Source organism: Scyliorhinus torazame, chromosome 30 (assembly GCF_047496885.1).
Source record: "Scyliorhinus torazame isolate Kashiwa2021f chromosome 30, sScyTor2.1, whole genome shotgun sequence".
Classification (NCBI taxonomy): domain Eukaryota; kingdom Metazoa; phylum Chordata; class Chondrichthyes; order Carcharhiniformes; family Scyliorhinidae; genus Scyliorhinus; species Scyliorhinus torazame.
Genome location: NC_092736.1, coordinates 28,936,716 through 29,008,449, shown reverse-complemented (window position 1 = coordinate 29,008,449; position 71,734 = coordinate 28,936,716). Strand labels below are relative to the sequence as shown.

At 50.0% G+C, this 71,734-nt stretch overlaps 1 protein-coding gene across 1 annotated transcript; it reads left to right on the top strand.

Annotated features, from left to right (window-relative positions):
• Nucleotides 1–33,632: 33,632 nt before the first annotated feature.
• On the top strand, nucleotides 33,633–59,452 carry sec11a (SEC11 homolog A, signal peptidase complex subunit). The gene is made up of 6 exons (XM_072493077.1): nucleotides 33,633–33,836; nucleotides 44,430–44,539; nucleotides 46,463–46,612; nucleotides 49,451–49,570; nucleotides 57,408–57,465; nucleotides 57,552–59,452. Exons 1-6 carry the CDS (start codon nucleotides 33,786–33,788, stop codon nucleotides 57,600–57,602), a joined length of 540 nt encoding a protein of 179 aa, XP_072349178.1. The 5' UTR covers nucleotides 33,633–33,785; the 3' UTR covers nucleotides 57,603–59,452.
• Nucleotides 59,453–71,734: the final 12,282 nt, after the last annotated feature.

The following is a 71,734-nucleotide window of genomic DNA, read 5'->3' as shown; positions in this document are numbered from 1 at the left end:
TAATGATTTCTCCGCCCCCCTCATTGGGGAAGCTCAAACTTCCTAAGGATTGTGGGATTGCCATTAGTCCCCAGCCAGTGGTAAGCAGGCAGGTTATAACATCCCTCCCCCCACACACAGTCCAAGGAATCCACCTAAGACCCTGGCGATGGAGGGCGTCGGACTAGTTTTGCCGCAGGCCGGACACCATTTGCATGAGGCGCTGGATCGGGCGGCGTGTAACGAGACGGAGAACGGCGCTTCTGTGATGAACGGCGTAACGGTTGTACATCCACGGCCCATGGGCCCGAGGACTCCCCCTCTGAGGCGTCCTGTGTCTCCATCTCGGAGTCGGAGTCCACTGCCTCCGTCATCCCGGCGTCTCTATCTCCATGCGGTTCTGCAACGACCTGCGCAGGCTTTGAGTGCGGAGCCAGAGGAAAATTGTGAGGAATACTCTCCACTGTGTCTGGTCTCTGTGGCTGTAGAAGTGAGCTCCGGGGGCGGGGAATCTTTGGAAGAAATGGCCTTCTGGACGGAACGTGGTTTACAGGCTTGCGCTGGAGACGACCCTGGGCTTGCACCTGGTAAGAGATCGGGCCCGTTTGGCAAAAGATAACGGCAGGGACCCACTGGGCACCACCAGCAAAATTTTGAATGAACACTGGGTCACCGGGCGCACACTGCCGAATCGGCCGATGCCGAGACAATCCCTGTCCCTGCCGTTCTCGAGTGCGGCGTACTTTTGCGCCAATGTCTGGGAAAACCGTGCGAAGGCGGATGCGAAGTCTCCGGCCCATTAGGAGTTCCGCAGGAGCTACCCCAGTCACCATGTGAATTAGTTTCCCTTCAGTACAGATGAAATGATCAATCGAACACCAAGTTACTTCAACGTACGTTTATTCACAGCCGGGACTTGAGCACTGTACATCAGAGTGTCTACAATAGCAAGTCGAAGTTAGTACAGCAGACAATTACTTCGATAATAAAATGACAATGTTTCCTTCCCAAGGACAGCCCCTTTAGAGGAGGCCTGAGAATTACAGCATTCTGTGGCTCTCAGCTAAAATATAGTTATCTGTAGAAATAGAAACGATTCCCAAGGCCGTGTTTTGTTACTGCAACTGTCTAGCGCAAAAACATAAGCGATAACAAAATGCCTTGAAATTCCATTAGACTAAAAACTCTGTTTGACATTCTACAGCTTGAGCCATATTCTCAACCGCATGTGGGGTGGTCCTGTATGAAAACAAAAAACGAACCAGTTTTGTGTCCATTGACCCGGAAGACTGCTTCTTTAGGCCCCGTTTGAATGTTTGCACTGCGCGCTCCACCAACCCATTTGAAGCCGGGTGGTAAGGGGCAGTGCGGATATGGCGAATGCCGTTCATCTTCATGAACCTCACAAACTCCTCACTTGTGAACGGAGTGCCGTTGTCCGTGACCAGCACCTCGGGGAGGCCATGCGTACTGAAAGACAAACGCATCTTCTCGATTGTTGCGCAGGACGTTGTGCCGACCATCTTATGCACCTCTAACCATTTAGACTGGGCACGATCAATAGAAGGAACGTGGATCCTTGAAAAGGGCCGGCGAGATCCGCATGCAAGCGCACCCAAGGTCCTCACCCTGGCCATTCCCGGTGATGTAGGGGTGCGGCCGGCTGAAGCTTCTGATGCTCCTGGCAAATGAAGCAGTTTTGGGCCACCTTCTCAATGTCGGTGTCGAGGCCTGGCCACCAGACATAACTCCGGGCCAACATTTTCATTTTGGTCACACCTGGATGCTCCTGTCCTTTTTCCGGGCCAATCACACGCGTCCCCCACAAGAGGATGCCGTCTTCCACGCTAAATTCGGACAGCTTGGAGGAAAATGCCCGCAACTCGCCTGGGAGCTGTCTATGCTGCCCACCATACAGGACTATGTGCCGAACCTTTGACAGGACTGGCTCCGTCTGGGTCCACTCACAGATCTGTGATGCTGTGACAGGCAAGGAGTCCATGAAATTTAGGGTTGCAACCACCTCACCGGTCGTGGGGTCGACATGGGGGCAGTCGACAAAGGCAATCGGCTCAGTGCGCAATCTGGGTCCCTGGTTTATGCTCCAGAGAATACTCGTAAGCAGCGAGCAACAAAGCCCAGCGCTGGATCCGTGCGGAGCAATGGGCGGTATTGGCTTATCCTCTCTGAAAAGTCCCAGCAGAGGCTTATGATCAGTCACGATAGTGAAGTGGCGGCCATACACGTACTGGTGGAAGCGTTTCACCGCAACGACCACCACCAGGCCCTCCTTCTCGATCTGCGCGTACTTTTTCTCCGCTGCAGTCAATGTGCGGGAGGCGAAAGCTATCGGCCGCTCGGCCCCGTTCTCCATCTTGTGGGACAGGACGGCCCCAATACCATACGGGGATGCATCACATGTGACGAGCAAAGGCTTTCCCGGATCATAGTGGGTTAGTAACCCAGACGACGACAATTGCTGTTTTACCCGCCGGAAAGCGGTTTCTTGCGGCTGACCCCAAACCCAGGTGTGACCTTTCTTTAGCAGAAGGTGATACGGGGTCAGCGTAGTTACCAGATTGGGGAGGAACATCCCATAATAGTTTACGAGGCCGAGAAAAGAACGAAGATGCGAAGTGTCAGTCGGGGGAGGGGCCTGTTGAATTGCACGCACCTTCTCTGCGACGGAGTGCAACCTTCGCGGTCCACCCGATAACCTAGGTAGACTACTTCCTTTGCCTGAAAGACGCACTTTGTACGACGTAAACAGACTCCAGCCTCTGCGAAGCGTCTAAGGACAGCCTCCAGATTTTCCAAATGTTCCTGCTCCAACGTCCCTGTAATCAAAGCGTTGTCTAAGTAGACAGTGACACGCGGTAAACCTCTCAAGATGCCCTCCATGATGCGTTAAAAGGTAGCGCAGGCAGAGGATACCCCAAAGGGCAACCGTGTATATTCATACAGGCCCCGGTGTGTATTAATAGTTACATATGGCCAGGAGGCAGGGTCCAGCTTCAACTGTAGATAGGCGTGACTCATATCTAATTTCATGAACGAGAGTCCGCCTGCAAGCTTCGCGTAGAGATCCTCTATGCGAGGCATTGGATATCGGTCGGGTCGGGAAGCCGTATTCACTGTAAGTTTATAGTCGCCGCACAAGTGAACTGTGGCATCTGGCTTCATTACAGGTACAATTGGCGCTGCCCAGTCAGCGAAACAGACGGGCCTGATAATACCCAAGGACTCATAATGAGTGAGCTCCCCTTCTACCTTCTCGAGCAAGGCGTAATGCACCGGGCGCACCCGGAAATAACGCGGCGTGGCTCCTGGTTCAACCAGGATACGGGCTACGGCCCCTTTTATTTTCCCCAAACCGGGCTAGAATACATCTGGATATCGTCCTAGTACCTCCGTCAACTCTCCAGAAATTGTTTGGAGGATGTGCTGCCACTGTAGCCGCAAATGGCGCAACCAGTCCCGACCCAACAGGCTGGGCCCATGGCCGCGCACCACGATAAGTGGGTGTAGCGCACAAAGACTCCGTGAGACGAATAGAGTGAAGTCGATGAGGCTTTATTAAGCGTGTCTGTTCCCCCAAAGCTCGATAGTAGAATGGCCTGCGGGGGAGGACTCCGGCTTCTTATACTCCGCCTTCAGGGCGGAGCTAGAGGTCAACGGCCAACCAGGACCCGGGATCTGTCAGCCAATGACATTAGGGCTTCCAGTCCCACATGACCCCTAATACATACTACCACATTCACCCCTTGTCAAAAATGAACCCGGCGGGGTGATGCTTCGCATGGTGGTAAGGGTTTACAGGGCTGGTCCTGGGAGGAAAACATTCATATGGCAATACAGTATGTACAATTTTGTCCTGTTTCAACTATTTACAGAAGGTATCGGGAGAAAAGCAAAATGTTCTTGTGAAAAGTCCATATATTGATTTAGATCGACGCCACGAGTCGGTCGGGCGGTCTGGTCGTCCGTGTCGATCGCCTCGGCCCCGGTGGTGGTGGTGGTGCTTGTACCGGTGTTGTCGTCTCCGGGAGCCTTACGGTTTCAGCTTGGGCTTTATTCTTGGTCGGGCCTGAGGGGAGGGGAACCGATCCTCCTGGGAAGGGGGCGGTCGCGGGGTGCGGCGGTGGCAGGAAGGGGTGGGTTGGGTGAATGGTGTCAGGGGGGTGTGTGTGTTGCCGGCGGGCGCCAGATCCCGCAGGGAGACCGTGTCCTGTCGGCCGTCGGGGTACTCCACGTAAGCGTACTGCGGGTTCGCGTGGAGGAGGTGAACCCTTTCGACCAACGGGTCCGCCTTGTGTGCCCGCACATGCTTTCGGAGCAAGATGGGTCCTGGGGCCGCCAGCCAGGTCGGCAGCGACGTTCCAGAGGAGGACCTCCTAGGGAAGACAAGGAGACGCTCATGAGGTGTTTGATTAGTGCTCGTACATAATAGCGACCGGTTGGAGTGGAGAGCGTCCGGGAGGACCTCCTGCCACCGTGAAACTGGGAGGTCCCTGGACCGTAGGGCCAGTAGGACGGTCTTCCAGACCGTGCCGTTCTCCCTCTCTACTTGCCCGTTCCCCCGGAGGTTGTAGCTGGTCGTCCTGCTTGAGGCTATGCCCTTGCTGAGCAGGAACTGGCGCAGCTCGTCACTCATGAAAGAGGACCCCCTGTCGTTGTGGACGTATGCAGGAAACCGAACAGTGTGAAGATGGTGTTCAGGGCTTTAATGAATGTGGCCGCGGTCATGTCAGAGCAGGGAATGGCGAATGGGAAGCGGGAGTATTCGTCCACCACATTAAGGAAGTATGTGTTGCGGTCGGTGGAGGGGAGGAGCCCTTTGAAATCCAGACTAAGGCGTTCAAAGGGGTGGGAAGCCTTAATCAGGTGCGCACCATCCGGCCTGAAAAAATGCGGTTTGCATTCCGCGCAGATGTGGCAGTCCCTTGTGACTGTACGGACCTCCTCTAAAGAGTATGGGAGATTGCGGGACTTGATAAAGTGGAAAAACCGAGTGACCCCCGGGTGGCAGAGGTCCTCGTGGAGGGTTTGGAGGCGGTTAATTTGTGCGTTGGCACATGTGCCGCGGGATAGGGCATCGGACGGCTCGTTCAGTTTTCCGGGACGATACAAGATCTCGTAGTTGAAGGTGGAGAGCTCGATCCTCCACCTTAAGATCTTGTCGTTTTTGATTTTGCCCCGCGTGCATTATCGAACATGAAGGCTACCGACCATTGGTCAGTGACGAGAGTGAATCTCCTGCCGGCCAGGTAATGCCTCCAATGTCGCACAGCTTCCACTATGGCTTGGGCTTCCTTTTCCACTGAGGAGTGGCGGATTTCTGAAGCGTGGAGGGTTCGAGAGAAAAAGGCCACGGGTCTGCCCACTTGGTTAAGGGTGGCCGCTAGAGCTACGTCGGAGGCGTCGCTCTCGACCTGGAAGGGGAGGGACTCGTTGATGGCGCGCATCGTGGCCTTTGCGATATCCGCTTTGATGCGGCTGAAGGCCTGGCAAGCCTCTGTCGACAGAGGGAAGGTCGTGGTCTGTATTAGGGGGCGGGCCTTGTCTGCGTACTGGGGGACCCACTGGGCGTAGTATGAAAAGAACCCCAGGCAGCGTTTCAGGGCTTTTGAGCAGTGTGGGAGGGGAAATTCCATGAGGGCGCGCATACGTTCAGGGTCGGGGCCTATTATCCCATTGCGCACTACGTAGCCCAGAATGGCTAGCCGGTTGGTGCTAAAAACGCACTTGTCCTCGTTGTACGTGAGGTTCAAGGCTTTGGCGGTCTGGAGGAATTTTTGGAGGTTGGCGTCGTGGTCCTGCTGGTCGTGGCCGCAGATGGTTACATTGTCGAGATACGGGAACGTGGCCCGCAACCCATGTTGATCAACCATTCGGTCCATCTCCCGTTGGAAGACCGAGACACCGTTTGTGACGCCAAATGGGACCCTTAGGAAATGGTATAATCGCCCGTCTGCCTCGAAGGCTGTGTACTTGCGGTCACTTGGGCGGATGGGGAGCTGATGGTAGGTGGACTTGAGGTCCACGGTGGAGAAGACTTTATATTGGGCAATCCGATTGACCATGTCGGATATGCGGGGGAGAGGGTACGCGTCTAGTTGTGTGTACCTATTGATGGTCTGGCTATAGTCTATGACCATCCTTTGTTTCTCCCCTGTCTTCACTACTACCACCTGTGCTCTCCAGGGACTATTGCTGGCCTGGATTATGCCTTCCTTTAGTAGCCGCTGGACTTCGGACCGAATGAAGGTCCGGTCCTGGGCGCTGTACCGTCTGCTCCTAGTGGCGACGGGTTTGCAATCCGGGGTGAGGTTCGCAAACAAGGACGGGGGTTGCACCTTGAGGGTTGCGAGGCCGCAGATAGTGAGTGGGGGTATTGGGCCGCCGAATTTGAACGTAAGGCTCTGTAGATTGCACTGGAAATCTAATCCCAGTAATGTGGGGGCGCAGAGTTGGGGAAGGACGTGTAGTTTGTAGTTTTTGAACTCCCTCCCCTGCACCGTTAGGATAACTATGCAGAAACCTTGGATCTGTACGGAGTGGGATCCTGCAGCTAGGGAAATCTTTTGTGCGCTGGGATAGGTGGTCAAGGAACAGCGTCTTACCGCGTCGGGGTGGATAAAGCTCTCCGTGCTCCCGGAGTCGACTAGGCATGGTGTCTCGTGCCAGTTTATTAGCACCGTTGTTGTCGTCGTCTGGAGTGTCCGGGGCCGAGCTTGATCGAGCCTAATTGAAGCGAGACGTGGTTGTAGTAGTGGAGCGTCTTCCTCGAACCCCGTGGAGCCATCGACACTGGGGTCCGTTGTTGCCGTCCAAGATGGCGTCGGGGATGAACAAAATGGCTGCCCCCATACATCGCACATGGCTGGGGGGTCGCAAGATGGCGGCGGGGGTGGACAAAATGGCCGCCCCCACGCGTCGTACAGGTCTGGGGTGGTCCAAGATGGCGGCACCCTTCCTCCCCTCGTGGTGGCTGGGACCCAAAATGGCGGCGTCTGCGGGTCGCACATGGGGCGCTGGGGGGGTTGGGGAGCGTTAGGACCGCGCGGGGCTCCCTCATCTCTGTGGACAGCGGTGGTCGGGACCCAAATTGGAAGCGCCGGCGGGTCATACTTGGGGACGGGGGGGGGGGCGTTGGGGAGCGTAAGCGGCGTGCAGGGCTCCCTGTTCTCCCGGGACCGCGGTGGTCGGGACCCAGAGCGGCTGCGCCTGCGGGTCGTACATGGGGCACTGGGGGGGTTGGGGAGCGTAAACGGCTTGCAGGGCTCCCTGTTCTCCCGGGACAGCGGCGACCTCGCGGGACCGGCACACAACCGCAAAATGGCCCTTTTTCCCGCAGCTCTTGCAGATTGCTGCGCGGGCCGGGCAGTGCTGCCGGGGGTGTTTCGCCTGGCCGCAGAAATAGCAGCGGGCGCCCCCGGTGCGACTTGGCGTTTGGACCGCGCAAGCCTGTGGGGTGTCCGGGGGGGGGGGGGTGGGTTTGTCGCGACGGGTACGTACGGAGCCCAATGGGCTGCCGCGTGGCCGGGGCCGTAGGCGTGGGTATTACGCGCGGCCACGTCTAGGGAGGCTGCTAGGGCCCGTGCCTCTGAGAGTCCTAGCAACTCTCTTTCTAGAAGTCTTTGGCGGATTTGGGAGGAATTCATACCTGCCACAAAAGCATTGCGCATTAACATGTCCGTGTGTTCATTTGCGTTCACCGAAGGGCAGCTGCAGGCTCATCCCAAAATCAGCAGCGCGGCGTAGAATTCGTCCATCGATTCTCCGGGACCTTGCCGTCTCGTCGCGAGCTGGTAGCGAGCGCAAATTTGGTTAACTGGGCGGACATAGAGACGTTTCAGTGCTGCGAACGCCGTCTGGAAATCCTCCGAGTCTTCGATGAGGGAGAAAATCTCCGTGCTTACCCTCGAGTGCAGGACCTGTAGTTTTTGGTCTTCTGTGACCCGGCCGGTGGCCGTTCTGAGGTAGGCCTCGAAACAAGTCTGCCAGTGCTTGAAGGCTGCTGCCGCGTTCACTGCGTGGGGGCTGATCCTCAGGCATTCCGGGATGATCCTGAGCTCCATAGTCCTTTTTAGGCACGCTTAATAAATTGTAGCGCACAAAGACTCCGTGAGACGAATAGAGTGAAGTCGATGAGGCTTTTTTTTCTTTTTTTTTTTAAATTTTTTTTTTAAATAATATTTTATTGAAAATTTTTGGTCAACCAACACAGTACATTGTGCATCCTTTACACAACATTGTAACAATACAGAGAATAATGACCTTTTTAAATTTAAACAAAAACAACAACAAATAAATAAATATTAAATAACAAAAAATAAAAACTAGCCCTAATTGGCAACTGCCTTGTCTCAGGCCACACACACCCCCCCCCCCCCCATCCCTCCCCCCCCCTCCCCCAAGTCCTGGGCCACTGCTGCTGCCTTCTTTGTTTTCCCCCATCTATCTTTCCGCAAGATGTTCGACGAACGGTTGCCACCGCCTAGTAAACCCTTGAGCCGACCCCCTTAGGACGAACTTAATCCGCTCTAACTTTATGAACCCCGCCATATCATTTATCCAGGTCTCCACCCCCGGGGGCTTGGCTTCTTTCCACATTAGCAGTATTCTGCGCCGGGCTACTAGGGACGCAAAGGCCAAAACATCGGCCTCTTTCGCCTCCTGCACTCCCGGCTCTTGTGCAACCCCAAATATAGCCAACCCCCAGCTTGGTTCGACCCGGACTCCTACTACTTTCGAAAGCACCTTTGTCACCCCCATCCAAAACCCCTGTAGTGCCGGGCATGACCAAAACATATGGGTATGATTCGCTGGGCTTCTCGAGCACCTCGCACACCTATCCTCCACCCCAAAAAATTTACTGAGCCGTGTTCCAGTCATATGTGCCCTGTGTAATACCTTAAACTGAATCAGGCTTAGCCTGGCGCACGAGGACGACGAGTTTACCCTGTTTAGGGCATCTGCCCACATCCCCTCCTCAATCTCCTCCCCTAGCTCTTCTTCCCATTTCCCTTTTAGTTCGTCCATCATAGTCTCCCCTTCGTCTCTCATTTCCCTATATATATCCGACACCTTACCGTCCCCCACCCATTTCTTTGAGATGACTCTGTCCTGCACCTCTTGTGTCGGGAGCTGCGGGAATTCCCTCACCTGTTGCCTCGCAAAAGCCCTCAATTGCATGTACCTGAATGCATTCCCTTGGGGCAACCCATATTTCTCGGTCAGCGCTCCCAGACTCGCAAACTTCCCATCCACAAATAGATCTTTCAATTGCGTTATACCTGCTCTTTGCCACATTCCATATCCCCCATCCATTCCCCCCGGGGCAAACCTATGGTTGTTTCTTATCGGGGACCCTCCCAGTGCTCCGGTCTTTCCCCTATGTCGTCTCCACTGTCCCCAAATCTTCAGTGTAGCTACCACCACCGGACTCGTGGTATAGTTCCTTGGTGAGAACGGCAATGGGGCTGTCACCATAGCCTGCAGGCTGGTCCCCCTACAGGACGCCCTCTCTAATCTCTTCCACGCCGCTCCTTCCTCCTCTCCCATCCACTTACTCACCATTGAAATATTAGCGGCCCAATAATACTCACTTAGGCTCGGTAGTGCCAGCCCCCCCCCTATCCCTACTACGCTGTAAGAATCCCTTCCTCACTCTCGGAGTCTTCCCGGCCCAAACAAAACCCATGATACTCTTTTCTATCCTTTTGAAAAAAGCCTTCGTGATCACCACCGGGAGACACTGAAACACAAAAAGGAATCTCGGGAGGACCACCATCTTAACCGCCTGCACCCTCCCTGCCATTGACAATGCTACCATATCCCATCTCTTGAAATCTTCCTCCATCTGTTCCACCAACCGCGTCAAATTTAGCCTGTGCAATGTGCCCCAATTCTTAGCTATCTGGATCCCCAGGTAACGAAAGTCTCTTGTTACCTTCCTCAACGGTAGGTCTTCTATTTCTCTACTCTGCTCCCCTGGATGCACCACAAACAGCTCACTCTTCCCCATGTTCAATTTATACCCTGAAAAATCCCCAAACTCCCCAAGTATCCGCATTATTTCTGGCATCCCCTCCGCCGGATCCGCCACATATAGTAGCAGATCATCCGCATATAAAGATACCCGGTGTTCTTCTCCTCCCCTAAGTATTCCCCTCCATCCCTTGGAACCTCTCAGCGCTATCGCCAGGGGCTCAATCGCCAGTGCAAACAGTAATGGGGACAGAGGACATCCCTGCCTTGTCCCTCTATGGAGCCGAAAATATGCCGATCCCCGTCCATTCGTGACCACACTCGCCACTGGGGCCCTATACAACAGCTGCACCCATCTAACATACCCCTCTCCGAACCCAAATCTCCTCAACACCTCCCACAGATAATCCCACTCCACTCTATCAAATGCTTTCTCGGCATCCATCGCCACTACTATCTCCGTTTCACCCTCTGGTGGGGCCATCATCATTACCCCTAACAACCTCCGTATGTTCGTGTTCAGCTGTCTCCCCTTCACAAACCCAGTTTGGTCCTCATGAACCACCCCCGGGACACATTCCTCTATTCTCATTGCCATTACCTTGGCCAAGACCTTGGCATCTACATTGAGGAGGGAGATTGGTCTGTAGGACCCGCATTGTAGCGGATCCTTTTCCTTCTTTAAAAGAAGCGATATCGTTGCTTCTGACATAGTCGGGGGCAGTTGTCCCCTTTCCTTTGCCTCGTTGAAGGTCCTCGTCAGTAGCGGGGCGAGCAAGTCCAAATATTTTCTGTAAAATTCAACTGGGAATCCGTCCGGTCCCGGGGCCTTTCCCGTCTGCATGTTCCTAATTCCTTTCACCACTTCCTCTACCGTGATCTGTGCTCCCAATCCCATCCTATCCTGCTCTTCCACCTTGGGAATTTCCAGCCGATCCAAAAACTCCATCATTCTCTCCCTCCCATCCGGGGGTTGAGCTTCATACAATTTTTTATAAAATGTCAAACACTTCATTCACTCTCTCCGCTCCCCGCTCCGTCTCTCCATCTTCGTCTCTCACCCCCCCTATTTCCCCTCGCTGCTCCCCTTTTCCTCAATTTCATACTGTACACCCTGCGCCTTCCTCCATTGTGCCTCTGCAGTGCCTGTGGTCAACAAGTCAAATTCCACATGCAGCCTTTGCCTTTCCCTATACAGTCCCTCCTCCGGTGCTTCCGCATACTGTCTGTCCACCCTCAAAAGTTCTTGCAACAACCGCTCCCGTTCCTTACTCTCCGGCTTCCCTTTATGTGTCCTTATTGATATCAGCTCCCCCCTAACCACCGCCTTCAACGCCTCCCAGACCACTCCCACCTGAACCTCCCCATTGTCATTGAGTTCCAAGTACTTTTCAATGCATCCCCTCACCCTTAAGCACACCCCCTCATCCGCCATTAGTCCCATGTCCATTCTCCAGGGTGGACGCCCTCTTGTTTCCTCCCCTATCTCCAAGTCTACCCAGTGTGGGGCATGATCCGAAATGGCTATAGCCGTATATTCCGTTCCCCTCACCCTCGGGATCAATGCCCTACCCAACACAAAAAAGTCTATGCGTGAATAGACTTTATGGACATAGGAGAAAAACGAGAACTCCTTACTCCTAGGTCTACTGAATCTCCACGGGTCCACCCCTCCCATCTGCTCCATAAAATCCTTGAGCACCTTGGCTGCTGCCGGCCTCCTACCAGTCCTGGACTTCGACCTATCCAGCCTTGGTTCCAACACCGTGTTAAAGTCTCCCCCCATTATCAGCTTTCCGGTCTCTAGGTCTGGGATGCGTCCTAGCATTCGCCTCATAAAATTGGCATCGTCCCAATTCGGGGCATACACGTTTACCAACACCACCATCTCTCCCTGTAATTTGCCACTCACCATCACGTATCTGCCCCCGTTATCCGCCACTATAGTCTTTGCCTCGAACATTACCCGCTTCCCCACTAATATAGCCACCCCCCTGTTTTTCGCATCCAGCCCCGAATGGAACACCTGCCCTACCCATCCTTTGCGCAACCTAACCTGATCTATCAGTTTCAGGTGCGTTTCCTGTAACATGACCACATCTGCTTTAAGTTTCTTAAGGTGTGCGAGTACTCGTGCCCTCTTTATCGGCCCGTTAAGCCCCCTCACGTTCCACGTGATCAGCCGAGTTGGGGGGCTTCCCACCCCCCCCCCCTTGCCGGTTAGCCATCATCTTTTTCCAGCTTCTCGCCCAGTTCCCACGCGGCTGTATTTCTCCCAGACGGTGCCCCCCCGCCCATCCTTTCCCGTACCCACTCCCCCCTTTCCCCAGCAGCAGCAACCCAGTAATTCCCCCCTCCCCCCCCCCCCCCGCTAGACCCCCCGCTAGCGTAATTACTCCCCCCATGTTGCTCCCAGAAGTCAGCAAACTCTGGCTGACCTCGGCTTCCCCCCGTGATCACGGCTCGCCCCGTGCGGCGCCCCCTCCTTCCTGCTTCTCTATTCCCGCCATAATTATCATAGCGCGGGAACTAAGCCCGCGCCTCTCCCTCGGCCCCGCCTCCCATGGCCAACGCCCCATCTCCTCTCCCTCCCCACCTCCCCCCATCACCACCTGTGGGAGAAAGAAAAGTTACCATACCTCAGGATTAATCATACAATCCCTCTTCCCCCCCCCCCCCCCACTCGTCCCACCACTTTGTCCAAACGTTCATTTTCGTAGTCCAATCATTCCAATTTTTCTTCTACAATAAAAGTCCACGCTTCATCCGCCGTCTCAAAGTAGTGGTGCCTCCCTTGATATGTGACCCACAGTCTTGCCGGTTGCAGCATTCCAAACTTTATCTTTTTTTTGTGAAGTACCGCTTTGGCCCGATTAAAGCTCGCCCTCCTTCTTGCCACCTCCGCACTCCAATCTTGATAGACGCGGATCACCGCGTTCTCCCATTTACTACACCGAGTTTTCTTCGCCCATCTAAGGACCATTTCTCTATCCTTAAAACGGAGAAATCTCACCACTATGGCTCTGGGAGCTTCTCCTGTTCTCGATCCTCGCACCATAACTCGGTATGCTCCCTCCACCTCCAACGGACCCGTCGGGGCCTCCACTCCCATTAACGAGTGCAGCATCGTGCTCACATATGCCCCGACGTCCGCCCCCTCCACACCTTCAGGAAGGCCAAGAATCCTCAAGTTGTTCCTCCTTGCGTTATTTTCCAGTGCCTCCAACCTCTCCACAGATCGTTTCTGGTGTGCCTCCTGTATCTCCGACTTCACCACCAGGCCCTGTATGTCGTTTTCATTCTCTGCTGCTTTCGCCTTCACGACCCGAAGCTCCTGCTCCTGGGTCTTTTGTTCCTCTTTCAGCCCTTCAATCGCCTGTAATATTGGGGCCAACAACTCTTTCTTCATTTCCTTTTTTATCTCCTCCACGCAGCGTTTCAAAAACTCTTGTTGTTCAGGGCCCCATATGAAACTGCCACCTTCCGACGCCATCTTGGTTTCTGCTTGCCTTCCTTGCCGTTGTTCCAAAGGATCCGCTGCAATCCGGCCACTTTCCTCTCCTTTTTCCATCCGTGTCCAGGGGGAACACCCTTCTGGTTTACCGCACGGTGTTTTCAGCCGTTAAAATTGCCGTTGGGGCTCCTATCAAGAGCCCAAAAGTCCGTTTCACAGGGAGCTGCCGAAACGTGCGACTCAGCTGGTCATCGCCGCACCCGGAAGCCTCGTCGATGAGGCTTTATTAAGCGTGTCTGTTCCCCCACAGCTCGATAGTAGAATGGCCTGCGGGGGAGGACTCCAGCTTCTTATACTCCGCCTTCAGGGCGGAGCTAGAGGTCAACGGCCAACCAGGACCCGGGATCTGTCAGCCAATGACATTAGGGCTTCCAGTCCCACATGACCCCTAATACATACTACCACAGTGGGAAACTCCCCTCCTGGCATCCATAAACAACAGGGGTCATCACAGTTCCTGCAATGTCCAATGGTTCCCCCGTGTAGGTGGCCAACCTGGCCTGTGTATCGGTTAATGTAAGGGTCTGTATACCCTGCTTGATGCGGTTGAATGTCCTCTGGGCGATCACTGAGACCGCTGCGCCAGTGTCCAATTCCATCTCAAGCGGGTGACCATTGACCCGTACTGTCACCTTAATGGGGGCCACACGGGGAGCTGCCACACAATGCCTTCTGCAGGCAGTCGTCCTCCGTCTCCACGTCCTCGGGTGTAGTCGCCGCAGGTTCATCCAAATGGAAGGTACGGCCCCTGGGCTGGTCCCGGTTACGGCCCCTGGGCTGGTCCCAGTTTCTGTCGGAACGACGGCACCTCTGGCACCCCCAGGATCGGCGTCCGCGACGAGGTCGGCGCCCACAAGTCCGACACGGACATGGCTCCTCATCCATTGGTTCTGGAGAAGGCTCCCTTCGGGGAGGAATGTCCGACGGCCACTGGCATAGATCCGGACGCCGCCCCGCCCAAGTACTGCAGGGGTGCAGGGAGATGCTTTTGGACAGAAGGGGTTGCGCCCTAAGGCGTGCACCTCCATTCCATGTAGCTCCTGCACTCCCCGTTCTGCGCTCTCTCGGGGCAATACTATTTGAATGGCCTGTTGAAAAGTCAATGTTGGCTCAGCTAACAACTTTCTCTGGGTGGCCGCATTGTTAATACCGCAAACCAAACGGTTGCGTAACATTTCTGACAATGTCTCACCATAGTCACAGTACTCCGCAATCCTGCGTAGCCAGTATAGAAACTCTGCAAAGGATTCTCCTGGGGTCCTCTCAGCGGTATTAAACCGCTAATGCTGGACTATCGTGGACGGGGTTGGGTTAAACTGTTGCCCCACTAAGGTCACAAGTTCATCAAACGTCTTGGTGTCCGGCGCAGCTGGGTACGTAAGGCTCCTAATCACCCCAAACGTATGCGGCCCGCAGGCGGTGAGCAAAATGACCACCTGCCGCTCATTTTCGGTGATGTTGTTTGCCCGGAAATAGTAACGCATCCATTGTGCATACTGGTTCCAACTTTCCAGCGCAGCATCAAAGACATCCAAACGTCCGTACAGAGGCATGGTATAATAGAAAACAACTTCCAACCTGTATCCAACAAAAATCCAGGGAGGTGGCTTCAGCAGTGTAGACAGCTATTCACTTTAACCCATTGTCGCCAGTTTAGTGAGGGCCAGAATCCAGCACGAGTTGTCGAATAGAAAGAAATAACATTTATTTGCAATATATACACACAACAGCAGCAGAAACTCCCTTGCTGCTCACCCCTCTCTAGCTGGTTCCATACCAGCCAGCTATATTTATTCAGGGAATCTGCTAATGATTTCTCCGTCCCCCCTCATTGGGGAAGCTCATGCTCCCTAAGGATTGTGGGATTGCCATTAGTCCCCAGCCAGTGGTAAGCCGGCAGGTTATAACAGTCCCCAACCTGCCTTCTGATAAAATCTCAACCAATGATTCTGTATTCCTGGGAGCTACGACCCCACGATACTGGGCCCCGGTCCTGCAATGGGCAAGGTTAAATCTGGTCTCAACATGGTCATCCCATTACTCCCCCCTCTTCCTCTCCCCTCCCCCCGCACCCGCCCCACCCCCACACTGGGGTTCTGTTCTATGGGAAATGGAAGGAACAGACTTCCGGAACCATCCTATCAAGCACGTCACCACTGCAAACGGGAAATGAAATTGACAGCACCCATCGAGATGTCTGTCCTTCGCAGACTTGGAGCAGTTCCACCTCAGTTCTTCCCTTGCAGAATTTGGGGCAGGAATTTCCTGGTGGAAGTCCTTGTTCACGATTCTCTTAAGGTTAACGTGCAGGTTCAGTTGGCAGTTCGGAAGGCAAATGTGATGTTAGCATTCACGTCGAGAGGGCTAGAATACAAGAGCAGGGAAGTACTTCTGAGGCTGTACAAGGCTCTGGTCAGACCCCATTTGGAGTATTGTGAGCAGTTTTGGGCCCCGTATCTAAGGAAGGACGTGCTGGCCTTGGAAAGGGTCCAGAGGAGGCTCACAAGAATGATCCCAGGAATGAACAGCTTGTCGTAGGCGGAACGGTTGAGGACTCTGAGTCTCTACTTGTTGGAGTTTAGAAGGGTGACGAGGAATCTTATTGAACTTACAGGATACTGTGAGGCCTGGATAGAGTGGACGTGGAGAGGATGTTTCCACTTGTAGGAAAAACTAGAACCAGAGGCACCATCTCAGACTGAAGGGACAATCCTTTAAAACTGAGATGAGGAGGAATTTCTTCAGCCAGAGGGTGGTGAATCTGTGGAACTCTTTGCCGCAGAAGGCTGTGGAGGCTAAATCACTGAGTGTCTTTAAGACAGAGCTAGATAGGTTCTTAATTAATAAGGGGATCAGGGGTTATGGGGAGAAGGCAGGAGAATGGGGATGAGAAACATATGAAATGAAAAAAATGAAAATCGCTTATTGTCACAAGTAGGCTTCAATGAAGTTACTGTGAAAAGCCCCTAGTCACCACATTCCGGCGCCTGTTCCGGGAGGCCGGTACGGGAATCGACCCGTGCTGCTGGCCTGCCTTGGTCTGCTTTAAAAGCCAGCGATTTAGCCCAGTGTGCTAAACCAGCCCCTGCTATGATTGAATGGCGGAGCAGACTCGATGGGCCGAGTGGCCTAATTCTGCTCCTATGTCTTGTGGTCTTATAGGTTTCTGAGCCCCAGCATCTCGCAGGGTCAAATGTGGGTCAGAGGCCCACACAATGTGGGGTACTGTCAATTATTTTCCCTGAATTTGCAAATGATGGCCAAAGGACAGACCCCCCCCCCCCCCCATTCAATTCAGCACAATGCACCAGCTCTCGAGGACAGAAGGCCAACAGCAGACCTTCCTACTTGAAAGAAGCAGCAATATGGCTCACTCTTAATTGGCCTCTAAAATAGCCCAGCTTATCCCACAATGTTCAACCCCGTTAGCGTTACTGAATCCCCACAATCAACACCCCGAGGTTAGCCTTGACCAGAAACTGAACTGGACTAGCCATAGAAATACTGCGGCTACAAGAGCAGGTCAGAGGCTGGGAAATCCTGCGACGAGTAACTCACTTCCTGACCTCCCAAAGCTTGTCCACCATCTACAAGGCACAGGTCAGGAGTGTGATGGAATACTCTCCACCTGCCTGGATGAGTGCAGCTCCAACAACACTCAAGAAGCTCGACACCATCCAGGACAAAGCAGCCCCGCTTGATTGCTCCTCCTTCCACAAACATTCAAACCCTTGTTTATGAGTGAGGGTTTAGGGATCACCAAAGTATATCATGGAGTTCACCTGACCCACAACTTTTAATAGATTTTGGTTATGGGGAGCACAAGGGACCACTTTACAGGTGTGATGCAACAGAGATCTAAAGTGTTTTTAAACAAAGCAATGTTTATTCTATGAATCCAGTTAACATTTTATAAACACACAGTAAACATCTTATCAACTACCAACACTGATAATCCCCATAGATACAATACTCTATAGGTAACCCTTAGTAACTTTCCTAACAACATCCATAAGCCAAAGACCCTTTTTAACAAAGACAGCAGGTTTGCATTCCTTACAGAAACAGGTATTACTTTGAAATCATCAAGTGATCTGGAGACATTCTTTAGCATTCAGAGAGAGAGGCCAAAATACACCTCCTTGGTTTGAATGCAGCTCTCCAACTGAAAACGAAACTAAAACTCAGAGCCAAAAACAGCTTCCAGCTCAAAACGAAAGTAAAAAGCCGAGACAGAGCCCAGCTCCACCCACACAATGACATCACTGCAGCCACTTGAGAAGACAAACATTTCTTAAAGTGGCATTCCCATGACACCCTCCACCACCAATGCACAGAGGCAGCCGTGTGTACCATCTACAAGATGCACTGCAGGAACTCACCAAGGCAACATCGACAGCACCTTCTAAGCCCACAACCACGACCATCTAGAAGGACAAGGGCAGCAGATACTTGGGAACACCACCACCTGGAAGATTCCCTCCAAGCCACACTTCATCCTGACTTGGAAACTTATCACTGTTGCTTCACTGGCATTGAGTCAAAATATTGGAACTACCTTCCTAACAGCACTGTGGCTGTACATACACCACATCGACAGCAGCAGTTTAAGATCGCAGCTCACCGCCACCTCCTCAAGGACAGTTAGAGATGGGCAGCAAATGCTGGCTAGCCTGTGATACCCACATCCCATGGGGGGGTGCTGGATGGAGGTGGCCTCTCTCCAACACTTTAAATGTAAACCGCAAGCACTGGCCCCTCAGTCTGGCAACAGGAAGCCACCTCCAGGCAGCACAGGCCCTCACTGCACATGAGACCATAAGACATAGGAGCAGAATTAGGCCACTCGGCCCATCGAGTCTGCTCCGCCATTCAATCATGGCTGATATTTTCCTCATCTCCATTCTCCTGCCTCCTCCCCATAACCCCTGATCCCCTTATTAATCGAGAACCTATCTAGCTCTGTCTTAAAGACACTCAGTGAATTCGCCTCCACAGCCTTCTGCGGCAAAGGGTTCCACAGATTCACCACCCTCTGGCTGAAGAAATTCCTCCTCATCTCTGTTTTAAAGTTTTGTCCCTTTAGTCGGAGATTGTGTCCTCTGGTTCTAGTTTTTCCTACAACTGGAAACATCCTCTCCACGTCCACTCTATCCAGGCCTCTCAGTATCCTGTAAGTTTTAATAAGATCCCCCCTCATCCTTCTAAACTCCAACGAGTACAGACCCTGGAGGCCACATGGAAAATCCCAGTCAGCCGCCTTCAATTGGGGTCAATAGGGTTTTAATTACTTCCATTGGCTCCTGTCCCTTGTTGGTTTGTCACCCCAGCACCCTCCTATCCCGCCTCAGGCTGACGGGGGTCTTCCTGGTCAATATTTATCCCTCAATCAACCTCACAAATACAGATTGCCTGCTCATGATCACATTGCTGTTTGTGGATGGGCGTTGCGCCGTCTCGTTTCCTACTACAGTGACTGCGCCAAAGGTATTCTGTTGGTCCGTGCACGGGAAGGATCCGGATGGCACTTGCCCTCTTACCCTGTGGGGGAGGGGGGGCTGGGGGCCCGAAAGAGGAGACAATAGTAAGTTTGGAGATAGAGGTGGGAGCGGCCGGGGTCAGCATGGGTCAGCTGACTTACGGAAGCACAATGGGGAGGAAATCAGTGCTAAGCGGGTGCTTGGCGTGGGGGGGGGTTGGGATTGGGGCGCTGCTTTGCTGACTGAAGGGGAGCCAACTGTTGGGGATAGATGGAGAGTCGGGCTGGGGGGCCTCCGGAGGGAGGGCTGGAGCGAGCGGGGGGCGCGGGCACGTGGCTGGCCAAAAAAGGGAGATGGCTAGTCGGCAGGGGCGGGGGGCGGGGGTCAACCCCCTGTCCAGGCTGATCACGTGGAATGTGAGGGGCCTGAACGGGCCTGTCAAGAGGTCCCGCGTGTTCTCGCATTCAAAGGGGTTGAAGGCGGACGTGACCATGCTGCAGGAGACGCACTTAAAACTCGCTGACCAAACGAGGTTAAGGGGGGGATGGGTGGGCCAGGTGTTCCACTCGGGGCTCGACTCAAAGACCAGAGGGGTGGTAATTCTGGTTAGTAAACGGGTGGCGTTTGAGGCAGGGAGCATCGTGGCGGAAAGGGAGGCAGGTACATAATGGTGAGTGGCAAGCTACAGGGGGCCCGGGTGGTGTTGGTGAACGTGTATGCCCCGAACTGGGATGATGCGGAATTCATGAGGTGCATGTTGGGTAAAATCCCAGACTTGGAGTCGAGTAACTTGATCATGGGGGGGGGGCACTTTAATACTGTCTTGGATCCGGCGTTGGACCGGTCTAAGTCCAGGTCGGGAAAGAGACCGGCAGCCAGGGCCCTGTGGGAGTTCAAGGATCAGATGGGGGGGCGTGGACCCGTGGAGATTCGCACGGCCAAGGGCGAGGGAGTTCTCCTTTTCTCCCACGTCCATAAAGTTTGCTCGCGGATTGACTTTTCTGTGTTGAGCAGGGCGTTAATCCCGAGGGTGGCGGGGTTGAGTATTCGGCTATTGCGGTCTCGGACCAAGCCCCGCACTGGGTGGACCTGTGACTGGGGGCGGAGCGGGGGCAGCGCCCTCTCTGGAGACTCTGTGGAGGTGTGTGGGCGGATAAGGAGGAGCATTCAGAACTATGTGACAATGAATGACACAGGGGAGGTAACAGCAGCAGCGGTTTGGGAGGATATGAAGGCATCAGAGGGGAGTTAATCTCTATTAGGTCCGACAGAGAGAAGAGGGAGAGGGCGGAGAGGGAGAGGCTGGTGGGAGAGAGACTAAGGGTAGACAGGAAGTACGCGGAGGCCCCCGAGGGGGGGCTGCGAAAGGAGCGCCGGAGATTACAGGCGGAGTTCGATTTGCTGATCACGGGGAAGGCGGAGGCACAGTTGAGGAAGTGAAGGGGGCAGTCTACGAGTATGGGGCGAAAGCAAGTCGGATGCTGGCGCACCAACTTCGCAGGAGAGAGGCGGCTCGGGAGATTGGGGGAGTGCGGGATGAGGGAGGTAATACGGTGTTGGGACCAGAGAGGATCAATGAAGTCTTCAAGGAGTTCTCTGGGAAGCTGTACGAGTCAGAACCCCCGAGGGGTGGGGAAGGGATGAAGCAATTTATGGATCGACTGAGGTTCCCAAGGGTGGATGAGGAGTGGGTGGAGGGACCGGGGGCCCCGATGGAGTTGGAGGAGGTTAGTTAAGGGACTGGCAAGTATGCAGTCGGGCAAGGCCCCGGGTCCGGACGGCTTCCCTGTAGAATTTTATAAGAAGTTCTCGGAGCTACTGAGCCCACTCCTGCTAGGAATCTTTAACGAGGCAAAGGAGAGAGGGACCCTCCCCCCAACGATGTCGCAGGCATTGATCTTGCTCATTTCTTGAAGATAGATGTGTGACAGTGAGAGGGGCTGGGAGGAATCCCCTTAGTAACAAGTATACCGCTTTGGATACTGGTGGGGGGGGGGACTTACCAGGGGTAAGCCATGGGGTACAGGTCTCTGGCACAGAGTCTGTCCCTGTTGCTCAGAAGGGAAGGGGGGAGAGGAGTAGAGCATTAGTCATTGGAGACTTCATAGTTAGGGGGATAGATAGGAGATTCTGGGGAAACGAGAGAGACTCGCGGTTGGTGTGTTGCCTCCCAGGTGCCAGGGTGCGTGATGTCTCGGATCGTGTTTTCGGGATCCTTAAGGGGGAGGGGGAGCAGCCCCAAGTCGTGGTCCACATAGGTACCAACGACATAGGTAGGAAAAGGGATAGGGACGTAAGGCAGGAATTCAGGGAGCTAGGGTGGAAACTTAGAGCTAGAACAAACAGAGTTATTGTCTCTGGGTTGTTACCCGTGCCACGTACTGGCGAGACGAGGAATAGGGAGAGAGAGCAGCTGAACACGTGGCTACAGGGATGGTGCAGGAGGGAGGGTTTCAGATTTCTGGATAATTGGGGCTCATTCTGGGGTCGGTGGGACCTCTGCAAACGGGATGGTCTACACCTGGACCAGAGGGGTACCAATATCCTGGGGGGGGAATTTGCTAATGCTCTTCAGGAGGGTTTAAACTAGTTCAGCAGGGCATTGGGAACCTGAATTGTAGCTCCAGTATACAGGAGGTTGAGAGTAGTGAGGTCATGATAAGGTTTCAAGGTTGCAGGAGTGTACCGGCAGGCAGGAAGGTGGTTTAAAGTGTGTCTTCTTCAATGCCAGGAGCATCCGGAATAAGGTGGGTGAACTTGTGGCATGGGTTGGTACCTGGGACTTCGATGTTGTGGCCATTTCAGAGACATGGATAGAGCAGGGACAGGAATGGTTGTTGCAGGTTCCGGGGTTTAGATATTTCAGTAAGCTCAGGGAAGGTAGTAAAAGAGGGGGTGGGGTGGCATTGTTAGTCAAGGACAGTATTACGGTGGCAGAAAGGACGTTTGATGAGGACTCTGATTTGTTATGTTGTAGGTGTAACATAAACGGCTTCCTTGTGGTGCACTTGACAAAGGAAGGTTCAGACGTGGAGATAACTTCAACACGTTTATTAAACTATTTACACTTCTATTAATTGGGTTCGACACTACTGCTAATCCTACTATAGCTACCCAGACTGACTAACCAGTTGCTGCAATCCACATGGTGGGTGTAATATTGAATCAACCCTGTGTCTGTACTCACTGACTGTCTCCACTGGAAAGAGGCAGATCATGTGTATGGTGTTCTTTATATATGGGTTGGTGTAATGCCCCCCTGTGGTCGTGTCATCTCCGTTTGTATCGCGAATGTCCATTGGTCGTCTCCTATCTAACTGATCTATTGGCTGAGTGTGTGTGTGTGATGTTTCTGGTGCTCCCTCTCGTGTCTAGCTAGCCGACATGCATTTACATTGATGCACATCACCACAGACTCGTCTACTGAGGTAGTATGGGCTGAGGTTAGAAACAGGAAAGGAGAGGTCACCATGTTGGGAGTTTTCTATCGGCCTCCGTAAAGTTCCAGAGATGTAGAGGAAAGGATTGCAAAGATGATTCTGGATAGGAGCGAAAGTAACAGGGTAGTTGTTATGGGGGACTTTAACTTTCCAAATATTGCCTGGAAACGCTATAGTTCGAGTACGTTAGATGGGTCCGTTTTTGTGCAGGAGGGTTTCCTGACACAGTATGTAGATAGGCCAACAAGAGGCGAGGCCACATTGGATTTGGTCCTGGGTAATGAACCAGGACAGGTGTTAGATTTGGAGGTAGGTGAGCACTTTGGTGATAGTGCCACTATTCGGTTACATTTACTTGAGCGATGGAAAGGGATAGGTATATACCACAGGGCAAGAGTTATATCTGGGGAAAAGGCAATGATGATGCGATTAGGCAAGACTTAGGATGCATCGGATGGGGAGGGTGTTGCTAACTTTTGGTTGGCTCTTAATTCGTAATTTGCTCTGTTTGTTTAACCTTTGCTCTGGAGTCGCCAGGTATCTTTATGATACCGCCACGAGGTTCAAGTTCAAGTAATGATCAATAACTCAACACACCAATTAGTAAGATTCAAATCAAAACACATTTATTATACACAGTAAATCACTAGTCATGCATAAACTCTACTTTCTAGGCTATCTCTATCACTAAAAGGCCTATACTTAGCCTTGGACTGGCCCACCAGGTCAGGGGAACAAATGGCCTTTCGTTCAGGTCCTGAGTCTGCAGGATTCAAAGCTGGTATGGACTGGTAGCTGGGAGCGCCTATCTTGTAGCGAGCGTTGACTGGAGGCTTACTTGGTTGGCGGCAGCTGAGACAGGTCACTCTCACGGGTTGATTCAAGTTGCTGAGTGACCCTGCCAAAGAAGGACGATTTGAACGTGGGGGCTTTACTTTATAGTCCCCAGGGGCTTCCCGCCCTTTGGGGTGGACCCCTTACCTGGTTCCAAGTGATTGGACTGCGTTCCGATCACTTGGATCGATTTCTCCAATGCTGGAGCGGTTCACTGATCGTTGGGCGGTCCCTAAATGTCCGTTGGACTTCCTTTGTCTTGGCTCCTGCTGGCGCCGAGGAGTCTGGCTTGGTTTTATTCACCTTAACTGTTGCCATTGTGCCTGTGAATCGTTCATTACTATGCAGATGGCTGCTGCATTACTATGCAGATGGCTGCTGCATTACTATGCAGATGGCTGCTGATTTCAGTGCTGTCTGGTTGTTTTGCAAGTTCCAATATACATGATTTCTGTATTTGCTAGTCTTTGCCTGTGTTGGCTGAATTTCCCTTCAGCCTTTGCTGTTCTCCATTTTAAGTCGGGAAGTGGCCAACCCAGGTGGCTACACACCCTCCTTGGGATCCCTAACGTGAAGCGTGAAGGATCACATAACTGCGTTGTCTTCATTCCCTGACCCGGCAAGCACTCTTCTATGGCCTCTACACTGACCATAACGATGCAAGAAAAATGTTCACTAACAATTTCTAAGTGGCGCGATGTCAAAACAGGGACATGCATTACAAAATAAAAAAAATGGTACCTCTAACTGTCCTCAATAAACTACACTCACTCAAACATTCAGTCATATTAATTTCCTAAACAATACAAAATAATAGCAGCATTTACATTTTTCCTGGCTTGGCAGTCAAGCACAGGGTTGTACAATATTCACATTTCTTTATTTACAGAAGAACGCAAACGAATGTCCTTTATTATAGATCGAGGGGTTCGGGGGCCTGGGGATAACTGAACATAGGGGATCTTATCCTGTATACCGGGGTGCGAGAGCAGTAGGCTCTCCTTCTCCATTTCCTCATGCGGATAGTCTGCACGATGCTGCAGAATATCGCCAATGCTAATAGGGATTCGACTACGTAGGAAAGGGAGTCCCATGTTATGAGCTTATCACACCATGATGGTGTATCGGAGACTATTTCGGGGTTCTGGGTGCTATGGGGAAGTGAATCGTTAACAGCCGGGGGGGGTTGGGGTCAGGGGGTTCGCGTTCGCGCGCATCCGGGTACAAATTGCAATAACGACAAAATACACGTATGCCGTCTTCATTGTTGTCTTCTCTCTCTTCTCTTCTCTTCCTTTCCCTTTCGTCTCTTTTCCTGGAGCTTCTGGGGTTCTGTGGGATCAAGCATAGTGTCTGTTACTATCTTGGTTAATATCTTGTATGTTGGTATGTCTGTCCTTCAGTGCCAATTCTCCCTTTATAATTTGTCACCATGTGTGACTCCCTCATTTTTTTTTTAACCGAATATTCAGGACAAGACACACTTAAAAATACTGAAACAGTGTGAGCCGTCTCGCAGGCTGTGCGATTTACCATCCAAATGTTTGAGGATGTAAATAGCATAGGGATGGCAATCTAAGGGTCGCCGGAAAACAAAACAAAACTTTTTGAACCAAGAGCACCGAAATGAGGTGCGTATGGGCCGCGACGGGTAAGAATTGGATGGAATCCCCGGGTAGGACGGTGACCAATGCCGTGTGTGCTCTACCCGAGCGTAGCTGACCAGAGGGGGAGTCCTCAGGCAGGGCGGAGACCAGTGCCGTTTCTCCACTGCCTGAGCAACCGACAAGAACGGGCAAAAATGTAGTCATCGTGGGGGGGTTGCCGTATTGGTTCTACCTTCGAACCAGAAGAGCAGTTATGAACGGGGGTCTGGCAAGCTCTCAGCGGTTTCTGCCGATGAGCGTGCGGCAAGTTCTCAAAGGTTTCTGCAGACAAATAAGGCGTGTGGCCGTGGAAAAAATTTCCGATCTTACAAACAACACATAACAATAACAGTAACAAACAACATTAAACAACATTCTGCAGGTTCCATCAGAAAGGACACCGTTTCTCTCAAGCGGTTCCTTTTTAAAACATCATCTGGACACCTCAGTTATCAGTTGCGAACAGGGTCGCAAAGAGGTTCTCGTTTTGGGAGTCAGACTCAAAGTCGTCATCTTCTCCCGGATGCCATACTCTGGCTGATAGGGCTGGATGGAGCGATTTGGGGTCCATCTCGTCGTTCCGGAAGAGCCTGAATGAGTTACCTCGGTGCCAAAAGGTGGTGTCTAGTTCTGTGGGGACGGAATCGTCATCGTAGGGCGGTGGTGTTTGGTGGGGTTTGCTGAGGAAAGTGATCAGGAAGGGATCACTTGAATCGTGGTCAGATTCGCTGGGTGTGGGTCCTGTTGCCTGGGGATAGTAGGGAGGCGTGCTGTGGCTATTGTCTGAGTCACAGTCGCTGTCGCTGCTGCTGCTGTCTGTGGGTGTTCCGGGGCGGAGTCTAGAGGTCGGGGGTGGAGTTGAGGGCGAGTCCGTGGATGGGGTGGGCGTGTTGGGGAACGGTAGGGATACGTTGGGTGTGGGCGGGATGTGGTCTGCTGCGTCGAGCATGACGTGGTGTGCGTGATTGGATTGTGGGCTATCTGCCTTAAGCTGGTTAATATGGAACCTCGCAGTCTTTCTGTTGGGGTACTTAATTTTATAGACGGAGGGGCTTACTTTGTCCGCAATGGAGTACGGACCCGAATATTTAGGTGACAGGAATGTACTGGGGTTGTAAATTGAGAGCATGACCTGCTGTCCTACCTCAAACTCAGTCGCATGCACTGTCTTGTCGAAACAGGCCTTGCTCTGTTTCTTCCTTGTGCCTAATCTTACTGCGGCTGCTAGCTGAGCCGTTTTCACATTGTCAACTAACTGTTTGACTGCGTTCTCGTGTGTGAGGGCCGTCACTTCGGGGCTGGTCAATTCCAATCCTAATAAAAATTCTGTGCCTTTCATGGGGCGTCCGGTCATGAGAGTGTGTGGGGTGTATCCTGTGGAAGTTGAGACATCAACATCATCTTAAAAACATCAGCGGAAAAGGGAGGACTGAATCCCAAGTGATGCTGTTCTGCTGGACCATTTTTCTGAGGGTGGTTTTTAGGGTCCGATTCATGCGCTCCACGATACCACTTGACTGGGGGTGGTATGCGATGTGGAATTTTTGGGTAATGCCAAATATCGTGAGGATGTTCTTCATGACACGGCCCGTAAAATGGGAACCTTGGTCAGATTCAATGCTGCGGGGGAGTCCCCATCTCGTAAAGATGTGGTGGTTTAAAATCTTGGCTGTGGTCTTTGCCGTGTTCGTTCTGGATGGGAATGCCTCTACCCATTTCGCAAAAGTGTCTATGACGACTAATATGTATTTGTAACCATTCCTGCAAGGGGGCAATGGTCCTATAAAATCGATCTGGAGGTTAGTCCAGGGGCCGTTAACAGGGCAGGTGTGACTAAGCTGAGCCTTCTTTGCGTATCTGTCTGGATTGTTTTGGGCACAGATAAGGCAGTTCTCAACGTGGTGCGTTACGTCTTCTTTTAAACTTGGCCACCAACAGAGCTGCCTGAGGTGGGCTGTAGTGGGATCAATTCCCTGATGTCCATGACTGTCATGGAACAAACAAATAAGCTGATTCCTGTCCTGTTCAGGAACCACATAAAGGGTGTCTTTTAACACCACACTGTCATGTGTGGTCAGTGCATTTTTAAACCTATCGTAAGGTGTCGTAAAATTTCCTTTCAAAATCTCCCTGAGATTGCTGTCCTGCTCCTGGGCCTGCACTAAATCCTCGATATTAGTCTGCGAGACCTGAACTGCATTCACTGGTGCGCTTTCGGTGGGTGTCCAAAAATATCCATGCCTGGAACCTGCTTTTGCCAGTGCGTCGGCTTTTACATTTCCAGGTGGGTAGGAACGGTGGTGACTGCGAACTTTAACAATTCCAAATGTCCTGCTCTGTACTTTGTCCAAAATGTGGCGGAGCAATGGGACTGAAGGGAGGGTTTTCCGTCTGCGGAAACAAATCCTCAGGGGTAGGAATTCTGTAAGGCAGTTGCAGACATAGAGGCTGTCCGAGTATATGTCTGCTGGGCTGGGGAAGGAATCCGGGTGAGCCACGGCTGCTAGTTCTGCCGCCTGTGCGCCTAAATGTCCTGGTAGTTTTAGTGAGATTTCTTCTAGGGCGCATCCCTGCGTGGCCTCGACACAAATGCTGCATACTGTAATGCGCTTCCCTTCTAATACTGTGGAAGAACCATCCACATAAATCCTTAAAAGTGCGCACGTGTCTGTGTGCTGGGGGCTCTGAGGGGTGTTTTCTATCTTTCTGGGGGGGTTTTCGCAATAAAGGGGCCTGTGTTGTGGTGCGGTGAGATGATTTCACATTCATGGGGGGTGCCTGGGTACTGAAAGTTATCGGCTAGGAAAGTGTGGATCTTGGTCCTTTTAACAGTGATATCCCGTCCCTGCAAAAGAAGGGTCCATCTAACTGCTTTAATGCCCGGCCAGTATACCGCCTCTCGGGCCCTCCGTCTGCAATTCTCAACCCCGAGATGGCCTTCGTGTAGTTAGTCGAGGACCGGCTTGTGCATGCTGTGCGGAATCACAATCCGGTCCAACTTTAGAAGGATACCATCAATGACGGCCAAGTCGTCTCGGACATTGTAGAACTGCGGGCACTGTCCTTTGAGCCACCCACCCGTCATGTGGCGCATCACCCGTTGTAGAAGGGGGTCAGCCGCAGTTTCCCGGCGAATACGGGCCAGACTGGAGTCGTCAGCTGGCAGATTTGCCGATGTGAAGGCCGCCTGCGCCTCGACCTGACAGACGAACCCCTCCGAATCGGGCGGTGTGCTCACTGCTCTCGATAGGCCATCCGCAATGATAAGGTCCTTTCCCGGGGTGTAGACCAGTTGGAAGTCGTACCTCCTGAGTTTAAGTAGGATGCGCTGGAGGCGAGGGGTCATCTCGTTCAGGTCCTTATTTATGATCCTGACCAGGGGGCGATGGTCAGTCTCAACGGTAAACTGGGGGAGACCATACACGTAGTCATGGAACTTGTCTATTCCGGTCAGCAAACCCAGGCATTCCTTTTCGATCTGCACGTAGCGCTGTTCTGTGGGGGTCATGGCTCGCGAGGCATAGGCGACCAGGGCCCATGACGCAGTGTCGTCCCGCTGTAGGAGTACCGCCCCAATGCCGGACTGACTGGCATCAGTCAAAATTTTAGTGTCACGAAATGTGTCGAAAAACGCCAATACCGGGGCTGTGGTGAGCTTAATTTTGAGCTCCTCCCATTCCTTCTGGTGTGTGGGCAGCCACTGGAACTCCGTGGACTTCTTGACGAGGTGGCGCAGAGCTGTCATGTGGGAGGCAAGGTTGGGAATGAACTTCCCCAGGAAGTTGACCATGCCTAGGAAGCGTAGCACTGCTTTCTTGTCTGCCGGCTGCGGCATGGCTGTAATGGCGCTCACCTTATCTGCATCCGGAAGGACCCCTGACCGGGATATGTGGTCCCCCAGAAACTTCAGCTCGGTTTGGCCGAAAGAACATTTGGCTCGGTTGAGGCGCAGGCCGTTTTCCCGTATCCGCGCAAAGACGAGCAGGAGACGATCGATGTGCTCCTGTGGTGTGGTGGACCAGATGATGACGTCGTCAACGTAGACGCGCACCCCTTCGATGCCTTCCATCATCTGCTCCATGATCCTGTGAAATACCTCGGATGCCGAGATGATGCCAAACGGCATTCTGTTGTAGCAGAACCTGCCGAAAAGAGTGTTGAAGGTGCACAGCTTCCTGCTGGACTGGTCCAGTTGGATCTGCCAAAAACCCTTCGAGGCATCCAGTTTTGTAAAGATTTTAGCCCGGGCCATTTCGCTCGTGATCTCTTCCCGTTTGGGTATGGGGTAGTGTTCCCTCATTATGTTGTTGCTCAGGTCTTTCGGGTCAATGCAGATCCGGAGTTCGCCGGAGGGCTTCTTAACACACACCATGGAGTTGACCCATGGCGTGGGCTCCGTGACCCCGGATAGCACCCCTTGGTCCTGGAGATCCTGCAGCTGCTGCTTGAGGCGGCCTTTGAGTGGCGCTGGGACCCAGCGAGGTGCGTGAATGACCGGAGTGGCATCCGGTTTGAGTCGTATTCTGTAGGTATAGGGCAGTGTGCCCATGCCCTCGAATGCCTCCTGGTTGTGGGCGAGGAGCGATTGAAGCTGTGCCCTAAATTCTGCATCCGGGAAATCTGATGTGCCTTCTGGAGACCAAGCGTGGACCCGCTGCACGAAGTGGAGAACCTTGCATGCCTGTGCGCCTAGCAGGGAGTCCTTTGATGATCCGACTATTTCGAAGGACAGTGTGGCCGTGTATGAGTTGTGTGTCACCTGGAGCTGGCAGGATCCCATGGCCGGGATAACGTTTCCATTATAGTCGACCATCTTGCAACGGGATGGCCGAATTGGTGGTCTGACCTTCAAGGCGTAGAAGGCTGACCATGCTATTAGGTTGGTGGAGGCACCAGTGTCCAGATGGAATGTTATCGGTGATCGGTTGACCGTTAGGGTGGCACACCATTCATCACCCGGATTGACACTGTTCACTGGCATCGGCTGGTGGGTCCTGCCTGGAGACATCCGGTTCCTATCAATGACCGCAACACGGAAGGCGTCCCGGTCGTCTGTGTCACTGGTTTGGATATCGTCTGGGCACGACTCGTAGTACGGAGGCCGAATGGTCCGCACGTCCCTGCGAGGTTGTCGGAATTGGCAGGTTGAGCTGCTCGACAGCAGGCAGCGTAGTGGCCCATTTTGCCACAGCAGAGGCATTGTCGTTTTTTTGCCAGACATTGCCACTTTAAATGTGCGGCTCCGCAGTTGCCGCACGTCGTGACGTCTTGGCGTTCGTTGCGCCACCGCGCATGCGCAGTTCGGTCTTGCCTCAAGCGCGCCTGCGCATCACGTCCCTCTGCGTCGACGTCTTTTTTGGCGCGCACAAACGCAGGAGACCGCGGAAAGCGCGCGAAATGGCCGCCCTCGTCCGGGCCGCGGGCCGGGAGGAACTCGATCGCCTGGACCTGTTCGGACTCGTAGGACGCCTGCCTCGCCGATCCGGCCGCGTAGGACCCCTGCCTCGCCGATCCGGCCGCGTAGGACCCCTGCCTCGCCGATCCGGCCGCGTAGGACCCCTGCCTCGCCGATCCGGCCGCGTAGGACCCTTGCCTCGCCGATCCGGCCGCCTGAAATTGGGAGTAGCGGCTGGTCGCGTTTTCATGAAGGACGCAGGCTTCGATTGCGGAGGCTAGGGTGAGGCCTTTAATTTTGAGGAGCTGTTGGCGTAGGGCGCCTGAGGTGACTCCAAAAACAATCTGGTCCCGAATCGTTGAATCAGAGGTGGTGTCGTAACCGCAGGACTGCTGGAAGAGATACCTCTCGAAACTCTAATTTACCTCGACGCTGAAGTGTTGCTCGAGTTTGAGAAGGACCGTTTTGTACTTGGTCTTGTCCTCACCTTCCGCGAACACCAGGGAGTTGTCGACATGGATGGCGTGTTGACCTGCTGTGGAGAGGAGGAGGGCGATTTTTCTGGTGTCCGAAGCGCTCTCCCTTTCGGTGGCTTCCAGGAAGAGCTGGAAGCGCTGTTTGAACAGCTTCCAATTGACGCCGAGGTTTCCAGCGATTTGTAACGGCTGCGGCGTGCTGACGGTGTCCATGCGCAGGATGGCGGATTCCTGAGGATTCGTAGGTAGGTCTCACAGTTACCGGGTTTCAATCCTGGTACTATGTCGTGTTGGGTGCTCTGCTACACAGACGAACCAACACGGTTGCGGATGGTACAACTCTGTTTTATTACTAACAATATTTACAATGGTAAACTGGTTACTGTGGTTCGTTCATTACCCTTGAATCTGTGGACCTATCCCTAACACTATCTTGGAGTGGCACTCAGCACATGGTGGATGTCTGAGTGGCTTGCCGTGAGCTCTGTGCCCTGAGCTGTCTCCTGCTGGAATGAGCGTGAAGTGTCATGTTCCCCGTTTTATAGTGTGTATGCTCTTGCCTGTGATTGGCTGTGGTGTTGTGTGTGTATTGATTGGTCCGTTGATCAGTATGTATGTCTTGTCATCAGCATGTTTGCACCATGATGTTTACCTGAATATCATGACATAATCCACACGAGGGGTCAGGAGGAGAGACTGGGAGAGCTCCCACTCAAGATGGTGGAGAGGAGCTTTCGTTATTTAGGTATACAGGTGGCTAGGAACTGGGATGCCCTACACAGGCTCAATTTATCTCGGCTTGTAGAGCAGATGGAGGGAGACTTTAAAAGGTGGGACAGGCTCCCGCTTTCCCTGGCGGGAAGAGTGCAGACTGTGAAGATGACGGTTCTTCCCAGATTCCTGTTCGTTTTTCAGTGCCTCCCCATTTTCATCCCCAAATCCTTTTTCAAGCGGGTGAACAGGATTATCACGGGATTTGTGTGGGCAAACAAGACCCTGCGAGTCAAAAGACTGTTCTTTGAGCGTAGCCGGGGGGGGGGCAGGGGGGAGGGTTGGCACTGCCGAACGTCTGTAGCTACTATTGGGCGGCTAATGTGGCCATGATTAGAAAATGGGTAATGGAGGAGGGGTCGGCGTGGGGCGGCTAGAGGCGGCGTCATGCAAAGGCACCAGCCTAGGGGCGCTAGTAACGGCACCGCTGCCGTTCTCGCTGGCACGATATACCACAAGCCCGGTTGTGACGGCGGCACTGAGGGTCTGGGGTCATTGGAGGAGGCACAGGAAGGAGGAGGGGGCCTCAGTTTGGACCCCGATACAGAATAATCATAGATTTGCTCCAGGCAGGATAGATGGGGGGTTTCAAGGCTGGTAAACGGCAGGCATTAGAAGGATGGGAGACTTGTTTATAGAGGGGACTTTCCCTAGCTTGAAGGCGCTGGAGGAGAAGTTCGGCCTGCCCCCGGGAAATGCTTTCAGATACCTCCAGGTCTGGGACTTACTCAAAAAACAGGTGGGGACATTTCCGCTGCTATCCCCTCGAAGGATACAGGACAGGGTAGTGTCTGGCATCTGGGTAGGAGAGGGGAAGGTGACGGACATATATCAGGGGCTGCAGGAGGCGGAGGAACCCTCAGTGGAGGAGCTGAAGGGCAAGTGGGAGGAGGAGCTGAGCGAGGAGCTAGATGAGGGCCTGTGGGCTGATGCCCTGGGCAGGGTGAACTCCTCATCATGTGCCAGGCTCAGTTTAATTCAGTTTAAGGTGGTGCATCGGACTCATATGACGACGGCGAAAATTAGCAAGTTCTTTGGGGTGGAGGACAGGTGTGCAAGGTGTTCAGAGAGTCCGACGAACCATGTCCATATGTTCTGGGCATGCCCGGCACTTAAAGAATTCTGGCAGGGCTTTGCGAGGGCTATGTCCAGGATTTTGGACACGCGGGTGAAGGCGAGTCCAACAATAGCGATATTTGGGGTGTCGGAGGATCCGGGAGCGCAGGAAGCGAAAGAGGCCGAGGTGTTGGCCTTTGCCTCCCTGGTAGCCCGGAGACGGATCTTGTTAATGTGGAGGGACTCAAAACTCCCGAGCGTGGAGACCTGGGTTAGTGACATGGCGGGGTTCCTCAGCCTGGAGCGAATAACGTTTGCCTTGAGAGGGTCCTTGATGGGATCTCCAGGCGGTGGCAACCTTTCCTTGACTTTCTAGGGGAGCGGTAAAATGTCAGCAGCAGCAGCAACTGGGGGGGAGGTATTGGGTTTGGGTTGGGTTGGGTTGGGGCGGGTGCTCTGGTGGGGGGGGGGGATTGTCTATTTAATGTATATTTGCGTTTCATATAATGATAACAGCCATCTAGTTTTGTTAAATATTTTTTGTTTATTTTTCTTTTATGTAAAAATTCTGGTTGAAAGAAGATTTAATAAATACAATTTTAAAAAGTGCTCTGTTGGCTGTGAAGGGACATGGGGCGGTCAGGCGCTATATAAATGCAAGTCTCTCTTTTTCCTGTTGAGAGGCTGGAGTGGGTCCTGAGAGATGAACAACTTTGCAACAAAATGCAGGCAAGGGGGGGGGGGATAAAAAGGTCAAAAGGAGTAAAAATGTCCCAGCTGGGGGGCATGTTGCTGAGACACATTTTAGCTCATGGGGCAATGTTTTAAAGGAGGCTTTTATCAAGGACGATGAAAACCTTTCCTTCCCTCGGGACACTTGGCAGCGCAGTTGCCAGAAAACCTGGCAGCCACTCATTGGCTGCTGGAGGAGGAGGACGGGGGAGGTCCCTTTAAATTTCAGTGGGTGGGTGTCCCTTTATACGTCCCAGAGGGCGGCGGGCTCCCGGACGTTTGGTCCAGGATCGCAGCTTCCGCTGATTCAGCTTCCGGTCGGGTCGGGGTTTCCGGTTCCGGCGGCGGTTGGGGCATCGCGCGCGCGAGCTGGGTGGGGGGGGAAAAGATTCCTTTTCTTTGAAGGTTGGTTCACTTCCCCCCCAGCCGGCGGGTTCGAGGCGGCGGAGAGCCGGCGGCAGCGGCCAGGATGATGTCGCTGGATTTCCTCAACGACGTGCGGCGCATGAACAAGCGGCAGGTGGGTGAGGCGGGAACGGCGCCCGGAGCCGGAGAATCGCGTCTGCTGCCCGCCCGGCCGGAGCCGGCTCCGTCCGCACCACCCCCCCCTCCCCTCACCCCCCCCTCCCCTCACCCCCCCCCTCCCCTCACCCCTCCCCTCCCCCTCACCCTCCCCCTCACCCCCTCAAAACTCCCTCCGTATGTTTCCCTGTTGCAGCTTGTAGAGATTGACGGTCCCTTCCCCAGATGTTATTTTCCCCTCTGTAATATAGTTGTCTATGTTGGAGAGAATAATTGACTGACGTGACTAGATTTGGACCGAGCACCAAGGGTGAAGTGGAAGTGTTGATGCTTTTGAGACCAGGTGGTGGTTCCCATATGGAATGCTGGCAGCATGGTAGAAATTATGTTGGGGAGAATCACTGCTAAAAAATGCAAAACTTTTTTGTTGTTGTTTGGCTAAATCAGTATCCAAGTCCTTTTTGAGATAGAACAGCACAGTACAGGCCCTTCAGCCCACGATGTTGTGCCGACCATTTATCCTAATTAATTATCAACCTAACCTACACTCCTTCAATTTACTGCTGTCCATGTGCCTGTCAAAGAGTCGCTTACATGTCCCTAATGACTCTGACTCCACCACCTCTGCTGGCAATGCATTCCACACACCCACCACTCTCTGTGTAAAGAACCGACCTCTGACATCTCCCCCATACCTTCTTCCAATCACCTTAGTTATGTCCCATGATATGAGGCTTTTGTTTCAAAAAAATAAGTGTGAACATTCAATTTGAAATGGGCTTTGTATTTTTGCCAAGCTGGTGACGTTTGCAGATCATTGCAAAACACTTTCATTGTCAGAGATTCCAAGCAGTGCTTTGGCTGTCGGATATAAAATGCAAGGTTTATTATTTTATTTTACTGCCTTGTGTCTCGCAATTTTCTTTTCTTTTTATAAAAAAAAAAAAAAAAATGTTACCCAGACATGGGGACATTGTGCAAACTCCACGTGGACAGTGACCAGGGGCTGGGATTCAAACTCAGATCCTCAGCATGTAGTGATCCTCACTGCAGCTCATCTCAAAATTTTCTAATGCTATTCTCTCCTGTTTTCCCCCATCCAATGGCAATGAACCATGAATATGTTTCTGCGTTAAATTCAAAAGGTGACAAGGGGGGGGTGGGGGTGTTGATGTACACGTTGCTGATTGCCATATCCTTGGGGTGGGGGGTTGTCCATTAGTGCAGTTGGCTGGACAGCTGGTTTGTGATGCGGAGAGGCTAATAGTGTGGGTTCAGTTCCCGTACCGGCTGAGGTCATTTGTGAAGCCCGTCTTCTCAACCTTGCCCCTCTACTGAGGTGTGGTGATCCTCGGGTTAAATCACTGCCAGTCAGCTCTCCGCCTCAAAAGGGGAAAGGAGCCAGTGGTAATCTGGGACTATGGTGATTTTCCTCATGAACAATCTTCTTTAAAAAGTCATTTGTGGAATGTGGGTTTAGCTGCCTGGACCAGTATTTGCTCAGCCTTAATTGCCCTTGAGAAAGTGGTGGAGAGCTGCCTTCTCGAACTATTCCAATCCATATGGTGTAGAAACACCCAATGGGGGGAGCGTTCAAAGGTTTTGACCCAATTACCGCGAAGGAGTGGCAATATCATTCCAGGTCGTGTTACTTGGAGAGCAAGTTGCAGGTGGTGATGTTCCCATGTGTCTGCTGCCCTTGTCCTTCTAGGTAAAGGTTGTGGGTTTGGAAGGTGCTGTTGAAGGAACCTTGAGTTGCTGCAGTGCATCTTGTGTGCCACTGTGTCGGTGCAGGGAGTGAATGTTTAAGAAGGTGAATGGGATATCGATCAAGCGGGCTGTTTTGTCCTGGATTCTTGTGTGTTGGAGCTGCACTCAGCCAGGCAAGTGGAGAGTATTCCATTGCATTCCTGACTTGTGCCTTGTAGATGGTGGACAGGCTTTTGGGAGTTGGGAGGTGAGTTACTCGCCACAGAATTCCCAGCCTCTGACCAGCCCTTCATCTGGTTGCTGAATACTGTATCTATTGGCCCTGGACATGGAAGCATTTCTTCCTGCACCAGCTGATCTTGTTGCCTGACTCCTGGATAGTCTGGTCTCCAGACAATAATAGTCACTGTTCGGGTGGATCTTTGTTTCAACGTGTTCCGTCTAAAGGTCACTGTCTGAGTATCCCATGTTTGGGAGTGGAAATTGGAACAAGAACACCTTGCGGGACTCTCAGCTAATTTATTGAGATTTCTGTTGGTTAACTGCTGTCTTAATCCCTGGTGGCGGCACGGTAGCACAGTGGTTAGCACTGTTGCTTCACAGCTCCAGGGTCCCAGGTTCGATTCCCGTCTTGGGTCACTGTCTGTGCGGAGTCTGCACGTTCTCCCCGTGTGTGCGTGGGTTTCCTCCGGGTGCTCCGGTTTCCTCCCACAGTCCAGAAAGGCGTACTTGTTAGATAATTTGGACATTCTGAATTCTCCCTCTGTATTCCTGAACAGGTGCCGGAATGTGGCGACTAGGGGCTTTTCACAGTAAAGTCATTGCAGTATTAAAAAAAAAAAAAAATTTTTTAATTTAGAGTACCCAATTATTATTATTTTTTTCCAATTAAGGGGCAATTGAGCATGGCCAATCCACCTAACCTGCACATCTTTGGGTTGTGGGAGTGTAACCCACGCAGACATGGAGAATGTGCAAACTCCACACGGACAGTGACCGAGGGCCGGCATTCGAACCCGGGTCCTCAGTGCTGTAGTCCCAGTGCCACCATACTGCCCCCATCATTGCAGTGTTAATGTAAGCCTGCTTATAGAATCATAGAAGTTTACAGCATGGAAACAGGCCCTTCGGCCCAACCAGTCCATGCCGCCCAGTTTTTACCATTTAAGCTAGTCCCAGTTGCCCGCACATGGCCCATACCCATCTTACCCATGTAACTATCTAAATGCTTTTTAAAAGACACAATTGTACCCGCCTCTACTACTACCTCTGGCAGCACATTCCAGACACTCACTACCCTCTGAGTGAAGAAATTGCCCCTCTGGGCCCTTCTGAATCTCTCCCCTCTCACCTTAAACCTATGCCCTCTAGTTTTAGACTCCCCTACCTTTGGGAAAAGATGTTGACTATCTACCTTATTTATGCCCCTCATTATTTTATCGACTTCTATAAGATCACCCCTAAGCCTCCTACGCTCCAGGGAAAAAAGTCCCAGTCTATCCAGCCTCTCCTTATAACTCGAACCATCAAGTCCCGGTAACATCCTAGTAAATCTTTTCTGCACTCTTTCTAGTTTAATAATGTCCTTTCTATAATAGGGTGACCAGAACTGCACACAGTATTCCAAGTGTGGCCGTACCAATGTTTTGTACAACTTCAACAAGACGTCCCAACTCCTGTATTCAATGTTCTGACCAATGAAACCAAGCATGCCGAATGCCGCCTTCACCACCCTGTCCACCTGCGACTCCACCTTCAAGGAGCTATGAACCTGTACTCCTAGATCTCTTTGTTCTATAACTCTCCCCAACGCCATACCATTAACTTGTGACAATAAAGATTATTATTGTTATATACTGGGCTAAACACAGGAAATAATTGACTTTTAATTTTTTAAAAACTTATTTGTACAAGTGATAGCTGCTTTTTTTAAAAAAAAATGATTGAAGTTTTTCATTTTAACAAATAACACATTAAAACCACAGGAGTAGAGCAGCTCAGCACAAAATAAAGTCTCAACATAGATGAAAACAAAAGATTCTGGTGGTGAAATGTATGGGGGAGATGCACACGAGGTGGCTCCTGCTGTGGTATTGCACTTTCTGCCCCTTTTCTATGTGTCACGGGTTGTTTACTCTCGGAAACCCGCACCGTTATTGTGATAACAAAGAACAAAGAACAAAGAACAAAGAAATGTACAGCACAGGAACAGGCCCTTCGGCCCTCCAAGCCCGTGCCGACCATACTGCCCGACCGCGGGTCTAATGCGACTGAAATGCCCCCAAAAAAGTGAAAAGAAGGCTGGGAACAGAAACCCATCGACGGAGTCTGAGGGCCCTCTGAGCTCGTCAGCAAGTAAAATGGCGGGGTCAGTTTCTGGTGCTCCGTTCACTCCACTCACTACTAAGGTGCTTTCTTGTACCATGGCGAAGGAATTCGAAAAGCACCAACGTATTGTCGGAAGACCTCAAATCAATTGAATAGGCCTTGGCCCCCATTCGAGCGGCTCTGGGAAAACTAATCAGACCGTTGAAACCCAAGGTGCCGCGATCAAAGATATTGAGGTGACCTTCTCAGGCCACCGTGATTGAATTGCTTCGCTGGAACTGGAATAGTCTTTGTTGATTTGAAACAAATAGATTGTTGAGAGCCAGGGTAAATGACCCTGGAACATGGGTCCAAGAGACAAAATATTCTGCATGTGGGGTTCCCAGAGGTGATGGAGGACCCAGTATTCACAAAATACTTCTCAAGCATGTTTGGCAAGATGGTGGGTGAGAGTGGATTCACATCCTCTCCTGAATTGGACTGAGCCCATCATTCCCAGGATATGCCAGTGACTGATAGAAATGAAGCTATGACAGGTGAGGACCTTGAGATGGTTGTTATCACAAAGGAGGTAGTGATGGGCAAGCTAATGCGCCTAAAGGTAGACTATAGTCTCCAGGCCCTGATGCAATGCAGGCCAGAGTGCTAAAAGAGATGGCTAGGGAAATTACAAATGCACTAGTGATAATTTACCAAAATTCACTAGACTCTGGGGTGGTCCTGGGGGATTGGAAATTAGCAGACGTGACGCCACTGTTTTTGAAAAAGGAGGTAGGCAGAAAGTGGGTAATTATAGGCCAGTGAGCTTAACTTCGGTAGTAGGGAAGATGCTGGAATCTATCATCAAGGAAGAAATAGCGAGGCATCTGGATGGAAATTGTCCCATTGGGCAGATGAGGGGGGATCTTATAGAAACATATAAAATTATGAAGGGAATAGATAGGATAGATGCGGGCAGGTTGTTTCCACTGGCGGGTGAAAGCAGAACTAGGGGGCATCACCTCAAAATAAGGGGAAGTAGATTTAGGACTGAGTTTAGGAGGAACTTCTTCACCCAAAGGGTTGTGAATCTATGGAATTCGTTGCCCAGTGAATCAGTTGAGGCTCCTTCATTAAATGTTTTTAAGATATAGATAGCTGAGTCCATAAAAGATCAGCCATGATCTCATTGAATGGTGGAGCAGGCTCAAGGGGCCAGATGGCCTGCTCCTAGTTCTTATGGAGGACATGAGTGCGGAGCTAGCAAAGAAGAGTCCGTGGAGTCAAGGCCACCCTGTATAAGAATAGAGTTTGGCTTGGCCTACCAAGCTCAGCTTTCCAGGGAAAAGACTATTTCTTCAAGATGAGAGACTGACTCCTTTCATCAAAAGACACATGTTGGGTTTTCGGTTCAGTCAACGGGCATGTTGAATTGTTGGGGTTTCATGTTTATGAATACTGGGAGAAAGCCAGTCCTCTTTTGGCTCACCTGCTGAACGTGCTCCCAAGATTTTTATTTCTCTTTATCTCCCCAAATCCTTTTTTTTATTAAGGTCAACAAATTGATATAATTTATTTTCCCGGGTTGGACTCCCAGAGTCCGTGGGGCTCTGCTCCATTGGGACAGACAATTGGGGAACCTGGCCCTTCCCAATTCTTGTTTTATTATTGGGCAGCCAATGTTCAGAAAATATTGTTGTGGTTTAGATCAACTGGTTCAGACTTGATGTTTAAAGTTCAGTAAGTGAAGGTCTGGAGCGGTTTGGAGACCTGTGGCGAGATGGTTTGCTAGTTTTAAGGAGTTAGCTGAGAAATTCCAGCTGCCCAGATCCAGTCTTTCTAGCTATTTCCAAATTCAAGTTTTTTCCACGCAAAGCTTTTCCCTTTCTTGCTTTAGCATCACCCTCTTCCCTTTCAATGGATTCTGCTCTGTTGAGGGTGGGAGGGTGAATTGGGTACCATTCTTAACTGTGGAGTGAGGCCCTTCGCAGGGTCAACTCTATATCTTCATGTATTCGGCTGAGTCTGGTTCGGTTTAAGGTTTTACAGAGGACACACTTGACCTGGGATGGGGTGCGCGGGTTCTTCCCTGGGATTGAGGATAAGTGAGTGCTGTTTTTGTGGGCTGTTGATGGGCTTCTTTTTAACCATGTTGAAGATTCTCCGTGAGCATTTGGATCTGTGTCTGTGGTGGCCATATTTGGGGTGTCGGATTTGCCGGTGATACAGTTTGGGGTGAAGACTGATGTCCTCACCGTTGCCTCGTTGATGGCCCGGAGGCGAATCTTGCTTGGGTGGAGGTCTGCCTCGTGCCTCTGCTTGACTGGGTGACCTCGTGTCAGTTCTACATTTGGAGAATAGGACCTAGGACTTGGCTCCTCGCTCTTCAACTGGATCCTCGACTTTCTGACCCACAGTCAGTAAGAATGAACAACAACACCTCCACAATAGTCCGCGATACCAGCAAGGTTGTGTACTTAGCCCCCTACACTATGCCCCCTGTGTACACACGACTGTGTGGCAAAATTTTGTACCAACTCCATTTACAAGTTTGCTGACAAGACTACTATCGTGGGCCGGATCTAGAATAACGACGAGTCAGAATACAGGAGGGAGATAGGGAACCTAGTGGAGTGGTGCAGTGACAACAATCTATCCCTCAATGCCAGCAGAACTAAGCTGGTCATTGACTTCAGGAAGCAAAGTACTGTACACACCCCTGCCAGCATCAACGAGGCCGAGGTGGATATGGTTAGCAGTTTCAAATTCCTAGGGGTACGCATCTCCAAAAATCTGTCCTGGTCTACCCACGTCAACGCTACCACCAAGAAAGCACAACAGCGCCTATACCTCCTCAGGAAACTAAGGAAATTCGGCATGTCCACAATAACTCTTACCAACTTTTACAGATGCACCACAGAAAGTGTCCTAGCGGGCTGCATCACAGCCTGGTATGGCAACTGCTCGGCCCAAGACCGCAAGAGACGTTAGAGTCGTGAACACAGCCCAGTCCATCACACACACCTGCCTTCCATCCATTGACTCCATCTACAACTCACTGCCTAAGAAAGCGGGCTGCACAATCAAAGACCCCTCCCACCCTCTTCCGACTTCTTCCATCGGCTAGGAGATACGAAAGTCTGAACACGCATGAACAGACTCAAAAACAGCTTCTTCCCCGCTGTTACCAGACTCCTAAATGACCCTCTTATGGACTGACCACTATACCCCTGTATGCTTCACCCGATGTCGGTGTTATGTAGTTGCATTGTGTACCTTGTTTTGCCCTATTTTGTATTTTCTTTAATTTTCTTTTCATGTACTTAATGATCTGTTGAGCTGCTTGCAGAAAAATACTTTTCACTGTACCTCGGTACAATAAACAAAACCCAAGAAGGACAAGTTCACCATCAGGGGTCTACCATTTATTTCCTTTTTCAAGGAGTTCGTCTCGGCTAGCTGTTTTTTTTTTTTGGGGGGGGGGGGGGTTAGGTTAGTTTTTGTATTTAAGTTGATTGGATTTTGAGCGTTTTTGTCTTTTAATTATATTTTCCTCTTGTATTTTTGTTTGATTCGGGTTGTTCCGAATCACAGATTCTTGAACCCCACCATAACAAAAATAGAGAGCCCCAGTTTTAAAAGGCTGTTTTAACACACAATGCAACATATTCCCAAACTCAGGCACAGTACAGAACGACCATTCTTCCACATATGTACACAGAGGACCAGCCGCTTTAGATTTTTTTTTTTTCTTTTATAATCTTTATTGTCACAGTTAAAACTGCAATGAAGTTGCTGTGGAAAAACATTCCGGCGCCTGTTCGGGTACATGGAGGGAGAATTCAGAATGTCCAAATTATCTTTCGGGTCTTGTGGGAGGAAACCCACGCAGACATGGAGAACGTGCAGACTCCGCACAGTAACCCAAGCCGGGAATCGAACCTGGTGCTATGAAGCAACTGTACTAACCACTGTGCTACCGTGATTTGGCTTATGGTCAGTGCAGTTAATGCCTCCCAACGCACTAAACGAGATGGGATCAAAGAAGATCTAAAAGGGCTGTGTAAAATGCACTCCTTTCCTGTGGATACAAGGATTACAGCACAAAGTATAATACTGTCCACAAACCACATCACTTTACTGAATCAGTGTGGTTTTTGCTAAAACAGGATAACCAATGAACATCGCACACCCTTGACAGGAGAAAAGACAACGATCTGAAGCATAATCACACAATCCAGAATTATTGATTAACTGCAGGATAATAACACCACCTATGGAGCTTAAAAAGAAAGACTGTCGAACAGCACTCAGGATCTCTCGCATGTTCCATCGAACAAAGCGTCTTCACTTCAGACAGAGGCCCAGACCCTGGGCCGAGTGACTTAATTCTGCCCCTATGGCTTAACACCTTGTCCGGCCCCTACTGCCAGAGTTGGTCAGGATGGGTGAGCCACCATGCAGCAGGAATTCCCAGGACCGAAGGTGAGCCCCCACCAGGGAAAGTCCTCAAATACCAGGATTCTCTCCTGTGTTTTCCACCATTCTCTCAAGTGAGCACCAAAAACCTGAACCCCGGTCATCAACCAGAACATCATTTGTAGCAGCAACCATCATCTTGATGGTGACAGCACCGCCAGGATGTAGGCCCGCTCCCCAGAAACCGCACCACTGCGAGCTGAACCCTGCTCCAGCCACCACCTGACTGCCTCAATCAAACCAGGATTCTCTCTGATTTAACTCCGCTCCTCATCACCAAACTCTGACCAGCATTATCCAGGGACATAGTACAAGACATGTATCCCAAAATAAGATAATTAAGGAATGTACATTAGGATAAAATTAAGGATTAAAAGAGGTAGAGCCAGAGATCGCACAAATGCAGCCATTCCCATGCTCCCAAATGTGTTCTTTCGGTGCAAGTACATTTTTTGCCCATCACTGGTTGCTGACAAGATGGTGGCTGACTGCTTTGTGTTGCAGTTAAATTGGCTTGTTGGGGCACAATTTAGAGCTCTACACCAACCATGTCATGGGTAAGAGTGGCAGGTTACCTTTCCTCAAGGTCATTAGGTGAACCAGATTCATCTTTACAACCACTCGGCTGCTCTGACATTTTGTTCCTGCTGGTAGCCCAGCTGTACATCAGCTAAGCTTTTCTGTACGGAGACAGCTTCTAACGTATAAAGTGAGGCTTTTGCATTATTTACGTGAAACCTGTGGTGAAAGGACAAGGTAGAGTTGAATGGACTAATGTGGATGTTGCTTTTAAAGATCTGCTGCTTTGTTGCATAGAAATCACATCTTCCCTTCTGCCTCCCATAAATATGTTTGTAATGGTGTGAGGCTGCTGTCCTGACACCATGGATATGGACTAATCTCACCACAGTTAAATCAAGGCATTCAGTCTGAACGCCTTTTGAACAGCACCATAACTCTGAACTACTGCAAGCGACCTCTCTGGTACTGAAAATTAACGTTGGAATCTGAATCCTTCACTCAATTGTCGGCACTTATTCAGATTGTAACAACTTTGTCTTTTACTACTTTATGAACTGATCTGATCTCTTCACCCACCTTCTACTGAATAGTACTACACTCCTGTATGCTTCACACGATGCCTGTGCCTATGCATTTACATTGTGTATTTACAATGTATTTTCTTTTCACGTACGGAATGATCTGTCTGACCTGTACGCAGAACAATACTTTTCAGTGTACCTCGGTACATATGACAATAAACAAATCCAATCCAAATTGCGATCAGTTGGACGGCTGATTCACATGGTAGTTGGTGCATTTGGATGCCAGCTTGGTGTGCCCCATGTGGGCTTATGGTCACTGGTTACCATTTCACTGAATTATCGATTTGGAAACATGCAGAATTCTAGAGGCAAAGTGAGACATCGGCAGAAATAGAATGGCACAGTAGTTAGCACTCCTGCCTCACAGCGCCAGGGACCTGAATTCAATTCTGGCTGTGGGTGACTGTGCAAATCTCCCCATGTCTGCGTGGGTTTCCTCCGGGTGCTTCGGTTTCCTCGCACAGTCCAAAGATGTGCAGATTAGGGGGATTGGCCATGATAAAATTGACCCATGGTGTCCAGGTTAGGTAGCGTTACAGGGATCGGGCGGGGGAGTGGGCCTCGGTATGGTGCTCTTTCGGAGGGTTATTGCAGACTTGATGGGTGGAATGGCCTCCTTCTGCACAGGAGGAATTCTATGATTCTGTGAAAGTAAAGGAATGGGTCATTGCTGAGTTATTGTCCAATACAGGACTGATGGCTGTTGGAGGACTCCAGAATCATCTATTTGGTTAGTGTTGGTGTTGAGTTTTTCCTGGTCTCTTTTTTTTTGTCTCTGCATCATGTTCTGTTTTGCACTAAGTTGTGGATAGCGGCAAAGACAGTCTTTGCAAGTGGACTGGAAAGCTGGATTGAGGGAGGGGCTGTGATGACGTTCACTGGGGACAAAAGACCAGTGCAGCTAAATTGACGTTTTGCCATGTTTTGTGAAATGTAACAGTCATTGCAGAAGCATTGTCACGTGTTTAATCCAGTGATTCTTGTTCCAGTTGTATTATCAGGTGTTGAATTTTGGCATGATTGTGTCTTCTGCACTGATGATCTGGAAAGGATTGATGGTTCTGACTGGGAGCGAAAGCCCGATTGTAGTTGTACTCAGGTAAGTGATAAATCGATTGTTCTTTTATTCGGGTATGAAGGGCGGCTTGTCTTGGATTCCCACCAGCCCTGCTCGACATACATCTGTGTATCGTCTTTGACATTGTTTTAGTGAGCTGCCTCTTTTTAAAGGCTGGAACCGCAGTTGGAACAGCAGCATCCACCTACCATAATTTCGATATCGTTCTTAATGGATAATGGGTCCTGTCTGGGTAGCAGGAGCACATGATAAGGACCTGGGTATCCTCGTACATGAATCACAAAAGGTTAATATGCAGGCACAGCAAATAATTAGGAAGGCAGATAAAATATTGTTTTTATTGCAAGGGGAATATTGTTAATTGCAAGGAGAATGGAATATAAAAGTAGGATGTTTGTTACAGTTGTACAGGGTGTTGGTGAAACTATATCCAGAGTACTGTGTACAATTTTGGCCTCCTTGTTTATGAAGGGCCCCAATTACATTAGAAGCAGTTCAAAGGTTTACTCAACTTTTTTTTTGTTCGTGGGATGTGGACGTCGCTGGCTAGGCCTGCATTTATTGCCCATCCCTAATTGCCCTTGAGACAGTGGTGGAGAGCTGCCTTCTTGAACCGTTGTAGCCCATGAAGTGTAGGTACACCCACTGCTGTTAGGGAGAGAGTTCCAAGATTTTGACCCAGCAACAATGATGGAACAGCCAATATATTTCCAAGTCTGGGTAGTGAGTGATGGAGGGGAATTTCCAGGTGGTGGTGTTCCCAGCTATCTGCTGCCCCTGTCTTTTTAGGTGGTAGCGATCGTGACCTTGGAGGATGCTGCCTGAGGGCCGATTCATGAGATGAAGGGTTATCCTAGGAGGAAAGGTTAAACAGGTTGGGCCTGTATCCATTGGAGTTTAGAAAAATGAAAGTAATCTTATTGGAACATGGAAGATCCTGAAGGGGCTTGACAGGGTGGATGTCAAGAGGGTGTTTCCCCCTGTGGGACAGATTGCAAGGGGGGGACACCATTTAAAAATAAGGGGTCCATTGAGAGAGTGTTTCCCCCTGTGGGACAGACTGCAACAAGGGGGGTGGGGCACCATTTTAAAAATAAGGGGTCTCTCTAAGATGGTGATGGGAATATTTTGTTGAGAGCTTTTTTGAGCTTCTCCAGAGAGCAGTAAAGGCGACGTCATTGACTATATTTAAAGATTAATTAGATATATTTTTATTCACAGGGTAAAGGAGCTAGGAAAGAAAGTGGCAATGAGGTCACATCAGATTCGCCATGATCTTATTGAATGGGGGGGGGAGCAAGCTCGATGGGCCGAATGGTTTCAGTAATTTGTACGTTTGCGTTTATTTTTGGAAGAAAATATGCAGGTGCTGGAAATAGGGAAAACAAAAATGCTGCGAACACTCCGAAGGACAGGCCACATCTGTGGAGAGCGAGAAACCGTTAAATATTTCAGGTCATGACCAAAGACCATTGGTGTGGGTTCCTGCTCCATTTCTCTCCCTACAAATGTTTCCTGACCCGTGTTTCCAGTTATTCCATATGCCTGACTCAGCCAGTAAATTGTTTAAATGGATCAAGTTATTTATGTGTTCTATAGTAAATGGACAGAATTAAAGGCTAGGCCAGTATTTAATAATTCGCTAATTCTAATTAACTCAATGTGATCCCTAAACGTTATTTGAAAACACACTGACAAATGGGTCGTGGGCTCGTAGATTTTCTCATTTGAATCCAGTGACATCTACTGGAGACAATCTGCTATCTACTGTGGGTACGGTTGACAGTGATAGCAAGGCACCAGAAAGCACTGGTGGAATCTTAATCGCAACAGGCATGAAAAGGTGCTGGGAGACCTTGAGTTTTATCCTAAAATCCTGCGACATGCCCTTTCTCTGATGGAAAAAGATCAGGCTTTTACTCTTGATTTATCTCTTTATTTCAGTGGGAGTATGGAACCTGCCTTCCACAGAGGTGACCTTCTCTTCCTGACCAACCGTGTAGAAGATCCCATCCGAGTTGGCGAAATTGTGGTTTTCCGGATTGAAGGACGAGAAATTCCAATAGTACATAGGGTGCTGAAAATTCATGAGAAGTATGTGCTTCTAATCCAGGAATCCTGGTGGTTTGTGAACTGGAAATCACTCTCTTAAGGTGCTGTCTTGCTCGAGTTAACGGTTCGTGACAATTTGGTGCAGAGTGATAGGATTTTAGAGTGTATATTTTTTTCTTTACTCCCTACGTTTCTCTGGTGAGTGATTGTGCCTATGAACCATGCCCAGTTAGCGATCCTTTACCCCATTCTTATCCTGCCCTCCCACCACATCCCCAAAAGGGAGGAGGGACTGATCTGATCTGTCATCAAGTGTACTGTAGCGGGCTTCCGGTTGCGGCTATGCGGAGCTAAGTCGCAAGTTCGGCAGCTCCTAAAAACTGACTTTTGGGCTCTTTTTCGGGCCCGTAACGGCGCTTGTTCGACGTTTCCCGGTGTGGGAAGGGGACAGCAACATTCCCCCGATAGTGTATGGATTGGACCAGGAGTGGGGCGATTTTTAAAAAGTGGTATTGAAGCAAAGAAAGGTGCGAGGGAGGAGGACCAAGGTGGTGGCGGGCGGGACCAGGCAGCATGGAGGCATTGGGCGCAAGAGCAGCAGGAGCTTCTCCAGTGCTGTTTTAAGGAAAAAGCAGAGTGCGGGGGGGTGGCGATCTTGGTGGGGAAGAGAGTGTCGTTCGAGGCGGCGAGCATTGTGGCAGACAGTGGCGGTAGGTATATGATGGTAAGTGGCAAGCTGCAGGGGGAGCGGGTGGTGTTGGTAAATGGTATGCACCGAATTGGGACGATGCGGGGTTCATGCGGCGTATGCTGGGCCAGATTCTGGACCTGGAGACAGGCCTGATAATGGGGGGAGATTTCAACACTGTGCTGGACCCGGCATTGGATCGCTCTAGGTCTTTGGACTGAGAGAGGAAACCGGAACACCCAGAGGAATCCCACGCAGACAAACTCCACAGGGACAGTCATCCAAGGCCGGAATTGGACCTGGGTTGCTGGCGCTGTGAGGCAGCAGTGCTAATCACTTTGCTGCCCCCATGTGGAATATACATGCAAGGGCTTTTATTTCGCAGGGTAGGAGTTCGAAAAGTACAAAAACTAAAATAATGTGGATATGCAAAATCTGAAATAAAAAGAGGAAATGTTGAAAACATTCAGAAGATCTGGCAGCATCTGTGGAGAGAGAGAGTGACAGAATTAGCATTTCAAACCCGTGACTTTTCATTGGTGCTGAGAAGAGGGGTAAATGTAACCTGTTTTGAGCAAATGAAAGAGGGTGGGGTGGGAAGAGTAGCATAAGGGAAGATCTCTGACAGGAGAGATTCAATGACAAAAGGTTCTGTGGTGAAAAACCGAAGGGAGTTGCAATGAAGCCAGTAACAAAACAAAAAGATGTGCCAGATGAGGTGGGAATGGCAGGAAAGCAGCCATCCAAACACAAAGTAAAGAAATTAAGAAAGAAATGAGGAAAAAAATGAACCAGCAAAAAGAATTGTGGACAGACGTTCTGTTCTAAAATTGTAAATTTACTGTTGAGTCCAGAAGGTTGTAAAGTGACCAATCAAATGATGAGGGTGCTGCCCTTTGAGCTTCATTGGAACATGAGTAGGTAGGTAGAGAATTAAAATGACCCAGAAATGGAAGCTCAAGTGACATGCTTATGGGCCGAAGGGAAGTATTTTGAAGCAATCACCCAATCAGAATCACAGAATAATACAATGCAGAAGAGGCCCTTCGGCCAATCGAGTCTACCTACACATGAAAAACACCTGACCTACCTACCTCAAACCCATTTGCTAGCACTTGGCATGTTATAACGTTCAAGGCTACGGGCCAAGTGCTCATCCAGGTACTTGTTAAAGTGAGGCAACCCACCTCTACCACCCTCCCAGGCACTGCATTCCAGGTTTTTCCTCAAACTCTTTCCCCCCAGTTGATATGGCAGAGGATCCTTTGAATGCAGAGGCTAATGAGGTGGAAGGTGAGGGCAAGGAGAATCCTATCGTTGTGGGAGGAATGGGAAGGAGTGAGGGCAGAAATGCAGAAAAGGCAGCGGGTACAGTGGAGGGCTCTTGTCGACCATGGATCCTTGGTTGAAAAAATAGCAAGACATATTAAAAGCACTTGGATGGAAGGGTCCATCATCCAAGCAGATGTGAGAGACCAAGAGAATGGAATAAAGGAGTTTTAACAAGACACACTGTGAGGAAGTGTAGGCATGGGAGTGAGTGGACTTGTGAAAATTAGATGATCACCCATCACCAGAAATGGAGATGGAAACATTTGAGGGAAATCACTAGAGCAGCTGTTCTGCATTTCAGCAGTTTTGATGTCTCTGGGCTACTTAATAATAATCGCTTATTGTCACAAATAGGCTTCAATGAAGTTACTGTGAAAAGCCCCTAGTTCTGTTACCTGTTTGGGGAGGCTGGTACGGGAATTGAACCCACGTTGCTGGTCTTGTTCTGCATTACAAGCCAGCTGTTTAGCCCACTGTGCTAAACCAGTCATTACTAATTTTAAACCTCTCTTGTTTCCCTTCTGTTAGTCTGCGACTCTGAGGTCTCTGCGTTCCTCCAGGTCTGGCCTCGTGTATATCCCACCAGTGGCAGCCCTGCTTCAGCTGCCGAGGCCCGAATCTCTCTGCTTTTCTAGTCCTCTATTCTCCTTTAAGATGCTCCTAAAAGCTAACCCTGTCCCAAAATTGTGTGTGGTTTGGTATAAGACTTTGTTTGCTAATGTTCTTGTGAAGTGCCTTGGAACATTACTCTGATTAATAAGAGCTACATAAGTGTAAGTTCAGGCTAATTTAAAACTTCTTCTATTTTGTACATCGCACAGATTGTGAAAACTGTGACAAAACTCATTCTCCTGTTCTAGGGAAAATGGAGACATAAAATTTCTGACTAAAGGTGACAACAATGCTGTTGATGATCGAGGCCTATACAAACAGGGGCAACACTGGCTAGAGAAGAAAGATGTTGTGGGGCGAGCACGTGGGTAAGTTATGGATTTGTCGTGTTATGATCTGCATGTTGGTTAGTCTGCTGCAATGAGGAGATTTTACTCCATTGCACAGTGAAATGGAAATGGCTATTCCACAATTAATATTTTGCTTATAAAGTTGCCTTTGTGTTTCTGTTGAAGGTTTATGATTTTGGGGGGGGGGGGGGGGGGGCGCTGGTTAATTTCATGGGGGGTTGTTGATTTTATGTTGAAGCTGTAACACCAGGCGACTGTAATGCTGAGAGATTTGGGTGTTCTCGTGCATGATTCACAAAAAGTTAGGCTGTAGGTGCAGCATGGAATCAAGGAGGCTAATGGAATCCTATTGCATGAGGAGTTGAACATAAAAGTAAGGATAGCGGGTGCTGGGAAAACTCAGCAGATCTGGCCGCATCTGTAGGCGCCAGAGTTAACATTTCGAGCCCACTTGGTTCCACTTCGTGCAGTTTTGGTCTCCTTATTTAAGGAAGGGTGTAAATGCATTGGACGAGGTTCCAGGTGGATACCTGGAATGTGCAGGTTGTCTTATGAGGATAGATAGGAAAGCAATCTAAGCTGAATTTAGAAGGGTGAGGGGGTGACTTGATTTACGTATATATGGTTGACCAGGTGGATGGGAAGAAGGTGTTTCCTCTTGTGTGAGAGTCCAGGACCAGGGGACAGGATTTTAAAATTAGGGCTCACCCCATTAGGAAAGGAATAAGGAAAAATTCTTTTTGCGGGTTGAGACACTTTGGGACACTCTACCTCAGGAGGCGGGGGTCGCTGAATATTTCTTAGGCAGAGAAATCATAGGTTACTGGGGGTAGATGGGGAATGCAGAACTCAACACAAACAGATCAGTCAAGGGCAGCACGGTGGCGCAGTAGTTAGCATTGCTGCCTCACAGCGCCGAGGACCCGGGTTAGATCCCGGCCCCGGCTCACTGTCCGTGTGGAGTTTGCACATTCTCCCCGTATCTGTGTGGGTCTCACCTCCACAAACCCAAAAATATGTTCAGGGTAGGTGAATTGGTGACACCAAACTGTCCCTTAATTGGAAAAAAATAATTTATTTAAAAAACAGGGATAAGTCATGGTCTTGTGAATGGCAGAGCAGACCCGAGGGGCTGAATGGCCTACCTCTGCTCCTATTTCACATGTTTGAACGTTCAAATATGATCTTCAGGTGGAGAAATTGTGTTAACAGAACAAGGGTGGGAGGCACAACCAAAACGAGGCAGGCATCAGAGAAACAACTGAGATTACAAACAGATAAATGTGAACTGAAGGAAAGAGTTGCATTCCTGGCTTTAAAAAAAAAAAAAAATGTACAATCATTCCACAATAAGTGTCTTTATTTCAGTCTGACAAGCTGCCGATCTGATGCAAACCGCTGAGCAGCTCACAAGGGATATAACTCCCCTGTTCTTCCTCATTGGTGCCATGGGATCGTCAACAGATTAAACATCTTTACATCGCCTCGAGTTAACATCTTGTCCAAAAAAAGATGGACTGCTGCATTCGGATATTCAAATAATGATTCACAATCAAAATTCAAATCCTGGAGCCTGATAACTCCCAAACTCCAGCCTGATGGCCTCGGAAGCAGGCAGTTGAGATCAAGTTTGCTGTATAAATGGGCGGCGCAGTGGATTAGCACTGCTGCCTCACGGTGCCGAGGTCCCAGGTTCCATCCTGGCTCTGGGTCACTGTCCGTGTGAAGTTTGCACATTCTCCCCGTGTTTGTGTGGGTTTCACCCCCACAACCCAAAGATGTGCAGGGTAGGTGGATTGACCACGATAATTGCTCCTTAATTGGAAAAGAAATGAATTGGGTGCTCTAAATTTATAATTTTTAAAAAAAGTTTGCTGTATAATATCTTTATCACAGAATTCACAGTGCAGAAGGAAGCCATTCGGCCCAACGAGTCTGCACTGGCTCTTGGAAAGAGCACCCTACCCAAGGTCAACAGCTCCACCCTAACCCCGTAACCCCACCCAACACTAAGGGCAATTTTGGACACTAAGGGCAATTTTTATCATGGCCAGTCCACCTAACCTGAACCTTTGGACTGTGGGAGGAAACCGGAGCACCCGGAGGAAACTCACGCACACTGGGAGGATGTGCAGACTCCGCACAGACCGTGACCCAAGCCGGAATCGAACCTGGGACCCTGGAGCTGTGAAGCAATTGTGCTATCCACAATGCTACCGTGCTGCCCCAAATTTATGGGCAGCTTAACCGTGCTGGGCTACCAAATTTAGGCTACTTATTGTCACAAGTAGGCTTACATTAACACTGCAATGAAGTTTCTGTGAAAAGCCCCTGGTCGCCACATTCCGGCGTCTGTTCGGGGACACGAGGGAGAATTCAGAATGTCCAATTCACCAATATGGGGATACTAAATAGTGAGCAGCTACGACTGCTAATAATACCCTGAAGGTGTGCGACCCAATTCTGCATTAAAACAAATCGTCTTGAAATAGTCTGCATGAATTTCCATGTATGTCTGCTATTCCTGCTTCATACAGAGACCGATTCTTGCCCATCTTGAACCATAGTGAGAGGGAACAGATTTAGTTTGATCTCTAGCTATTTTAAATAGTATGAAACACCGAAATCTCCCTGTTTGGCACATCAATGAGCTAACCCAAGGGAATCCATTTTGGCAAGTTCTGAAAAGATCATTCAAAATCAAACGTCTTTCAGAACATGGGTGAACCTCACATTCTGCCACATGTTTCTGGTTGATACCAAGGACCTGTCATGACCACAGGACGTCCCAAAAAAACACTTTGCAGCCAATGAAACACTAAGTGCAGTCATTCTGTGTTCAGCACCTTCCAGAATGTTTTTCCTTCACTTCGGGCGGTCCTGAGCCAGGGATTCCTCTGTTTGTGGGGGTGTTGCACTTTTACAAGGAGGCTTTGAGGGTGTCATTGAAGCATTTCCTGGGGCTCGCTTGCTGTGGCCGCAGCTCTGAGCAGAGTGCTTGTTTCAGGAGTCTTGTGTCAGACATGCAGACAGTGTGGCTCACCCAGCAGAGCTGATAGTGTGCACAATGCTGCGATGCTGGGAATGTTGGTCTGAGCAAGAGCACTGACATCGGTGTGTCTATCCTGCCAATGGATTTTCAGTGTTGTGGAGGCAACGCTGGTGGTGTTCCTCTGGTCTGCACCCACACTCTGAAAGAATACCCTACCTAGGCCCTATCCCTGCAACGCCACGTAACCTGCACATGTTTGGACAGTGGGAGGAAACCGGAGCACCTGGAGGAAACCCACGCAGACACTGGGAGAGCATGCAGACTCTACACAGTCACCCGAGGCCGGAATCGAACCCGGATCCCTGATGCTGAGACAGTGAGCGACTGGAGATAGGGATAATCGCTCCGTCTGGACCTGTAATTACTTAATTACCTGCAAAGACTTGCATTCAAAGTATCATCTTGCATCATTGACTGTGCGCGTGTGTGCGTGCGCTAAAGCTAAACTCTTTTCCAAGTAATATGTGACCTCCTTGTCCTTCAGAGGTACAGTACCTCAAGCTCATCTGTGCTGAAATCCTTTAGCCATATTTTCAAATAGGCTGCACTTTAAACTTTATTGGTTTTGTCTGAAACCTCCACACCACACCATACCCAATTAACCGGTACCTTTTAAATGAGAGCTAACCTCCAATTGATCCAGATACTAACTGACCCAAACTGTGCAGAATGATTGTGTCAAAGGCCGTACAGCGGATTTGGTCATGCATGATTCAACATTTCATAATTCAGATTTTTGGATTAAATATTTTTCACAAAATTATGTTGGTTTATCGGATTTATTGGATCATTTGAGCCTATTGGTACAAAGGTGGCTTTGAACTGTCTGGAGTACAGTCATCCAGGGTCAGTTAGAGGCAAATTGATCAACATTTCCAGTTCAGAGTTGGATTATTTTATTCAACTGATCAGTTGGATATCCTGTCGTGCAAGGGTTTTAAACTAAATCGTTTAAAGCCTGATGCATTTATCCTTGTAGGGGAAGAGTCACTTCACTGTCACTGGGTCAGAATCCTGGTACTCCCTCCCTCACAGCACTGGGTGTACCTGCAGTGGACTGCAGGGCTTCAAGAAGACAGCTCACCACCACCTTGCCCCAAGACCATGAGCGACATGCATTAAAAACGCTGGTCTCGCCAGCAATGCCCATGTCCCATAAAATAACTTTTTCAAAAACAGCGTGTTCTGGTTTTTTTTTTTTTTTTTTTGCTGTTAAAATGTTTGCATCTTCAGTTGACAAGATGCTTGCTAGAACAATATGCACCTTTTTTTTTTGTTTTTAATTGAATTAGATCCTTGTGATTGGCATCCAGATCCAGAATGGGTGCCAGTGACCATGTAGCTTAATGGCAGCTGATGGGTGATGAACATACTGGGTAAAGATGTATCATGCAATTGTCTCCGGTAGCCAGCCGCCTTTTAAAATATAGAGGGGGACTGGGGATTTATCATTCCTGGCACGCATTCAGTTTCTTTTAAGTGCTTTTAGGAAAGCACTTTAGATGAAAATGCTTTCCTCCTCTGTATTTTCAGCTTTTAAAAAATAAAAAAAAATCCAAGGTGGAATTGTTACCTTCAGTCAGGGAGGGAGGTTTTTGGCACAAAGCTGAACTGTTGACTGAGTGGTCACTCATCAAACTTCAGCCCTGCTTCTTGTGGCGGTAACTGGAATGTTTTGCTTACAGGGGAATTATTAGCACAGAGTGCTTCTGTGTGACACAGGAAGACGTCCTACTGCTCTCTGCTCTTGACTCTCTAGTTCTGAACCTAATACTTTTTAAAAGCAGTTCAGCGGCGGCTTTGAGTAAGAGAAATGCATTTTCTGACTTTTCTCTCTCTCTTACCACAACCCCTCCCCCCCACCTTCTTTACATTTTGGTGTCTCTTGTGATTTTGATCTCTGAAGCCACTTCATTCTTGTGATGACTAAACCATACACAACACCACTGTTGAATTTTGATCAGAATATCAGGACAGGATGACTTTGTTTAGCAATGGAAATGCAAGGTGCACAGATAACGTGGCGCAACAGAGATGCAAGTGCGCTCAGGCCTAGTCCCGTAATCAGTCACTACTTCCTACACATTTGAATGAAGTGAAGAGGCCGAGAACAGTAACTTGTACAGATACACTGACCAATACATCAGCAATGTAATTGTGCTTTCTTTTAAACAGTCATGGATGGTGAATCATAAATTCTGTGCTGCACCCGTTATCTGTGAGTGCAGCAAGCTGCAGAAATCTTGCATCAATTGTACAAGATCATGAAGCATAGAATATATTCTTTAGCAGCAGACTGTTGCGGAGATGCGGGCCGAGTCTTTGACATTTGTTACATCAACTGCTGTGTAACTTGCACAACGCCACCCTGAAACCTAGCTGAATGTCACATTTATCATTGTGCTCTGGCTGCCAGCGCTGCTGTCTGCATTGTATCTTATGCAAATGAGGTGGTTTATTGCCACCAGTTGAACAGAGCTTCACTGGAAGCAAGAGGAAGGAGGGGGACGGGAGGGGAGCTGTGCTGTTGGTCCCAGAGCACTGAAGACAAAAACACCCACCCACGCCCCAAACACACTCCCTCCTTTAAATTAAGTGCGACGTGGCAAATTCGTTCATGGGAAGTGGGTGTCACTGGCTGGGCCAGTATTTAAGGACTGGAGATTTCCTTCCCTCAAAGGACATTTGTGAACCAGATGAGTTTTTCCAACAATGGGTTTCATGGTCACATTCCAGATTTTGATTGAATTCAAATTTCACCATCTACCATGATGGGATTCGAACCCGTGTCCCCAGAGCATTATTACCCTGGATCTCTGGACTACTATTCTAGAGACAAGACCACCATGCCACTGCCTCCCCGGGGTTGCCTACAGTTTTGATCCCCTGAACCATTCTGGTTTGATTGCCTTGTAGTGCCATCCGTTTTGAAAAACCTCGGTACCAATTTAATAGGGAGTGTGTCCTGTTTGAGATCATCCTCAATAGTGGCGCATGGTGGTGGCCAGAAGTGCCAGTTTTAATATTTCAAATAAAAATGTGGGGGCTGATGGTGTGGGGTTAGGAAAGAGGGGTTGGGGTAAATGATGAGCTTGGCTAACTCCACAAAGAAAGTGGAGTTTTAACAAGTGAAGTATTCTGTATTGGCTATATGTATGTAACGACCATACTGTTCACTATGAAATGCAACCGGCTGTTTTCATTAGATTGAAGTAGGAAAGCGTAATGTAAATAACTTTAGGCATTGAGTGTTTTGAATTGCCTCTGATGTGTATGTTAATATCTGATACTTTCTGCCTCCCAGAGCATTATCATAAAATAACATTTTAAGCTGGCAGCTACCTATTATTAACGAAATTGAAGAGAATTACGAAGTAACTACCTGAAACATGTCAAGAAATGCAGTTTAATGATTATCCTCTGCGAGCCTATTCAGAAGCAGTAGTTTGCAGCTTCGTGAGGATTTAAATTTAGCAGTGTGGCGGACTGCTGAAACTGCTCATTTTCAAGTTTGCCCCTACGGTTTGCAGGATACCTCTTGCACAGGAAAACACCTGGTCTGTTTTGGAATCCTGTGAATTTAAACAGTGTTGCAGCGCTTTGTCCGAAATTCAATTTTCCATCCCCTTTTTGTACTTGTGCTGCATGTAATTGCAGTGAGGTGATGAGCTTTTAATTACATCAACAGTCTGATTAAAATAAAACTTGTACCAGCTGACCGTTAGACACCTGGATGGCTCCCTTGTTTCTTGTGTTTCATATGAGTCATGTCCACTGCCAATGTTCAATCGAAAAGCCATTGGGATCTTTTTCTAATTTAAAGGAATTGTGATTTTCAGAAAATGGAGCACCGTGAAATACTTGATTAGATTAAAGATGCTCATTAAATTAAGTCCGTTGAGTATTGTGATTAACAAAGTAATCACTGATGCCAACTAGTTTGAGACCTGGAGTATGCAGTCTCTGAAGTAGAATTTGGACTAAAAGGACCTCTGCCTAGTAGCACGTTGCCATTGTGTTCTCTATCATTAATCCCCAATCTCTTTGTGGAGTTAGCCAAACTCATTTACCCTAACCCCACAACATCAATCCTGCTCTTTCTAACCCCCACACCCTCTACTGCCAGACCACTTTGGAAAAGGTGACGCAACAATGAAGGGTGCACCGGAGAAGAATTCTTGAAGGCTCGAGCTCTCAGTTCCAATTTCGCCAACAAGCTTTGTCTGCCCAAGAGCTGGAACAGCAAAATTGCGTCTCGTCAATGATTTCCCTGCCTCCAGACCTGGGGGTTGTACTTGGTCTTGATGCTGCGCAACTTGCACAGAAGCTCGACTGGTGCATTAAATCAAATTTGGAGTTAATAAAAACAAGGGATTAAGTGGCAGAAAATAATGGATGGAGCTACGTGTGACGTAATCTGACCTGATCTGTGCCTGGTTACTGGGTTTCAAGCAATTTCCCCCCTCCCTCCTCTCATCGTCCAGCAGCTGCTCAAAGTAATTGGACTTTCTTTCAGTATTTTGGAGTCCATCTTTTGTCAGGCCCTCCCTTCCCCGGACCAGGGACATCCAATCTCCACACACGCGCACACACTTTCTCCTCTCTCTTTCTCTATCTCTAACCCATGAATGGATAGTGGGACCTTGTGGTCTGGCTCATGTACACGTTGAGGCGTCAAGATTAGACATTGGTTCTTTGGATGTGGGCGATGTCTGCAAGGCTGTGTTTAGTTAAAAGGCTTCTCATTGGAATTGTGATAGTCTTATTGCAAATCGCCTAACAGATTTCAAACATATTTTCCAGGTTTGTACCGTACATTGGTATAGTGACCATCCTGATGAATGACTATCCAAAATTTAAGGTAACTAATTAACTCCTGTTTCAAAGCTAATCTTTGGTGAACGTGAAAGTGTTTTGCTTTTACTGACGCAGTGATTTGTTTTCCAGTATGCAGTACTCGTCCTGCTGGGGCTTTTTGTCCTCGTCCATCGGGAGTGAAGAATGGATGGGGTTTGCCTGAAGATATCAGCACCGTTTCTCACCCCAAGCCAAATGTTTTAAAATGAAGATGGTCAGCAGTCGTGCAATTCTGCAGCTTATTCCCGTGGATTCCTGCTTTCTGACAGATGTTGATTCAGTATTTTTTATTTTTGTGATGGCGATCAGTACTGTTGGAATATTCCTTGGTGATGGACCGAAAGATGTCACCATGAAGATGAAAACTTTCCCCGTTACTCTTGGTTTCTGAATTTAGACTTCTAATGTAATCCAGAGTTGGTCGCTCGTTTGGTTGGGGAGGAAGGCGTAAAATTGGTGGGGGGTGGGGGGTCACGAAATTGAAACCAGATGGGTCCTTCTGTACGGTGCAGATTTTTAGCTTTGGTTTGCTATCATTGTTTCAGTACAAATGCAAATGTATTTTCCTGTGCGTAGTGGAGCAGATCACCTCCATGCTCACTTTTTTCCCTGAATCTAAGAAACCCCCCTGGTCCCTAAAACTGTTTGGAAACCTCATATATAACTTCTATCCAAAGCAGCTACAGTACAATAAATAGTTGGGAGGCGCTGTAACCCAAAGACCGTGAATGGTCAATGGATCTGTCCAGTTAATTGTTTGCCAGATCCAGGACGGAGAATTCAACTGTGTGAGAGAGGGAGAGAGAGAGCGCTGATGCCTGCCCAAGATCCTTGACCTTTATTACAGACCAGTGTGTATACGTTTGGACTGTAATGTAGATATTAGAATTGGATTATTGGGCAGTTGGGGACCATCCGTTTCAAGCTCACCTCTACTATCCCAATCTTTTCATTCACCTTAAATAAGATGGTGGTAGAGTGTGTGAGAGTCATCCTTTTTGTATGTGGTGACAGATGTGGGAGTGTTACATCCAAACCCTGGGACATCAGTGCAATGTCCTATACTTGGCCAACGAAAGGGATTGTGAATAAAAATTGGTGACAGTCTTGCTACATTTGTGGTCCTGATTGTCATTTACCAGTTTGTCCATCCACAATTTTCATTTTTTAAATATATACATGTATGACTATGTACGTAAAGCATTTGTTTGTACTGAAATGCTGTGGCAACTGGGCTTGATGAGCCTTTATAGGTGGGCGGTGAAGATGACCGGTAGTTTGTAACCAAAGTAGAATATGGTGACCCCCTTCCTCCAAACTCTGGAAGACCCAATGAAGTCTTACTTGGAAATCCCAATAACTGCCCTGGTAGCTGCTTGCTTGGTAGTGATCGGTAACATACAATCCCATCAGTACTTTTCTCAAGTGATACATTCTGGATAGACTTGGCCTGTTCTGTTCTAGGTTTGTGTCTGTCGTTATTCTTATACATTTGGCATTGTATGAAGTGTCTGCTCATCCAGTCTTCATTTGAGACGTTTCCCCCCCCCCCCCCCCCCCCTCAATCCTTCCACTCTTTGTTTTTGTTGTTTTATAGCACAAACTGAGTCACACCTGTCTTGGTTCTTTTCCTTAAGTGGATCTGGAATAATTTTACGTGATTGGAATTTTTAAAGTTGCTCATTTCCACGGTCTTTTTTGGAAAAAATTGTTTTAGCCCATAAACAATTGCCTGGAGCGCACATCTGGTTGTTCATTTACAGTTAAATAAGCAGACTGGAGCTCTCTTGTTTTTGTGCACTGCCATTAGGTATTTCCAGCACACTGTTCAGGGAGCAGAGCCCCTTGTTTTCACGATGGGCTGGGTCCAATCTGCCTTTTGCGATCATAGTGTGGATACTCTGGCCCTGTCCCCTTCGGGAATCCCCTTTGCAAATTATCTCCTTGGAGGGATGGGAATTTGGAAAGTCAATAAAAAAACATTTCTATAATTTGCAGCTTGTCTTGGAGTGTTTGTTCATTTAGTTCTACGATATTTAAGATATCATAGAATTTACAGTGCAGAAGGAGGCCATTCGGCCCATCGAGTCTGCACCGGCTCTTGGAAAGAGCACCCAACCTAAGCCCGTACCCCCACCCCTCCACCCTACCCCCACCCCTCCACCCTACCCCCACCCCTCCACCCTACCCCCACCCCTCCACCCTACCCCCACCCCTCCACCCTACCCCCACCCCTCCACCCTACCCCCACCCCTCCACCCTACCCCCACCCCTCCACCCTACCCCCACCCCTCCACCCTACCCCCACCCCTCCACCCTACCCCCACCCCTCCACCCTACCCCCACCCCTCCACCCTACCCCCACCCCTCCACCCTACCCCCACCCCTCCACCCTACCCCCACCCCTCCACCCTACCCCCACCCCTCCACCCTACCCCCACCCCTCCACCCTACCCCCACCCCTCCACCCTACCCCCACCCCTCCACCCTTACCCCCACCCTACCTCCCCCCTACCCCCCACCCTACCTCCCCCACCCTACCCCCCACCCTACCTTACGACCCACCCTACCCCCCACCCTACCTTACGACCCACCCTACCCCCCACCCTACCTTACGACCCACCCTACCCCCCACCCTACCTTACGACCCACCCTACCCCCCACCCTACCTTACGACCCACCCTACCCCCCACCCTACCTTACGACCCACCCTACCCCCCACCCTACCTTACGACCCACCCTACCCCCCACCGAACTGCGAGAAGGACATCACATCCGCCCTGTAAACCAGGTCTACGCTCGTCACCTGCTTGTGACTAGGCAGCAAAGCCCCAAGGAAATGTTGGAAGGTTTCTACCGGGCGCTACTGGTGCTGGGCCGCAACTGTGGCTGCCCGCAAGTTTCGGGGAGCGAGCACACGGAACTTTTAATCAGGGATGCCTTCGGTGCAGGTATGAGCTCCCCTGATATCCGCAGAAGACTCCTAGAAAGGGACACTCTGGGACTTAGAGGCACGGGCCCTGGCAGGGTCCATGGAAGTTGCCTACAAAAACGCGCTGTCTTTTGCCCCCGATCGCGTGGCGGCCCCTTGGGCGGCGTGGCACCCCGCAGCGGCAGCCTCTCAGACCTTCCCCCTGACTCCGCAAGCCTGCGCGGCGAGACGCCTGCTAACGCCGCCGGGCCCCGCTGTTCTGCGGGCAGGCGAACCATCCCCGCCTGCATTGCCCGGCACACACCGCCGCCTGCAAAGGGTGCGGCAAGAAGGGCCACTTTGTGCGAGTCTGCCGGGCCCGCGCCATGGCCGCGGCCTCCAACGACTATGGACCGCCGCTGCAATCCCCCATTCAGACCCCGACCGGCCAGTGCTCACCGCCACCCCCCTATTCTAGCGCCACGGGTGCGGCCATCTTGCCCCCCCCCGGACTCCACGCCATTTTGTCCATCGCCGCCGCCATCTTCTTCATCCCCGGACACCATGTGCGACCCATGGGTGACGCCATCTTGGATGGGGCCCCAGGCCCTCAGCACGGCTGGCTACACGCTGCCCGACCAGAACTCGCAATTGCTTCATCTGGCCTCGGTGACACTCGCAACGGCTACAACGACGGTCCTCCTCAACGGCCACGAGACGTCGTGCCTAATTGACTCTGGGAGCGCGGAAAGCCTTGTCCACCCCGACACGGTAAGGCGCTGTTCACTTGTAACCCACCTTGTAAATCAAAGGATCTCCCTGGCCTCCGGGTCACACTCGGTGGAGATACAGGGGTTCTGCCTAGCGAACCTCACTGTCCAAGGCAGGAAATTCAACAATTTCCGCCTGTATGTCCTGCCACACCTCTGCGCGGCTACCCTCCTGGGGCTGGACGTCAAATGCCATTTGCAAAGCCTGACCTTTAAATTCAGCGGCCCTATATCTCCCCTTACTGTCTGCGGCCTCGTGACCCTTAAGGTCGACCCGCCTTCCCTGTTTGCGAACCTCACCCCGGATTGCAAACCCGTCGCCACCAGGAGCAGACGGTACAGTGCCCTGGACTGGACCTTCATCAGGTCCGAGGTCCGAAGGCTGCTGGGGGAAGGGGTCATCGAAGCGAGCAACAGTCCCTGGAGAGCTCAAGTAGTGGTGGTAAAGACCGGGGAGAAGCATAGGATGGTCATCGACTACAGCCAGACCATCAACAGGTTTACGCAGCTGGACGCGTACCCTCTCCCCTGTATAGCCGACCTGGTAAACAGGGTCGCACAATACAAGGTCTTCTCCACGGTGGACCTCAAGTCCGCCTACCACCAGCTACCCCTCCGCACTAGTGACCGCAAGTACACTGCCTTCGAAGCAGATGGGCGGCTCTATCAATTTTTAAGAGTTCCCTTTGGCGTCACTAATGGGGTCTCGGTCTTCCAGCGAGAGATGGACCTAATGGTTGACCGGTACGGCTTACGCGCAACGTTCCTGTATCTGGATAACGTCACCATCTGCGGCCATGACCAGCAGGACCACGACACCAACCTCCGCAAATTCCTCCAGACCACGAAAATCCTTAATCTGACATACAATAAGGATAAATGCGTGTTTACCACCTAGCCATTCTAGGCTACGCAGTGCGAAGTGGGGTCATAGGCCCCAACCCTGAGCGCATGTGCCCCCTTATGGAGTTCCCCCTCCCTCACTGCCCCAAGGCCCTGAAGTGCTGCCTCGGGTTCTTCAGCTATTATGCACAGTGGGTCCCCAATTACGCAGACGAAAACCCGATCCCTGATCCAATCCTCAACCTTCCCCCTGTCGACGGAGGCCCGCCAGGTCTTCAGCCGCATCAAAGCAGACATCGCAAAGGCCACGATGCGTGCCATCGACGAGTCACTCCCCTTCCAGGTCGAGAGCGATGTGTCCGTCGTAGCTCTGGCCGCCACCCTCAACCAAGCGGGCAGGCCCGTGGCTTTCTTCTCCCGTACCCTCCATGATTCCGAAATTCGCCACTCCTCGGTCGAAAAAGATGCACAAGCCATATTTGAAGCTGTGAGACATTGGAGGCATTACCTGGCCGGCAGGAGATTCACTCTCCTCACGGACCAACGGTCTTCATGTTCGATAATGCACAGCGGGGCAAGATTAAAAACGACAAGATCTTGCAGTGGAGGATAGAACTCTTCACGTTCAACTACGAGATCTTGTACCGTCCGGGGAAGCTGAACGAGCCTCCTGATGCCCTGTCCCGCAGCACTTGTGCCACTGCACAAGTGGACCGTCTCCGAGCCCTCCACGAGGACCTCTGCCACCCGGGGGTCACTCGTTTTTTTCCATTTCGTCAAAACCCGCAACCTGCCCTACTCCATCGAGGAGGTCAGGACAGTCACCAGGGACTGCCAAATCTGCGCGGAGTGCAAACCGCACTTCTACCGGCCAGAGATGGCGCATCTGATAAAGGCTTCCCGTCCCTTTGAACGTCTCAGCATGGATTTCAAAGGCCCCCTCCCCTCCACCGACCGCCACATGTACTTCCTGAACGTGATTGATGAGTACTCCCGGTTCCCATTCGCCATCCCCTGCCCAGACATGACCACAACCACCGTCATCAAGGCCCTCCAGGGTATCTTTACACTGTTCGGTTTCCCTGCATACATTCACAGTGATAGGGGGTCCTCCTTTATGAGCGACAAACTGCATCAATTCCTGCTCAGCAAGGGCATCGTCTCGAGCAGGACGACCAGTTACAACCCCCGGGGAAACGGGCAGGTAGAGAGGGAGAACGGAATGGTCTGGAGGACCGTTCTACTGGCCCTCCGGTCCAGGAATCTCCCGGTCTCCCGCTGGCAAGAGGTCCTCCCCGATGGCCCTCCACGCCATCCGGCCGCAGCACTGTAGAACCACAAATCAGACACCTCATGAACGTCTCCTTGTTTTCCCCAGGAAGTCCACCTCCGGGACCTTGCTCCCAACCTGGCTAGCGACACCCGGACCCATCCTGCTTCGGACGCACATGCGGGTGCACAAGTCGGACCCGTTGGTCGAGAGGGTCCACCTGCTGCATGCTAACCCCCAGTACACCTACGTGGCGTTCCCTGATGGCTGGTAAGACACAGTCTCCCTTCGGGACCTGGCGCCCACCGGAACCTCACGTGCACCCGAACCATTGCCCACACCTCCCCCACAGCACCTCACTGGAGGGTCAGTACTCCTGCCTAGGCCCGTCCACCCACCGGCGCCCCCCCCCTCCCCTCCCTGTCAATGTTTTGCCCCTACAGCGCCGCCTAGGGGTGACGAAGCTGCCAGGGAGGACGACACCACGCTCTTGGAGTCTCAACCGCCGGGACCCTCGTCAGAATCACCGCCGAAGCCCAGACGCTCCAGAAGGACGACCAGGTCACCCGATCGACTGATTGCTGCACTATGAACACTTTGTACATATCCTCGACATCATGGTACCTGTACATATCCTCGACATCACGGTACGTCCATACCTGGTCATACCATGCTAAAGGCAACTATTCACGCTGGCCACCACCCCCGCCGGGCTCTTTTCTAACAGGAGGTGAATGTGGTAGTACCAGGTATTGCGGTACCTGAGAGGTTGATGACCATTGGTTAGACCCAGGAGTCTACCATTGGCTGTATTGCGTAGCTCCGCCCTGAAGGCGGGGTATAAGAGATGGTGCCGTCCCAGCAGCCTTCACTTCCTGTACCGAAGCTGCTGGGGAAAAGGTTCTAGCAGATTAAAGCCGTCAGTTATGGAATCACTTTGTCTTCAGTGTAATTGATTGCGCATCATGTTGTTAGAGCTGCACTCATCCAGGCAAGTGGAGAGTATTCCATTACACTCCTGACTTGTGCCTTGTAGATGATGGACAGGCTTTGGGGAGTCAGGAGGTGAGTTACTTGCCAGAATTCCTAGCCTGCTTGAATTTGCTGTATGTCCATGCAATGTGGAAAGCTAAAGGGTTCAAAGTGCCCTGCGACAGTATCCTGTTAATGTGCTACACTGATTCTCTTTTATAATCTGTTCTCCAATGCAAAATCGGGATCCAATCATTCAGCTGCGCCCTGGAACACGCTTTTTACATTATCGGTTTGCTGCCTCTTGGGGGGGGGGGATGGATTTTAAACAATTAATAATTAAAATTAGATACATTCAATGTCCAAATTCATCCCACTACACCACTACGTTACACTTTGTTTTCCGATTGATATGTTTCCAAAATGCATGGTTCTGTGTGTTAAATTCTTTTCTCATCACCTTTCCCAATTCTACACTGTTCCAAAGTACGATTCACTGAGCAATTAAGACAAGCCGCGATCTAATTGATGAACAGAATAAACTTGGGCGGCTGAATGGCCTGCTCCCATTTCTTTGTGCACGGTGTTCTATTTTTGTTGTTGTTGTAGAGTCATTAAGCTTTCACTGAGTTCGACATGATGGTTGTACCTAGGCTTTCCACAGCCATTACATTCTAACTGAAATCCCAGCTCGGGCATGTATCAATCAGCAGTTGATGTGTACTTTTAAAATGTGAGAGATGTTTGAAATATAGTTCCTATTTTTAAATTACTAAAATCCCATCAGCTAGCCTTTTGCCTTCTCTTGAGTGTGACTACTGCATTAACGAGCAGGTTTAGCTGTTGACTTGATTGAGAATGGCAACCTGAAGTCCTTACAGCGTCATAAGATGTTTCTTCATCATTCTGAGCATCAGGCGTAATCCTGATGAATGATTTGAATTCAATGGTAAATCAATTATTTGACGGATTAAATTGTAGCTTCCAAATAAACTCAACAGTATGCGATATGAAGTTTGATTCTTTTATAGGAATATAGTATGACAAATATGGGGGGGAAACAAATGCAGAAGGAGGCCATTCAGCCCATCGTGTGTGCAATCCACACTCCAATAGAGCATCCCACCGACACCCTCCCTATCTCTGCAACCCCACCTAACCACATCTTTGGACGCTAAGGGGCAATCTTAGCATAGCCAATCCACCTAGCCTGCACGTCTTTGGACTGTGGGAGGAAATGGGAGCACCCGGAGGAAACCCACGCAGACACTAGGTGGACGTGCAAACTCCACACGCACTCGCCCAAAACTGGAACTGAAGCCGGTCCCTGGTGCTGTGAGGCAGCAATGCCAACCACTATGCCATTGTGCTGCCCAATGTATTGACTAGGGCAGCACGGTGGCGCAGTGGTTAGGACTGCTGCCTCACGGCGCCGAGGTCCCAGGTTCGACCCCGGCCCTGGGTCACTGTCCGTGTGGAGTTTGCACATTCTCCCCGTGTTTGTGTGGGTTTCGCCCCCACAACACAAAGATGTGCAGAGTAGGTGGATTGGCCACGCGAAATTGTCCCTTAATTGGAAAAAATGAATTGGATGCTCTAAATTTTAGGGGACAAAATTAATTAATTTACTGAATCTCAAGTTTATTTGTCTTTGTTGCTTCAGTGTGTGCCTTAACTGCTGCAGTCTATTCAAGAAGACATCCCCTGCTACATATTTGCCACCGTTTAAATCTAAATGGGCTGATGAGTATGGAATTGGAACATTTCAAAACCGCAATTTTTTTGCAAAGCTGAAAAGAGAATTAATGCGGCTCCCTAAAATATCAATTGTTGTGATATTTAAAGTACTTTTCATTATTGGTTAGCCACCTTGACTTGTTGAAATGGAGCTGAAAGGTGTTCAAAATATTAAAATTAAGACTCAAAATAGTCAGGACTTCACCTTTAGACATCAAACCTGCCTCTTTTGGATATAAGTTGCATGTGGGATCATATACAGGCTTAAAAAGCAAGAGGAGAAGTAATTGGAGAAAGTTTAAAATGTTATTTTAAGTGAGCTGGTGACTCACGTAAAAGAATACAAGGTCCTATCAGAGGCTGGAAATGAATTCAAGATTTTTACCTATTTGTGATGAGCATTAGTTGCATTTGATCCGAGTCTGACAAGTGGCTGATATTTGTGAGATGCAGGCAATGAATGTATGCTGATTGCATTTAAATCTTGAGTGGATTGTTTTTCTGAATTAAAGTGGTTCAGGAACATCGCTACCTGAGAGATTGGGCTAGGACTGGAAGTGAGATATACTTTGCACATTACAGCAATGGTGCAGATTGGGATATGAGCCTTTTTCTTTAGCAAGTTATTTTAATATATTTTTTTAAAAATCGAATATACAACCATATTTAAACAATAATTACAATATTTCAATGTCCCCCCATCCCCCAAAACCAAAAAGAACAAAAAACAATTCCCCTGAACCACCCCCCACACAGCTGATAGTTACCAGCTCCCTGAAGATGGAAATAAATGGCTGCCCACCTCAAATAGAACCCTTCTGTCCACCCCCTCAGAGTATACTTAGTTTTTCTTCAAATGTAAGAATCCCATCCGGTCATAACCACACTGGGGCACCGGGCAGGACCGATTATTTCCATCCAAACAGCTGTTGCCTTTGGGCTATTAGTGAGGTGAAGGCCAGAGCATCTGCCTTCGCCCCCATCTGCAGCACTGGTCAATCTGAAACCTCCAAAGATGGCCAGGCTCCAGCTTAACCCCAAGAATTCCTCACACGGTGCTGAAGAAGGACACCCAAACCCTTAGAGCAAGACCAGAACATGTGCCCATGAAGCTCCGGACCCCTAGAACACTGTCCACACATACGATCTAATGGGCAGCATGATAGCACTGTGGATAGCACAGTTGCTTCACAGCTCCTGGGTCCCAGGTTCGATTCCGGCTTGGGTCGCTGTCTGTGTGGAGTTTGCACGTCCTCCCCATGTGTGCGTGGGTTTCCTCCAGGTGCTTCGGTTTCCTCCCACAGTCCAAAGATGTGCAGGTAAGGTGGATTGGCCATTAAATTACCCTTGAGTGTCCAAAATTGCTCTTCGTGTTGGGTGGGGTTGCTGGGTTATGGGGATAGGGGGGAGGTGTGGACCTTGGGTCTTGGATCTTTCCAAGAGCTGGTGCAGACTCGATGGGCCAAATGGCCTCCATCTGCACTGTAAATTCTATAATTCTAAAAAAAAATTCTATGAGAAGAACCCCACCTGGTCACATGTGCCCTATGCACCATTTTAAACTGAATCAGGCTGGGGTTGATTCTGTGAAGAGCCTCGATCCACCACTCCCCCAACATCCCAGCTCAGCTCTCCCTCCCACTTCCTCTTAATAGTACTCCAGCTGTGGCCTGACCAAAGTTTTATACAGATCCATCATGATCTCCCTGCTTTTGTAATCTGTGCCCTAATTGATGAAAGCGAGTGTCCCACATGCCTTTTTTACCACCCTAACATGCCCTGCTGCCTTCAGAGACTCAACACGTTACCTCTTGTTTCTTGCTCCATAGATGCTGCCAGACCTGCTGAGTTTATCCAGCATTTTCTGTTTATTTTCCAATGTATTTTTATGTTCTATTCAGAGTGCAGACTCAATGGGCCGAAGAGCCTCTTCTGCAATGTGGTATTCTGGGAGTCCAAACGGCCCTTCTACAGAACTGAGTCTTTCCAGCATTTTCTGTTTTCATTTCCAGAAACAGAATTGTTACGGCGCAGAGGGGGGCCATTCCGTCCATCGTGTCTGCCCCGGCTCTCCAAGCGAAGATCACAACTTAGTGCCATTCTCCTGCCTTTTCCCCATTCTCCTGCCTTTTCCCCATTCTCCTGCCTTTTCCCCATTCTCCTGCCTTTTCCCCATTCTCCTGCCTTTTCCCCCGTACTCCTGCACACTGTTTCTATTCAAGTAGTCATTCGTGCAGGCGTGGCACAGCGGTTAGCACTGCTGCCTCGCGGCGCCGAGGTCCCAGGTTCGAACCCGGCTCTGGGTCACTGTCCGTGTGGAGTTTGCACGTTCTCCCCGAGTTTGCGTGGGTTTCGCCCCCACAACCCAAAGATGTGCAGGATAGGTGGATTGGCCACGCTAAATTGCCCCTTAATTGGGAAAAAAAGAATTGGGTTCTCTAAATTTATTTGAACAAGCAATTATCTAATGTCTCGATTGAACCTGCCTCACTTCCAGGCAGCGCATTCTAGACCGTTGAAAAGCAATTGGTTGCATGCCCGAAGCTTAGAGGATGTTGGCAAGGTATCGCTGATGTCATGTCCACGGTACTTAAAACACGGGTGGGGCCGAGTCCAGAGGTGGCGATCTTTGGAGTGTCGGAAGAGCCGGGAGGCCAGGGGGCGAGAGAGGCTGATGTTTTGGCCTTTGCCTCCCTGGTAGCCTGGAGACGGATACTGTTAATGGGGAGGGACTCCAAGCCCCCGAAATCAGAGACCTGGGTTAGCGACATGGCTGGGTTTCTCAGTCTTGAGAAAATAAAGTTTGTCCTCCGAGGATCAATGTTAGGGTTCGTCCGGAGGTGGCAGTCGCTCGTCGACTTTTCCGGAGAAAATTAAATGTCAGCAGAGGCAAAAATCTAGGGGGGGGGGGGGAGCGCGGTTAGGCTATTGTTTCTTTGTTGGGGGCGTGAGGAACGTGTCAGGGATGGAAATGTCTGATATACCATGTTTATGTTATTATTATAAAAATTATAAAAATCCCTAATGAAATGTTTTTAAAAAGAAGAAAAGGGATTGATAAACAGTCTGTACCTCACTTGAGACGATGTATAGTGTGGAGATAAACCATACCACCCAACAAAATTATATTCAATTCGTGGCTAATGCTGAATTGTTGGGGGACCCAGAACGGCTTAAATAAATCTTATGTCGGCTCCAGACAAGTCGGAGAGTTTTCCTGGTTTAAAATACACGGCAGCAGCTAAGGTTCAGAAGGTGGCACTTTACAAGGGACTGATAGCTGGGAGGCCAGTTCTACAAGAAGGCAGAGCAGTGTGTGACACTTAATGTCTGTAGCCATGAGCTTTTTAATTGCCATATTGTTCCACACTGCACTGACACCCTGCTTTTATTTTTATGCGTATATTTTTGGGATCTTGATATCGTTTTGTTGAACCTGAGGTTGGAACTCCATCCGAATTCAGCCTGCTGGGTTATGTGCTAATGCACAGTCCGATGAGAGCCAACCCTCTTGTCGCTGGCCTACAGTGAACTGATCTCCGAAGGAAGGGCTAGTCGACAAGAGCGCTGAAGAGCTTGAGTTAAATGCCTCCACCCCCCTGCCTCCCAGGCCAGCATTCCGGATCACAACAACTCGCTCTGTTAAAACAGTTTCCTCACGTCGCATTCAGCTCTTTCACGAATCTTAAATCTATGTCTTCTGCTACTGGGACTTGTCTCTCCTCATGTACACTATCAAAACTGTTCAGCATTTTGAACATTCCTATCAAATCGCCCAATCTCTAACCTTTCCAGTGTCTCCGTGTAACTAAGGATTCTCATTGTGGCAGATCTTCTCTGCCTCCTGTCATCCTTCCTAAAGTGTGATAATCCGAAATAAATGCAACAGCGACCTAGCCAGTATTATGTAAAGGTTTAGCTTCACGTTTTTTTTTGCTTTTCTATGCAGGCCTCTACAAATAAAAACAAGGGTTCCGCATCAAACAGAACATGCTGGAGAGACTTGGCAGGTCTGACAGCATCTGTGGAGCGAGAAACAGTTTTAAAAAATATAAATTTAGAATATCCAATTATTTTTTCCAATTAAGGGGCAATTTAGCGTGGCCAATCCACCTACCCTGCACATCTTTGGGTTGTGGGGGTGAAACCCACGCAGACACGTGTGGGGGGGGGGATGTTTCTCGGGCAGCACGGTAGCACAATTGGATAGCACTGTGGCGTCACAGCGCCATGGTCCCAGGTTCAATTCTCCGCTGGGTCACTGTGCAGAGTCTGCACGTCCTCCCCGTGTCTGCGAGGGTTTCCTCCGGGTGCTCCGGTTTCCTCCCACAGTCCAAAGACGTGCAGGTTAGGTGGATTGGCCATGATAAATTGCCCTTAGTGACCAAAAAGGGTAGGAGGGGTTATTGGGTTCGGGGGATAGGGTGGAAGTGAGGGCTTAAGTGGGTTGGTGCAGACTCGATGGGCCGAATGGCCTCCTTCTGCACTGTATGGTCTATGTAATGTGCAAACCACACGGACAGTGATCCAGGGTCGGGATTCGAACCCGGGTCCTCAGCGCCATAGGAAGCAATGCTAACTACTGTGCCACCGTCCTGCCTGAGAAACAGAGTTAACGTTTCGAGTCCGTATAACTCCTCACGTCGTACGGACCCGACCCATTGTCTCTTTCTCTCTGCACGGACGCTCCCAGACCTGTGGAGTATTTCCAGCAGTTGCTGTTTTTATTTCAAATTCTCAGAATCACAGAATTGCTATGGGGCAGAAGGAGGCCATTCGGCCCATCGTCTATGTACCGGCTCTCCAAACGAGCATCATGACATAGTACCTTCCCCTGCCTTTACCCCGGACGCCTGCACATTGTTTCTATTCAATTTAACATCTAATTCCATCTTGAACGCCTCGGTTGAACCTGCCTCCACCACACTTCCAGGCCGTGCATTCCGGACCCCAACCACTCACTGATTTTTTTCTCACATCACCTTTCCTTCTTTTGCAAATCACTTTAAATCTGTGCCCCTCTCGTTTTTGAGCCTTTGCCGAGCGGGAACGGTTTCTCCCGATCTACTCTGTCCAGCCCCCTCATGATTTTGAACATCTCTATCAAATTTCCTCTTAACCTTCTCCTCGCCAGGGAGAACAGTCCCAACCTCTCCAATCTACCCTCGTAACCGAAGTTTCTCATCCCTGGAACCATCCTTGTAAACCTCTTCTGCGCTCTCTCCAATATGTTCACATCCTTCCTGCAGTGTGGCCCTGAACTGTGCACAATATTCCAGCTGAGATCTAACTAGTGTCTTGTATAAGTTCAGCATAACCTCCTCTTATAATCTATGCTCCTATTAATAAAACCCAGAATACAAAAACTTTATTAGCTGCTCTCTCTGCCTGTCCTGCCACCTTCAATGGTCGATGCACACTTACAACCAGGCCTCTCTGCTCCTGCACCCCCTTAAGAGCATTGCTCCTTATTTTGAATAATCTTTCCGTGTTCTTCATACCAAAGTGCATCACCTCACACTTATTCGCATTGAACTTCATCTGCCACTTCTCTGCCCACTCCATCAACTTGTCCTATTGAAGTTCCTCACTGTCCTCCTCGCAGTTTACAATACTTGCAAGTTTCCTGTTATCCACAAATTTTGAAATTGCCCCCTGCACGCCAAGATCTGGATCATTAATATAGATCAGATTCCCAGAATCCACAGTATTTTGCTTTTATTCAAAGGGTTCCGTATGTTTTTAGATCAATTACTATCCCCTCACTGTT

What these genes read in the sequence shown, in the direction of transcription:
- sec11a (XM_072493077.1), top strand. Translation starts at nt 33,786, where the DNA reads ATGATGTCGCTGGATTTCCTCAACGACGTGCGGCGCATGAACAAGCGG. An exon ending in CCGATTGTAGTTGTACTCAG is followed by an intron (nt 44,540 to 46,462) that starts GTAAGTGATAAA and finishes TCTTTATTTCAG; the next exon opens with TGGGAGTATGGAACCTGCCT. An exon ending in GTTGTGGGGCGAGCACGTGG is followed by an intron (nt 49,571 to 57,407) that starts GTAAGTTATGGA and finishes CATATTTTCCAG; the next exon opens with GTTTGTACCGTACATTGGTA.